This window comes from Thunnus albacares, chromosome 10 (genome assembly GCF_914725855.1).
Source record: "Thunnus albacares chromosome 10, fThuAlb1.1, whole genome shotgun sequence".
Taxonomy (NCBI): Eukaryota; Metazoa; Chordata; class Actinopteri; order Scombriformes; family Scombridae; genus Thunnus; species Thunnus albacares.
In genome coordinates, this window is record NC_058115.1 from 7,003,902 (window position 1) to 7,075,990 (window position 72,089).

The window sequence follows — 72,089 nt, forward strand, 5'->3', positions numbered from 1 at the left end:
TCACTATTCACTATCTCATATAGAGACTTTAGGATTTAAAGGGTACTAAGTCTAATTTCCCACATATTTTGAAGTGTTGATTTATGCTACAAAGAAAATGCCTCATGCCACATTCAGCTCCAATTGCATTTAACATAAATATATTCCACTAAGTGTCAATGTTCACATGAGCATGACAATAATCATGAAAGATATGGGGAGTTTTGGACTTTGACTAACTCCCACTTGTTGTGTGGAAAGCAAACATTTGCAATGTTAATACTGCTAATCCGTGCATGTCAGCAGTTTAAGATAAAAAAAAAAGACAACAACAAACTTATCTGTAAAAACAGAAAAGATCAGTCTTATTGTTCTATAAAAAAGGTAGTAAGGTCTGCTGCTGTTGATTCATGCTTGATTATAAACTAATAGATCAAAATATGTTTATTAATCACTGGGATTCAAGAAGAAATATAGTAGTGTGTCCTGACTTTTGACTGGTACTGTAGGTGTTTTCATACAGTTTACTATGTGAATGTTAAGCTTTAACGGATGAATAATTGCCAAAATTGGACATTAATTGTCATCCCCTTTGAGTCAATAGAAATAGATATTTCCAGAGTAATATATGTAGATCAATTTTTGACTGTCATTAACATGCGAACATAATGCTGTTGCAATGGCAGCTCAATCACATTAGGACGCCTTTGGAACAAAAAAACCGTAAAACAATTTCACAGTTTTGTATGCTGATAGAAACCGATGTCTGAAAGAAAAATCAATCGTCAGAGAGACGTAGCATGATCCTGTACCCCTTTGTGTGCTGGATTTAAACCCGTTGCTGCCCGGCTGTCCCGTTTGTTTACCCAGTGCGTCCACAGATAACGTTCAGGAAAACACCCACACCGTCCGCTCGGACTGTCTCGATATATAAAACAGGCGCACCACCCGAGGTTAACACCAGCGCTGATTGGCTGACAGCCGCTTCACGTTCAGAGAGATTGTCAGTCAGTCAGTTGCTTGTTTTTATCTGTCGGGGATTCTGGGACCTGTCATATTTTCGCCGCGTTTATACTGTTTTAATTTGCTGTTGCAAAACCTTCGAGTACTTATCTTACGAGGAGGAAAGCGAGAATGTAGTGTTGTTGACGTTACACCTTTTTAACGATAGGTAAGTAAGCGAGTATTAGCTGATATTGAACTGGTTACTTAACTAGCAGGAAAGCTAGTTAGCTAGCTGTCGTTAGAACATTGTAGTTATCTTAGCAGCCAAACAAAAACCACAAAGCAGCTGTTCGGGATTATTTGCTTGCACCATATGTAGTTTTTGATTTAAAGTAAACAACAGTAACTTATGCTGTCTTCCTAGTTTAGCTTCCTGCTAAACCTGGTTAGCAACAGTCACTAAGCTACCCTTCCACCTATTTGTCTCCAAGGTGACGGTGGTTGTTGCCCCATACATCCATCTATCCATCCATCCCGGGTCTCTCTCTGTCTGCTTTCCGGGCGACTGTCAGCCCCCCTGTCGCCCACTTCTAGACGAGCCGGGTGCCCTGCTCTGCTGTGTTTACTACCATACTGTGGATGACTAAGCTGACGGGACTGCGTGCCTGTGACCGCCGGGCGGGCCGATGCTAGGAGCCTGGAAGACATAACGGAGCGGGTCCCGGTGAGGAGATGTCAGAGCGGGGATGCCTCTTTTTGGAGACAGTGTTGTAGTCGAGGGTATACACGAGTGTACACAGTATACCTACGTCTCTGGCTTGGCATACAAACCAGCGGAGCAACTTTTCAGCCTAACTAGTAGTGACACATATATGGATGGTGGGGTCGCAGTATGCCCACTCCCTCAACACACACACCCCCTACACCACAGGCTGGAGGGAGTAGCAGTACCGGAGGAGCAGAGGGGCCCATGTTTGCCACCTCTGCCTCCTCCACCTCTTCATTCCGGTTCGTCCCGGCTTTCTGCCTGGGCGTGGTGGCAGCAGTAGTGTTTCAGCTGGCCTGGGGAGGCCTGACTCTCACCTCTTTCTTCTTGAAGCTGTTCATCTATGTGTCATTTGCCCTACTGTGTTTCCTGGCTGGGAGCTTTGTTCTGCTAGTCAGGAAGAGTCCTCTGAAAGTCAGCTGCTTTGACAGAAACAGAAGGCATTCAGCTTCATGGCTGGAGTTCTTCAACAAGCTCATGGTAAGATACTGGAATAGTTCATTGCTCACATGTTGTATACTGCACTTTTTTTTAATAAACACACTCACTATATCAGCCTGCTATGATATCATAACAGCAGTACACTTTGAAAAATAATCAGAAAGCATTCTCTAGTACGGCTGGAATTCACTGATCAGAAAAACTGCTAAATTCTACTGTTACTTAATGGTACCTCTTTCATTTCTAACCTTTATTCCACCAGACTGGAGTGCATGTGACATTACTGTTGACCCAAATCTCAAATAATGTTGAACAGGAGGGCATCTGAGTATGATTATTTTGGCAACCTCAACTATCCTCCTATGCTCCTCCTGGCTGCTTTTTTGCTCAATTATTTTCCTCCTCCCCTCTCCATCTTCCATCCCTCGCTCATCCTCTCTCCATGCCCTTAGATCCTTGCTGTGTTGTTCCATAATAGATGAGGTAAAGTCATGCTGCCCGATTTAGACACACTTTAAAGCACACACACACACACACACACACACACACACACACACATATGTAGGATGATTTATTCGACAAAGAAAGTGATTGTGTCCTTGCAACTGACTGGTGTCTTGCCTTTAGCAGTGTTTGTCTGATGCTGTGTACTGATGATTTATTGATGTTGACAGCAGAGGAATATTTGTCACAAGAATTCATCTGGTTGATGCTGTATGAGTGATGACAAATTTGCCCTGTCCTTTTTTTTTTTTTTTTTTTTTAGACCGACAACTATCATTGTTTTCTGGTGAAGCGTCCTCCTTCATTTCCTGTTGTTGCCCAACATTTCCTGCTTTTTACGCTGTTGTCCCGAGCTGCCAGACAAGTTATCTGATGCTTTTGTTGTTTTTCAGGCTCGTTTTTTGGTGCCAGTTCAGGAGTCAAGTCAGAGCAGGAGGGTGGTGGTGTCACACAATGTGGACAAAGCCCTGAAGGAAGGTAATGGATCACCTTTCAACTCTGAGATCTTTTAAGAAGTTTTAATGACAATCCTATGCTTGCAATAATGCAAATATTTTCTTTTTGACTTTGCGATTTAATGTGCGTTTCAGTTTTCAGATTATTGTGAAAAATGTAGCTGCGGACATTCAAACGGACATTGAAACGGACATTGAAACATGGAAACATTAAAATCTCTTCCACTAGGGATGTAACAGCGCCTTTATCCCGCAGTTCTTACAGTTTCTGCTAACATTTCATGTTCTTTACAGAGCAAGCGCGAAGAACAAAGCGAATCAGCAAGTCAGGATTCTTAAAGTGGATCACATGACAGTCAGGTGCCTGAGATCACTTGAATGTCAAATGTGACCATATTTGAAAAGCTCTGCTTTTCTTGTCCACACCACAACGCAAAAGCGACATTTTCATATTGATATTTATTCGATATAATCCATAAGACAAAAAGATGCATTTTCACATTAATCAGTGGAAGTGTGCACAATGATTTAGGTTTTAATTGGTTGCTCTAACACACGTCGCAACTAAAAGGACTAAAAGGTCCTCTCCCTATATGCTATCTAGTACTCTCTAATTACTTTTTGCTATTTTATTTGAGTGTCTTAATTCTAAATCTGTAAAATTATTGCATAATATAATGCCTGTAAAGATTCCCTCAATTAGACATATTTTGTCAGGGGTGGATGATATTCCCTTAAAATTCTATGATGATATTGCAGGTTATTTTTACAATAACTACTTCATGACGATATGATAACTAAACAGACCAGACAAACTATAGTGGTGCACTTCCTTTGCCAAGTTAACAGATGTGTTAATTACAATTTTGTGACACAATGTCTGACAGTGGTGACACAAAACTGATGATTAGGTGAGCAAAATCACAATTTACTGCTCACTATAAAGTTCCCAAGAAAATGAAAACACTAGTTTTAAAGGTTTCTGACACTATTGGCAAAACTTTTAACTTCTGCTTTTGAGAAAACTGCTGACTGATGGAGCTCTGTTTCAGTCAGTCATCATAACTGGACACTGAACCCTCTTACTCATAGTGGATTATAACAGTAAAACGTCTTGGTCACGAAACACACACACACACGCACACACGCACACAGGCACAGTCAGTTGAATGGTATGTCTGGCTGCCAAGTAACAGATGGCTCCAGGATTTCCACTGGGGTTATGTATTTGCATAAGCTCTCATGTGTGTTTTGAAAAGGTTTTTTGGTGGTAGTTTAGTATGAATTCATAATGACATTATTAGCTTCACAGTCACGACCCGCTGTGACTGTGTTTTTTTTTAATTAAGCATAGTACACAAGTTTAGGCCATTCAATTTCCAGTTGACCTGTCATTATAAGCTTATTGTGGTCGTTGATGACACTATTTTCCTAGTTTGCCAATTATTTTCAAATTAAGATTCTTAAGGCCCAAATGCACTGAAAGCGATAATTGATGTGCCTCATTTGACGCGCGTCATTTGATGCTCCTATGGTGCACTGCAGGCATCAGATTTTAAATGCCAACACCACAGAACCAAAACAGATTTGTCCTTTTGTTCTTTGTATTTACAGCTGCATTAGTTGGATGTAAAGAATGAATGAAAAGGGGAAATGCAGAGGAGGAAATTGAATCTAAGTAAATCATCTGTTGAGTGTTTGATGGTTATTTAGTTGTGCTGTAGAACGTAACTGCTGTGAAATAATCAGAATATAATATTTTATTTCTCTCATTCACTGCTTTGTTCTACGTCTGGCTCTCCTCACTCTACCACCACCATGCTGTCTCTCTCTCTTTCTCTCGCTGGCTGGCTGTCAGCTCGTTTGCGTGCGCTCTTTCTCTTTTTCAGCTGCAGAAAAAACTCATTTGATGCTCCAAAATTGAAACAAGGTCAGAGTAGGGACATGAAGGCAGTTTGACACGCCTCATAATGCTTTTGGTACGCGTTTGGTCATTTAAAACAATAGATGTACTTCAAAACATGTAGGCCAGATGCTTTCAGTGCGTTAGGGCCTTTAGAATCAGTTTCCAAAATAAAATAACGTATTGATCATCACAAATGATCTACTAATGTAAAAAATGCCCTTCGTCTACTATCAGAGCACTGTCCTTTGGGGGCCTGGAGGATACACACTAGACAGGTTCCAAACACATACAGAGTGTCAGAAGAAACTAGAGCACCTGGATCAAACCCATGCAGACAAAAGGAGAACATGCACAACCTGATTTTACAAAATTACAAAACAATCAACATAGACATACACGAAGGTTCTCCCACCATCCTAAACCACCCCCACTACATCTGTTACACGTGTCATCTGTACAAAGAATGAATGAGAAATAAAATAAATGATCAGACCAAATAACATTTTGTCAAAATACTGAGTCTACTCATAAAATGAAGATATACAATCAAAAACAAGAACAAGCAGATTTAAGGTAAACAAGCAAAGAAGTCTTGAAGTCATGGAAAGAAGTAATTGATCTGAGTGAGTTAGGCAAATTATTCCAGTCTAATGGTGCTTTAAACTTTAAAGCACGTCTCCCAGTTTCATTAAAGATTCAAGGCACAATAAAAAAAGGTTGTTGAGTCTGTCTGAGTGAATCTGATGATCTGAATGGAACTAAAAGCTTTTTAAGTATAAAGGATAATTAGAGTAAATGCATTTGAAAACAAAGAGCGACCAATGAAATGATTGCGTGGTAAATGTTAAAAAGGGTTCAAAGGGTGGAAAAAAAGCCCAGCCAAAGCTAACTGTCCATGTGTTTTAGGTGAGAAAAGGACATTGGTCTGCTACATGGTACATTGGTGACACACATAGTGACAATGTATATAACCACAGTAAACCACCTCAGATCAGATGTGATGGTCAGATCATTAAAACCCCCCCAGACTACTGAAACCCTCATGTCACGTGTGACACCACTGCCCCCTCTTTGATTATCCCTCTATAGATGTTAAGATCCTTTACAGTTGAAAGGCCAAAAGATATTTCCTTAAGTTAGCACATCAAAAAAGAGAAGATTGATTTGATTCACAACTTAATGGAATTTCACTTAAGTTATGATTCAAAGCAAAGGCAGTACCACACTCGTTCCTTCAAAGCTAATCTGAATTAGAATCTGTAGCCTATGCAGTTATTGAAAGTTCACAGTTGAATTTCCTCTTTAATACAGAAGTCGTTCTGTGCATAATACTATAACAGTTGCACACGATATTCTGGTTGCAATGTCTTCTTGCATCTTGTGCAGTATAAATGTTAAAGGTGCTATCAGTAAGATATGGCTCTCGTAATATCTAGTTGCAGCCATGATGGGAAACATTTGTGAATATGTGTATTTGTCCACAATCCCTTGGGATTGAGATTTTGCCCACAAATTTCAGTCTTATGTCTATAACAATACTCTGGAGACCAAACTTCAAGCTGGATATTTGTTTACTTTACTAAAAATTACTTCATTTTACAGTAAACACAAAGTAAAAACTGACAAAATGCCTCACTGTTTGAGCAAGCAGTAAAAGCTGAAGAAGTTTTGATTTCATTTCCTTAAGAATGGAAACTTAATTGTTAACAGTGTTGCATCACCCCATTTATAGACAGCAAACGTAGCATGTCAGCAGAGCAGCGGCAGCAGCGAGCGCTCCGTCTGTGTGTCTACACTGGAGGCATTCAGGTGCAGCGTTGAGCGTGGGTCACCCGCGTGTTGGAAGCGCTCAGAGCCCAATACACATGACTGTAGTGACGTGTGTAAAACGGAGGAAAATAGATTCGAAGCATGAATGAACGCTTCAGGTTGCGGTTACGCCCGTGAGACGCGGCTGAGATGTGAGCCTGCACGGAGCCGGTGCAGACAGCTGCGTGGATTACAATGAGAGCCTATCTTTTGCGTGTGACGTGCGCGTGAAAAAACGTGTCTGACACGCTCGCTGTCTAGACACGGGGTCACAGCGACAATGTCCTAGGTTGACTCTCTGTGCGGAGTTTGCATGCGCTCTGCATAAATTAATGTAATCTGTGCGGGTTTCCTACAGGTGCTCTGATTTCCTCCCACAGTCCATTAAAATGCAGGTCAGGTGAATTGGTGACTCTACTGGTGTACATGTGTGTTAGGCTTGTGATGAAGTGGTGTCCTGTCCAGTGCCCAATGCATGCTGGGATAAGCTCCAGCCTCCAAACAAAGGATGGCAACTATTTCTTAAAAGGATTTAAATTGTAATGTAAAGAATTTGTCTTTCTTTCTTACCCACTCATCACTCTATTTGCCCCAGCTGTCTGACTCTGTAGTATCTGACAAAAAAAGGATATTCCAATATAAGAAGGGAACTTAAAAGCTCTCTCTCTGTCTCTCCCCAGTGTTCGACTACGCCTACAGAGACTACATCCTGTCCTGGTACATCCCGTTGAGTCGAGATGAGGGCCAGTTGTACTCCATGCTGTCAGAGGACTGGTGGCAGATGATTGGGCAGTTGAGATCCCGGCTTGCTGACATAGACCTTGTCAACGTTGTGTGTTATGACAGCATCCGGATCCTACACACACACTTCACTGACCTCAAGGCTGCATCTGCAAGGTACACAAACACACACACGCATATAACTGCAAAGAGTCAGTGTAAAAGCCAGTGTTGTAATGTTGGTGCCAATAAAGCTTGACTATCACTTCTGAGCACACCTTCCTTTGCTCTGACTCACTGTTGTTTAAAACGAAAGATGTTTCAGCCTTGATTTGTTTCTAAGAAAAATTTGCCTTCCAGCAGGTGTCCAATACGCAGCACCGAAATTTTATGTACGCAGCTGGGGTGAAATTATGTGAAATTCAGTACAGCGTAAATAATATTAAAATCCTCCACACTCACTTCCTGCATCTCTAGGCAGCATCTGCCAGGTACACTTACGCACACACACGAGTAGAAAGAGCAGACAGTGTGATAATTCACACATTATCTGGTTTCATTATCTTGGCAAGTCAGGCGAGACTTATGATTTGATCAGACTACAGAAATGTCTGGCCCCCCTCGTCTTCAATAGTTTAGGAACAATCAGTGTAGCAGCAGTGTGTCTTGTTCAGACAAGGTTTGGAAGCTGAAAGGGTGAGATCCGACACAGCTGACGTACGAACACTACGGCAGTGTTTCTTATCTATGCCTTATATAATATCATCTGGCATCTCGCTCTGCCAGAATAACGTTTCAAATTCGTTCTGTCTCTCTCAGTTTATTTCTCAATTTTAATCCCCGTCTCTCTCGTGTGTTAACAGACCAGACGAGTGCTCTCGGCCGTTTCCTCTCCATCCCTGTTTGGTCAGTCCGGACTCGGAGCTGGCCTTCCTCCGCTGTGTAGCCAGAATACTGCTGCTATGTCTGCTGCCACAAAAGGATGCCAAGTCACATACACTACGCTGCTGCCTCACAGAAGTCATCACTACTAAAGGTACTCTGTGTGTATGTGTGTGTAAGAGTACTTTATATGACACTATACTCGACCTACTCTTTACTATTAAAGTCATCAGATCTTAACAGAATAAAGTACCTAGAAGTAACCATGAATCTTAGGAATTGTTGTCACTGCCATAAGTGGCAGACCTGCCAACACTCTTGTTGTTCCTGGGTTTCGTCTGTATTTTCACCCCCTCTCCTGCTGTGCTCCCGTTGTGTTGTTTCTCCTGGGAAACTCCTGTAATTATGTAATTATGAATAATCATCAATCACACACAGATCAATAAGTTTTGTATGTTTGACTGACGTTACCCAAATTGCCAGATCGCCTGTGAAAGACAATCTACACACACGACATACAATTTCAACCCATCTGTCACAACAGATTCAAGGGGCGTGTGCACATCTACTCTCTGCGCAGGCGGTGATTCACTGCCTGCAGGTACCGCCGGTAGAGAGGAGGGGCTGGTTTGTCTCAGCCAGCAGCTACGTTTACAAGAATTTGCCAAATTTTAAGATACATGGCAAACTCAGACAAACAGACAGCTTTCGTGTTATTAACCAACATGCTGTGGTTGTGTAAAACATACGGGCGGTGGATGGGACACTACGGGCAAAGCAGTTGAAAATATGTCTTTTCTTCATGTTTATGCTTGTTGAACAGGTGGTTTGAAGAACTTATCGGCTTCTTACTGGCGACGGTTTTGTTGCACTTACAGTAATGAGCGTAGCTAAATGATGGCTCTGTTTCATTTCCACATTCCAGTATGCTAGTGAGCTGGCATGCCTGATACTCGGTGGCATGTGCGTGTTAATTTCCCAGGAGCTTTTGACACCAGTAGTGCTCTGGAGGCCCAGATAGCTGTAGTTGTAATAAATAACAAAGAATGAAACGCCTCAATACAGAAAATGCACACTATTGTTATTGAACATAGATATAAATAGATCATATTAAAGCAATATCTCATGACTGCCTGTGGTGCATTGTGATTATTGTGTCACTACACTACACCACTACTACGCTACAATAACACTAAGCAGAAGCCACTCACCAATAGCTCCAGTCAGTTGCTCAAAGTGGAGAAAGCGCACATGGTTTGCTTTCATTGTGATTATTATGTATATGCATCTGTTGACAGCGTGTAGGGGAAACGTTGCACCTGTACTTGTTCTGCTTTAAACAATAATAGATGAAATATTAGAACATCTAGGTTATATTCTTGTATTTGATTATATGAGACTAAAATGTTTTATCCTGTCATGTTAAGACCTAAGAAGCTACTGTATTATTTATTACTACAGTGACAGTTCTTTATCTTATTCTTCTGCTCATTCCCTTTGTGTGTGGGTCCACAACTGCCTGTGTCAAAGATATTGTGTGTTGTGCACTAGCATTTGTTCAATTTCTAATGTTCTGCCAAAAATAACAACCCATGAAGATGTTAATCTGACTCCAACCTTCATTTCAGCTCAGATCTATTTCACTGTTCTGTATCTATTCCAGTTAAGCTTGAGAGGTAATGGTGTGGATGGACCTGCACAGTGACAGCTATTATCTGTCTTTACATATCAATTTACATCTGATGTGTGTTTATGTGTATTTTGTACACATTTGCTGTATGTCTGTGTATTTTCAGTTTGGAACCTAACAGCATTAGATAGAAGTGGTGGATGTCTACATCTGTATATACCTTTATCTTTGTGTCTGCGTGTGTGTGTGTGTGTGTGTGTGTGTGCGCTCCAGTTTTGAAGCCTTTGGTAGAAGTGCTCAGCGATCCAGACTCCATAAACAGGATGCTGTTGTCTCAGCTGGAGCAGAGGGAGCAACAAGCTGAGCAGCAGAAGAAAGCCTACACCTACGCTGCCTCCTATGAAGACTTCATCAAACTGATATCAACTTCTGCTGATGTCAATTTCCTCAAACAACTCAGGCATGACACACACTTTACACATACACAGACACACACACTGCACTGCACTGCTTTATTAGACTCAGACTGCCCCGCACCCACACACACATACTTAAATGAACCATACTGTATATATAAACAAACATGTTAACCAGACAGTGTTCACCACTTGTCTATTTGCAGCTGTGGGGTTACCATGGGAACAGACTGTGTCTCTGTGGCAATATCCTAGATCTAAATGTATGATAATGCTATATTATCTTGTTAGTCTGAGAAATATTAGCTCCGTTCAGACTTGTTAGTGTTACTTCCAGTTTTATTCATCCCAAGATGGCCCTTTTTATTTTATTGATTGATTGTAACAACTGATTGATTTTTTTTTCTTTGTAGGTATCAGATAGTGGTAGAGATTATTCATGCCACCACCATCAGCAGCCTGCCTCAGCTCAAGAAGCAGAAAGGTAAAGAAACACTACAGCTCACTATATAAAAATGCTTTTGTAAAACTTTGGAAAATTGATTTTAAACATAGTGGTGTTGTTTCTTTTTTTACAAATGATGTTTTTTAATTATGGTATCAGCTTTATACATTTTTATTTGTTTTTGTTATTGAAGTTCCTTGTTATTGTATGATATATTGAACCCATTTAAACAAGTTACAGAGGAAGTGCATAACTTTTGTCCATAAAATATTGCCTCATGCTGATTATTCCCAGTTAGTATCAGAAGCAGTGTGTAATAACCAGTAAAAGTACGCGTTTTTACATTTATAACCCAAATCAGTAGGTTTTTGGAACATATAAATTACAAGAAAGTTCACACATACAGTAAAAAAATCAACTACATGTAGTGAACTTAACACAAGGTTAGTGATGTCGAGCAAGTTTATCTTGGTGGTGCAGTGGGTCCACACCAGGTAATTGTGTCATTGTGTGACCAAAACCTGCTCACCCTTTGTTTCACCGGCTGCTTTCACTCTCTCTTAGAGCGAAAAGGTAAAGAGTCAGCAGCCATGAAGGCGGACCTGCTGAGGGCCAGAGATATGAAACGATATATCAATCAGCTGACTGTTGCTAAGAAACAATGTGAGAAACGGATCCGTCTGCTTGGTGGACCAAACTATGAGAACAATGAGGAAGGAGGGGCCGATGACAGCGATGAGCCTCAAAGTCAGAAGGTAACACTCACATGTGGACTGTGATACAGCTGGTGTGAGCTTTGGTTGGAAAGGTGTGTGTCGAGATACTAAATGATGACAACAGAACAGTAGACTCTGGAAACTATGAAGCACTTTTCTGACATCTTTCTAGAGTGAATGATGTATTTCTTATAAGGCATTAACATGACTTTGGTTGAGGGTTTGTGCTTTGGAGTAAGTATGCTCCACATTCTCATGATTTATGTTTTTTCCTCCTCGCATCCAGATACTCCAGTTTGATGACATCATGTGTAATCCAGGTTACAGGGAGCATTTCAGAGTTTACATGGAGAGGGTCGATAAGAGGGCTCTGATAAGCTTCTGGGAACTGGTGGAAACCCTGAAAACTGCCAACAAGGTGACCTGCACACATTCCAGACACAGCTGCTAATGTATGATGTTATGGGAATAGTAGTATAGTAATCAGTGACGACGATGTTTTCCTACTTCAGAAGTAGTGTGCGGTACCTTAGCTGAACCTGGACCTGGACCACAAGTTTTAAAAATATTGATACTGGTTTTCCTTTACAATTTTGTACTGCTGCACACACAAAAAAGTACACAAGTAAGTGCTTATTTCTTTGTTAATGTGTGTTTGACAGAATGAGGTGCCCCAAATCGTTGGGGAAATCTACCAGAAGTTCTTTGTAGAGAGCAGAGAGATTCCGGTGGAAAAGTTTCTCCTCAAGGAGATCCAACAGAGTCTGGTGGGGAACAGAGGAACACAAGTCTTTGTTAGATTACAGGAACAGGTAACTGCTGCTTTTGCTTCTAACTGTAAGTGACTGTAACCAGAGGGGAGAATGTCTTGCTCAGAAATGTCAAAAGAACTAGTGGGAACAGAGGTGCTAAATAGAGACAAGGGACTTTCCTTATTAAAGGTCATCAGAGGTGCAAGTAATAACCGTATAATTATGATCCACAGTTTCAAGATGTTCTACAATGACATTAAGACTGTGGCTGTCGTACATTTTCTAGGTGGCTGAGACAATGAGAGAGCGTTACTACCCCTCCTTCCTTGTTTCGGATCTCTACGATAGGCTGATCAGACGAGACGAGCAGCACAGCCAATCACAGTGTAGCACTGAGGAAAAGGAGGAAGGGGTCAGACACACTCTTCTGAATGTTCCTGTGTTTGAACACTTCAATATGTCATTTTTATTCACCTCTTTTTGTATGTTTGTAAACGTCTGCAATCACATGTCTTTCTAAATAATTATTTGATATTTCTCTGTGTAGTGTCAGGGTCTAGACGCAGGAGAGGAGGTGTGTGATGAGGGCAGTAAAGGAATCAATGAGCAGGCCAGCTATGCTGCGACTAAACTCCGCCAACTTTATGACAAACTGGAGTACAAGCGACAGGCCCTGGGCTCCATCCAGAACGCACCCAAACCAGACAAAAAGGTAACAAATACAAGCAAATGTGACAAAACAGAGCAGAGCAGAACACAAGATCAAAATGAGTTAATGTATACATCCAGATTCTTCAGCATGGTGCCTTGTCCACAGTGTCAGGACGTAGTCAGTGGTTGAAGTGGAATGTGAAAAAAATCCCCTAAAAAAAAAAAAAGAAGCCAATTACAACACATCTGCTTAGTAGCTCCTCTTCTACATTTGTTTATCTTTTCTTATGACTAACATGAAGAAAATCCAACACACTCCACACAAGTTTCTGATAAGTTCTAAAAGCAAAATTTTAACTGAAACCCACCCTACATTGTTATTCATCTTAATGTAATTTCTTCATTTAACTGTGGTTTACTTACATGCCTGTTTTAACTCTGTGTCTTGTGTGTGTTTGTAGATAGTGAGCAAACTAAAGGAAGAGATAGGAGCCATGGAGAGAGAACACAGTGAACTCCAGCAACATATCACCAGGACTGACTGGTGGTGTGAAAACCTGGGGCACTGGAGGGCTACTATTACTACTGCTGAGGTAATGTTTTATAACTGTAATTTCATTTATCATTTAAAAACAACAGACAGCTCTTTCTATGAATGCTGAAGCATAGCTCACCATAACTAACTGGCTGATTTCCAGTGGAGAACCAGGGGCACTGGAGTGATCTGATGACTCTTTTTTCCACTTGGCATCAACATGCTTTTAGGTGGATCAGACTGTAATCAAATAGAGCAGAAAAAAAGATGAGATTTGATTTAAGATGCAGTCATCTAACCTATTTACAGACGTGTGCAGGGATTGCATTTGACCTCATTAACAGCAAAACATAGTGTGCCTCAAGTCCACACATAACTGAAACAAGCAAGCAAATCAGACACGAGTCATGCAGATCAGTTAAAAAAAATACTGACATATATAGTACTTCTCCTCAGATAATTAATGAATGTGCAGGACACTGGTTGTTTACTGTTTCTGCTGAGGTAATTAACTTTCCCACCATCATGTGTCTGTCTTGCTATAGTAACTAATTAATCAATGATTTCATGGCGCCTAGAAAAGTGCATTAGTGCTGAATAAAGTACAGCGACACATGCAAACTCACAGCTTAATAGAGTATCATGTAACCGGAAAGTCTCATGACGTCTCTCAAGTCAGTGCAAGTTGTGAAAAAAGGGAACAGATGAATGTAAATTCAATACTACATAACTTTAACCTTGTTACACCTGATGTAGCAGGCATGGCTGTCAGTAAATCTGCTGTATGAGGCTATTGTTTGTTTGTTAAACTGTGCGTGCGTGTGTGTTTCAGGCTACAGAAGAAGGTGGTGAGACTGTAGCTTGTTACAGTGTGAGTGTTAGCCTGGTAGAAGGAGAGGAGACAGTCAACAGTCGCTGGAGCGTCCAGAGGAAACTCACTGAATTCCAGATGTTACACCGCAAACTCACTGAGGTAACGTGTGTGTGTGTACGGATATGTTTTCTTATACTGCATTAGCGCTAGTTTAGAAATGTCTTAACTGTTGCCGTGCTGTTCTACTGTTTCACCCCGCCTCCGCATCAGAGCGATTTGTTTGTCACTGCAGCATCGGGGAAGAAACTCCTTATACAGCACTGCAGTAGAAAGAGGAAATGTCACAGTCCCTATTGATTTGATGATGGATGTATTGCAGGTTACACAGAGCCTGAGTCTGTTTGAAGCATTTCCAGTCCTTCTTTGTGATTAAATGAATTCACTGTATCACCATAAAGTGGGTTTAGATTAAATCGGATGGCAGTGAGATCTGGGGAGGTGCCTGGAAATCTTTAAGTCATTTAAATATATATTCTGTATTTGTTGATGTGCTATACTATATTATCTAGAATGAAGGAAATCATATGGAAATGTATTCTTGTTACTGTGAAATCACATTTCAATCTCTGTCTGCCAGTGTTTTCCATCGTTGAAGAAACTCCAGTTACCATCACTCAGTAAACTTCCCTTCAAATCCATCGACCAGAAGTTCTTAGACAAGAGCAAAACACAGCTCAATACTTTCCTACAGGTAAACATACTGTAAAACTACACCTGACAAGACATCTGATTACTATTACTACTAACTTGACAAGAGTGTAATTCAATGTTCTGCTGTAATAGTTAGACTTACTAGTGCTTCTCTGTGTATTTATAAGTAAACCCTTGGTCATTTTAGTCCGATGAAGAGCAGCAGTGCTTGACACATCACTTTGGTGCAATAAATTATAAGTGTACATTGGAGCCCTGCAGTTTTTTTCGACATTTGCTCATTTTTAGCCCAGCACCTGCCCTCTTCGGTTTTGATGTGTGTGCATACTCCGATCTTTAATTTTAACATAAAGCCACAGAAATTGAATTTAATTAGAGCAGTGATTCCCAACCAGGGGTACTTCTTCTGCAGTTGTTGGGAAATACAGGGGATGAAAATAGAAATTACGATTTTAAAAATTTTACCCACATTTGGAGTTAGATTTTAAATAGATAGGTAAAAGTAACTAAAGAAATAAACAGTTCAGATTGTTGGCTTATGGATTAATGGTTGAAATAGTTATCTAAAACTAATAGATAATGGTTAACATGGATAGCTAAAAGTAATAGATATTTGGTATAAATATTGAGTTAAAGGTAATGGATGAATGTTTACACAGATGATAATAATATTGGATAAACAGTATGGTTCAAATGTCCAGCTGCTGACACTCTAAGTAGTAGAAATACAAATGCAAGCTTGATCAGACAGACTTAAACTCTCATTTGTATGAAAATGTTATTGTAACAATATTCACTTTTGTATAATCAACAGTGGTAAATTACATTCAATTTAAAATTTGTTCAAATAAACACATATAGAGCATGATGGGTGGTGAAGATGAACGGATAGTTGTGTCGATCAGACAGGGCTGTGTACATCAGACAAAAAAAGGGTGGGAGCCACTGCAATAGAAAACACCCAGATCAATGCTCACTCTGCTTCTTCCTGCCTCATAATCTCAGCTAAACAATGTTGATGATGACTTCAGCTCTGTGTGTGTGTGTGTGTGTTTGTAGCGTCTGCTGACAGATGAGCGTTTGTGCCAGTCAGAGGTTCTCTACGCATTCCTCAGCCCGTCACCAGAACACCTCAAGGTAACTCATTTTTCATACCTGCATTTCAAATACTAATACATTATTGTCATAATGTCATACAAACATGTATAATTTAGGATAAAACTTCTTCCTTCCTCCTCAGAGCTACTACATGAGTTCTTGTATATACGTTACATTGAACAACCGCAATGACGACCTTTGTTTTGAGAGTTGAGGCTTTGAAATTCCTCCCAGTAGACTGAGTGATTAAGAACACCTACATGTAAAGTAGCAGCTACAGGAAACAGTGAAACATGTATGCAGTCAGTCTCCTGTTCATTATTTATTGAGCAGCTTTAAACTCAAAACATGATGTTGCATTAAAATATTGAGTATTTGTTCTCTTGCAAACTCTCCTGACAAATAGCTTTTCTACTGCATCGACCAACAGATGCACCCTTTTACTGTCACTTAAGCCGGAAATTACAAACCAGTGAATTTCATGACGCAGTGGTAATGAATGACACCAGATACGACCAATAAAATATTAGATTATAGCTGCGACTGACATTAGCTAATTATTTTATCCGTTCCATTGTATATTTTCATAGTTCTGTGCAACTTCAATGATAGAACAAAGTACACTGACGGAGTTTGGTTCCCACAAGGGCTAGTATAATTGAACGATATTTAAAGATGCACAGGAAAAAGACATTAGTCACACCAGCAGATATACATTGATAATAGTATCAGTAGAGTGTTGGTATACTGATGTGGTGTAGACCTTCCTGAAAGTTATATTTGTCCAGATAAGGTTGTCTGGTGTATTAGAACGCTGGTATGATTCAGTATATTGTACAGTGATGATATCTTGTTCAATGTTTGAAGGTGATGTCCATTCAGAAGAAATCATCTTTCTCTCTGGCCTCCTTCCTGGAAAGGCTACCTGGAGACTTCTTCTCCCATACTGAGGTACGAACGCAAGCATGCCTGATAAAGCAACAGTAAATATAGCACCCTAGCTGTCGTGCACCCTAATTTGAATGATGTGTGCCTTGCGTAATCGGTGCTTTTAGGAGGAGGCTGATGATGACAGTGACTTGTCAGATTACGGTGATGAGGCAGACGGGAGGAGAGATGCCCTGGCTGAACCCTGCTTCATGCTCATAGGAGAGATCTTTGAACTCAGAGGAAGTGAGCAGAGCACTGTTCTCCTTTTAATCACAGTTACATTTTCCATTTTTATATCGGTATACAAATAAAAACGTCATACATGAAAGAGTTAGAGATCTATATTAAGAAACTCTGTGGAAAACTCGGCTCAGTCATCATGAATTCTAACTGCATCTGAGTGACTTTATCTGATCAGTTTCTTGTCTGTCTGTCTACCTGCTCAGTGTTTAAGTGGGTGAGGAAGACTCTTATTGCACTAGTTCAGGTGACATTTGGACGCACTATCAACAAGTAAGTACCAGGAAGTCGGCATTTTGATTAACTATGCCCTATTTGTTTAAATAATAATAACACACATAATTTATTCTAATTCATTTGAATGCAACTCAAGTAGCGTAATAATACGTTGTAGAATTGACTTCAATTCATTAATGTTGCCTGTGCTACAGTATCTGAGCTAATAAATAAAGCTAATAAGTGACCTCAGGTTTATTGTTAAGAGGCAACTAACAACTAGTAACTATGCGATCACTTGTACTTACTGTATGTTTCTCCGAGATCACCTATGAGGCTAACATCTTCTGTGCTTTATTCTAGACAAATCCGGGACACGGTGAACTGGATCTTCTGTGAACAGATGTTGGTGTGTTACATAAGTGTGTTCAGGGACAACTTCTGGCCCAACGGGAAGTTGGCACCACATGTCAAGGTCCGAACTGACACTGAACGCAGTGAAACTAAAGAACGGGCTCAACAGAAACTACTTGACAATATCCCAGGTAGCAACTGAACCAAATGTAAACATGACCTGTACCCGTGTTGCAAGATGAACATCCAAAATGTGAAATGTGGATCTTCTGACCTCTTTACTTTGTTTCAATATGTTTTTTTTGTCAGATGCACTAGCAAATCTAGTTGGCCAGCAGAATGCTCGCTATGGGATCATCAAGATCTTCAATGCCCTGCAGGAGGCTAGTGCCAACAAACATCTTCTCTATGTAAGAACAACACAACATATCAAACATGATTTTTGTCATAAAACCAGATCTCATAGAATCAATTATATATGTTACTACAGTTGCAAACATATTTGTTTTGTCTCACTGTCTTTCTTAGGTGCTGATGGAAATGTTACTCAAGGAACTGTGTCCCGAACTCAGCGCGGAGGTGGACAACATCTGAAGATGCACATACATTTAACACACACACACTCTATGGGTGGGACTAAGTATCTGCTGGTTCATCTTTTAGGCCTTTCTTTACCTGACCAATCATAAACTGCCAAGCTAGACAGGGAGATGGCCTTCTGGTTGAACCTCAGACAGAAAGCAGCTGTGTTGGTCAGAGCTGAGACGCATGCTGATTCTGTTGGTAGAACTTTGCTGTGAAATGATGAAAAGCTGGGTTGACACCAGACTGGAAGGAGCTGAAGTTTGACTTTGTTGTGGTGCAGATCTAAACTTGCCCATCTGAACGGGGAGAAACCACGTGGAGTATTCCCATTCAGACAGCTGTCTAACTGGAGACATCACATTTGTACTACATTCCCACGTGAACAAATTGTATTTTTGACATTATGTGACCCACTATCGCTTTCTTTTTTCATTAGCACTGAAACATCAGATCTGTACCACAACCGTTTGAAATTAGATCTTTGGTGTAAATCATGATGGTCTATAGATTACAAGGCAGAGTAACAATTTGTGAAAGTAAAACAACTTCATTGTTTGGTCATCATTTACTAGCTGATGATCTATAGACCTTGATTAAATGCAACAAAGACAGTTGAAGTTCAGATTTTCTGTTGCTTGTTACTCCAAAGGCAACCGATGTGTGCGATTGCCCACGGACCTCTGAACATTCCTCCTACACACAACCTGAGCAACAACACTTGTTCTGTTCTGTGATTCTTGTTACGGCTTATAATTGTGCAATATAATGTCATGTAAAAGTCATTGTGATGATTTTATTTATGATAATTATTGATAGATTTTATTTTTACCAAAAATTGTTTAGAAAGCGTTTATATAAGCAATAAATTGCAAAAAAAGAAGTTGATGTGGCATTTTTTTATTTCTTTCAATGGTCTTTGAAAATGCAAGATCTAGAATTAAATATTATGTTGACACAGGTTGCACTCACTGATGCAGAAAACACTGAACTGTATTAAATCTAGTCATAAATTACTTTAAATAAGTTTGAATGATTTGATTACATCTCACTTTAATATGAAGATGATGTCTGAGAGGGAGGCAGTTCAGTTAAATTTATTCAGTGATTTGAAGTTGATTGAGTTTTTTTATATTAAGTTAAAAGGAATTAATAAACTTGAGCTTCATATTTGTTTTGCACAGATACACAGAAACTCTCCTAAATTAATTTAGTTTATTGCTCATGAAATTGAGTAAAGCCAGCAGCCCTGAAGGCAATACTGCCATTAGCTATTAACTGATTTTCTGAGATAGTCTTCTACATTCAGATAACATGGGGGAGTAGAAGACGTTCTTGCTAATAGCATCAACCAAAACCTACTGATTATGGATAAAAAAGGAGTAATCATTACCTAATTTTATAAGTGGTTGAGACATGTCATTTTTTCACCAGAATACTGTGATTGCAAAAGGTTGAGCTTGAACAGGTTTTTTTTTGTTTTTTTTTTTCTGGGACATGAATGCAACATGTGTTCCCCAAAAGGTTGAGTCTGAAGGGGGGAGAGAGAGTGAGCTATGCTTCTTTACGTATAGGTGACAACCAGAGCTACAGCTGAGCCGGGGAGGTGTCAAGCTAGAGAGAGTGAAGTCAAAGTCACAATATAGGAAGTGTAGCATTACGCATTCAAAATAAGGTATAGGAGAAAGCCTGGACTACAGAGAACAACAAATCTCCTCTGATCCTGTTAAAACTGTTTCAAGATGTTCTGGAGGACGAAAAGAATCAACAGATATTCCACCAGGCTACTATACAGCTGCGCCTGCTATATGGCAAATTTTTAAATTGGTTATAATTTACAAAAGCTCTCACTATGCGGCTAAATCTTGTGACCTATTCTTCGACTAGGTGAGAGATTGAGCTGTTCCACTGTTGTCAAACATTTAATGAAACACAGTCCTGTATGAATTTTTAAGGAAGAAAAAGCCAAAGAGTCAGTTGTGGTTAATGTTTATTACTTGCAAATATCTTTAGGAATATGCACGACCACACGTTATCAGCTGAAGGGATGAGGGGCTTCATCAGAGCTGGTATTTTTGAGGAGGCCTTGTGTTAAAATCTAGAGATGTGGAGGTTAAATAGGGTGCCACAGCTGTGTTTTGCACACTGACACCCTGGTAGGAAAATGCCACCATGTATAACAACCAAAGAGCTTTTACCAGCTACGGTGTTAACTTCTCATCTTCGTTCTCACACATGCATCATTTTAGATGATGTGAAAAATGTGGCTTAATGCAGTCAATAGTGTATCATTCTACACACACTACCAGCTGTGAACCAAGGATGATCATAGTGTAAGTCATCATATGACAGCAGAATGATACACTATTGACTGCATTAAGCCACATTTTTCACATCATCTAAAATGATGCATTACAATATCTGTGAGAATGAAGATGAGAAATTAACACTAAAACATGAGGGTGCATCTTACAGAGCAGGTACTAATCACATTTTCACTGAATTGTGAAATACTGATAACTGAGATAAAACGATGACCCCTAAACTGACACAAATTAGACCCCCCCATTTGATAAGATTTTTTTGCTTTTAGATGTTTTATTACAGAAAGTGTATGAAACCTATGATCAAAATAGTTACATTCTGTCATTGTCATTGACTTATAGTGAAAATAAATTATTTCCATTTTTTCTGGCGACACCCTGGCGCCCCCTCAAGGACCCCACTTTGAGAACCACTGCTTTAGGGGACATGGGGTTTTATTTTGACACTTACAACCGGAAGAAGTGTTTTATCATGATTGACTTGTTGGGCTCGCAGAAGACGACCAAGGCACCGCCAACATTTTTAAGCTAGCAAACATTGCCTTATCAGGTATCGTCAGGTTCAAACACCGTTCAATGGTAGGTTCTGTTGAATACTAATGACAGTAGAACTGATAGTTACTTCACATAGCTAACGCTAGCTGGGCGAGGAGCTAGTAAAGTTAGCTTTCCTAGTTTTGGTGTCGTTCTTTTTGGCTTTACCTCTCTTTTAGTTCAAGCTAACAAGCTAGCTAACATAAGCTAAATGCTAATTTTAACCAACTAAACAAGCAGTATTCCATGCAATGTGTTAAATGTATTAATGGTTATCGTACTACTTATAATTACATTGTTATTAGTTAAGCGGGTTAACGGTATCTGTAGGGACAGTGACGCCATCGTATTCATTGTGGTTGCCTGACAACGGAGAATTAAAGTGACAGTAACGTGAATCAAAACGGACTTTCGTTGTTTATTTTTATTATAAACATTCATTGTAATATATCAGGTCCTCATATAATGCACCATTGAAGTGGTGAAGAAAGTTTGCTTCTCATTTATTTGATATTCACATGGTATTATTACTGCAGGAGCAGCTCTCCAAAAATAAACAAAGAATATATTAAATTAAGCAGAGACTCTGTGAAGAAACGTGCAAAACAGATTATGTGTTATTATCACTCCACCTTGCAGCTGATTTAACCGGCACTCATTAGACCGGAGAAGAGGAACTAATTAGTGAAATCACTTGCTGTAATAATTGGTTGTGATTAAACACTGTTTATACATCTATCCCTCTATGGCACGCAGTTGAAAATCCTTTATAAAGCCTTTTACTAGGCCTATTAAATATTAGTCCTTATCTTCTTTACATTAAAAGCATACATTGTACAGTCTCTGATCATTTACACTGTTTAATATTGTGCTTCCTGTACAGTAGTGGTGACTGTACAGTAAGCATGGTATTCTGTGTTTGCAGTTGGGTCGTATAACTTTGCCCAGTGGAGATGGATGATGAGCTGGAGAACTTCATCAGGGAGCGGAAGGCAAGAGTGGCTGAGGATAAAGCCCGTTTAGAGCAAGACCCTCCTTACATGGAAATAAAGGTTTGTTAGAATGATGGTTGTTAGGTTTGTAGCTCTAAACTGTTTCAGAACCAGGTCAGAGTGCTGGATAAGTAGGCTAACTACTTATTATATACACATTCATTTTGTTACATTCTGATGACTTTTTATTTAAACCCCCCCTAATGTGCATCTAATAATTGTCACCATGATGGGGTCAAAATAAGGCATCACTTCATTTTCTGGGGACACAAGCCAAAACAGATGATAACCTGTAAATATTGAAAATGGTAACCAATAAAAGTATTTTAGGATTTACTTGTAATTGTAAAGTTACACAGAGTACTGAGGTGACAATTTCGCAATAATCAAATTGTGTGTCTTTTAATGCATGACAATCCTCTATTTTTGACTGATAGGCAAAACCCCACAGATTATATGGATCCACTATTAAGGAGAACATCCCTCCCAAGTCAATAGCACAGGGGAAAGGTACAGTACATGATCACATATCTCTCCTTTAATTCTTATCTTTTAAAAAATGATTCTTTTCACATGAAAATAAGCAAATGAATTAGTCTATCAAAAATAGTAGCCCATGATGTGTCTTGTTATCACGTGAGCAATGTTTGTCAGGGTAGATGTTGTGTCTTTAAAGTGGTGGTTGTCTTGTTTTGGCATGAAACTCTCCACCGTGTGTCTCTATTAAATATGGATGGGTGTGTTTTGTCAGAGGAGAGCAGCAGTGTGGGTCTGCCTCTTGGCGTGGAGTACGAGAAGAAGAAACAGAGGCTGCAGCATGAGCTCCGTATGGACTACAGGCGCTACATGGCTCAGGTGACTGTCACAAATGTACCTGTTTACTCATGTGTTTGGCTGTAGTAGACAAGCTCGGAGGTCATTTCAGGCTTTCTTCTATGTCTGTCTATACGGTATTCTAGTTTTAAATTGGGCTAAATTGTACTATAAGTTAGGGATCACTTTGCTGGAGATCAACAACAAACATGTTGATTGTTATGGGAGCTGTGAGTGTGATGTTTGCAGTGCAGCACTAAAATATAGACAAAACTGTGTCCCAATACCAAGGCTGTATCCACTCAAATCAGCATTTCTAGATGAAATATGTTGTTGTTAACAGGGCTGGTCCCATTTCAGAGACCCCTCCAAATGTGGTCATGAAATGAAGCAGCTGTTTTATTAGTATTCTAGGACACAATCCCTGTGTTATTTGCAGACCTCAGTATCCAGTATCAACCCAAACAGTTCAGTTCAGGTATCTTCTGCAGCTTGTACAGTCTGGAAATATCAGATGACCAAGTTGTGTTTACCAGACGTTTGACTTCAAGTGGCTGTCAGTCACTGGTAGATAAATGACTTGAATCAGGCCAATGGAACCCAGCATAAACTCCACTCTTTGTGCTGAATATACTGTTAATCTCATGATATGTTATAGCAAAAAAAATCAAAGTTAGAGTTACTGTAAATTTATATATCGTGAAACTTGTCCCTTTTCACACTGACAATTACAGGTGAGTATAGAATCCAGGCCCTGGATTGGAACCTAGCTATTAGCTCCTATTAGCCCAGTCATAAGATTAAGAGTGCTTTTTTTGTCTGTGTTGTAGGAAGTGAACAATTCATGACAAGAGTATTTTATGTTACAGAAAAAACACTTTGACCCTGAACAGCCTGGACCATTAATTCACCTTGATAACAGGAGGCCTGTTAAGGTAAACGTCCCCCTTTATTGATGTTGGTTCATTTGAAAATTATTTCTTTGACCTCACAGGAGTAGCCAGGCGGTACACTGAAAGATTGTAGCTCAATAGATTTTACAAAATAGAAGTTACTGTTTGATTTGTAAAAAATAGATCCACACACAGAGTCAGCCACGACACCTAAACGCCATTTAACTAAGTGCATGAAAACTAGTCAGCAAGTGAGCAGCGAGAAGTTGAAACTGTTAGCTAAACGTAATAGTGAGCAATTCAAACAGCTGTATGTAATGAATAAATGGTTGAAACAGATGTGTCAAAGTAATGGATGAACAGTTTAAATAGCTAAAAGTGATAGATATGGTAGAAACTTCCAAAAGTTATTGATAAACAGTTAAAATAGCTAAAAGTAATGGATAAATATTTTATTAACAGTTGAAACAGTTAAAGTTAATGGATAAACAGTTAGCTTTTGCCACTCCAAGTGTTAGTTATACGAATATCAAGGATAGTGTTGGTGAAGGGCTACTTGACTTGAGTTGATCTTAATGCACCCAACTTTGCATTCATGCTGTCAGTGTGCACCTGATGACATGTCTTCACACCTTATGTTTAAAAAAAAAAAGAAACATTGCCTTTTATAATCATTCCTCCAGCCACACCTGCTAGAAGGCCGGGCAGGTGATCTAAGACAGCGACCCCCCTCACGGAGAGATGCAGCCACTCTGACAGAGGACAGTAGGGGATTGCACAGGGACCTGTGCCTCGCCGAGGGTAAGACTCTCTTCCCTGAGGAGGATGAGGAGCAGTCGTCAGTACTTTCCAGACTTTCTAGACATCGTGACAGGCTGGGGAGGCCAGTGGACCAGGAGTCAGAGGAGGAGGAATACACCAAGGAGGAGCTGGAGCTGATGGAGGGCAGGAGGCGCAGACATATGGGGGTGGAGGCCAGTTATGAGAAGAGACGATCCATTAAGACTGATGGCAGGTAGCTGGGAGATATTATTCCTTTGTATTGCTTATCTTCATGTACTGTATGTCTATGTCACAAAATAGCTGAACTTTTGTTTGTTTTGCTTGGAAGAAATGGAACAATAAGGCCAATCTGTTTTTTATTTCCCAGGGAGAAGAGAGATATTCCATTAGGTTTTGCCAGAGAAGGCAGGAGATCAAGGACACTGACCAGAAACGATGATGCTGAGTTTGCCACTGGCCTTATAATCGGTACGATAATTTTTCTTTATTTTGTAACTTTAGATTTTGTTTTAAAATTCAAAGTCCAGCATTTGATTAACATCTGCTTTTAAATGAACGCACACAATCCATTTGAACATTTGGTGACTTGCACACCAAACTGTATTAAGATATGATGATAGATACTGTATCTATCATTAATGAAGTTTTGAACTTCTTTTCAGGAGCAGCTGATACAGATGAGGCCTTGCAGAGGAGGAAAGAGTGTTACAGACAGGAGCTACAGGAGCAGATAGCTGAACAGCACAGAAACAAGAAAAGGTGGGTCTTCAGTGATCCTCGTCTTTTCAGTGTTCAGTTCATCATGCTGAAACAGAGGTTGTGTGACCCAGCTTCTAACAGTGTTTGGTGGCACCTGGAAGTTGCTGCTTTTAAGGATCCTTATTCATCATATGTGTTTCCAATATTTACCAATATTGCCATTCGGTTTCTCCACAGTGTAATTTTTATCACCACTGCTTCTGTCTATTCTGTACATACTGCATTTATTGCATCTCTGTCCACCTGGAACATCATCATTATTATTATATATTCAATATTAAACCTAAATATATTAACATTTTAGGCAATTAGATGACACATATCTAGAAGAACCTGCAGCAGCTAACAGTAGATATTAGATAAAGCTTATATTTTTGGCGCTCTAAGGAGGTGATGTAACATGCTGATTGTGTGTAACTGAACACGTTTGTGTCCTTGATGCAGGGAGAAAGATTTGGAGCTGAAAGTTGCTGCAACGGGAATAAATGATCCTGAAAAACAGGTAGGGCTGTCACATATGCCCAAACATGACATTTGATTATTCCTTCTAAAAAACACACATAGGTTCAGCCATTCAAATATATGTTTTTATCCATAAGAGGGCAAACCAATACAACAAGAGATATAACTACTTATATATGTATATTTATTTCAACATATACATGTATTTTAAAAGATCTACATACACATTACACATTGTGAAATATTGGCCATTTTTTGGAAAATATGACTGATCATGCTGAAAACTTTTGTTTTATTTAGGGATAGTGGTCAGATGAAGCCATTTTCTCCAGCCACATAATCGTGTGTTCCCTTTTTAAAATATAATGATAACTGAAATCACCCAAATGGCTCTGATCAAAAGTTAACATACCCTTGAATGTTTGACCTGATAATATACACACAAGTTGACACACACAGGTTTAAATGGCCATGAAAGGTAAGTTTCCACACCTGTGACTTGTTTGATTGTAATTAGCGTCTGTGTATAAATAGTCAATGAGTTTCTCAGCTCTTGAGAGACCCTGCATATTTCATCCAGGGCTGCTCTGACTTTACTGGATCCTGAGCCATGAGGAAAGCAAAAGAACTGTCAAAGGACCTGCGAGAAAAGAGAGTTGAACTTTATAAATCAGGAAAGGGATATAAAAAGATATCCAAAGATTTGAAAATGCTAATCAGTAGTGTTCAAGCTCTGATAAAGAAGTGGATCATGAAGGGTTCTGTTGATACCAAGCCACAGTCAGGTAGACCAACAAAGATTTCAGCCACACTTGCCAGGAAAATTGTTCAGGTTGCAAAGAAAAGCCCACAAGCAACTTCAGCTGCAAGATGTGTGTGGCTGTTTCAAGATGCACAACAAGGAGGTACTTGAACAAAAATGGGCTGCGCGGTCAAGTTACCAGAAAAAAGCCGTTACTGTGCCAATGGCACAAAACAGCCCACTTACAATATGCCAAACAGCAACTAGACAAGCCTCACAATGTCTGGAACAGTTATTTGGAGTGATGAGACCAAAATTGAGTTTTATGGTCACAACTATAGACACTATGAATGGTACACATCTTACAGATTCTGCCAGGGTATGTAAACTTATGAGCACAACTGTATGTTATTCGATAGCCAAATGTTTATATAAGTTAGGTAATATTCATACCAAAACAAAGTATTTTGGCATTTCCAAACATGCTTTCTAGATTTCTCAGAGTGCAAATCTCTCTCTCTGCAGCCAAGTTGGGTTGGGAACTCTCTGCCATCATTACTGCACGGTTGTTGTTGAATTATTCGCTCATTTCAGCTTGACCCACATTTAATTTCAATCAATGAAAGTGAGGCTGTGTGACTCCTATATAATTATATATATATATGTGTATATATATATATGTGTGTGTGTGTGTGTGTGTGTATCATTATGAGGCATGATAACTTCTTCCTTTAAACATGGTAGTGAATGAAAAAACAGCCTCTGTCCACATCATCAAAACTTGAAGATAACTTACAGACATGAAAACACGTCTTGTCTTGCAGCTTATCTTGCTGAACGAGCCACCAAACTAACATTTACTGGGGAAAAGGGCACGACTAACGTCAGTTAGCAGCTAGATAGCTAAACAGCAAGTAAACATACCTGCCTGGTTTGGCTGTGTGTTGACTTGTAGCTACAGCAGTTTGTTTACTTTGCTTCCAATGAGACATTAAATTAAATTTTGCAGTTAATCAGCAGTTCACATGTGTGCTGAACTATTCTGTTACACTACTATAAAAAACTGATCGCTTAAAGGAGGCACAGTGCCAACATAATATTATTATAACTGTAGAATGGTTATGCAGAAAATATAAAGAAGAAATTAGCATTAAGGGGAGATATTAAAGTCATTTTTAATATTCAGTGTTGTTATGATGCTAACCTCACTTCAGCTGATCCTTGAGCATCAGTAAAGGACACTTGTTTATCTTTCAATTATGTCTACCCACAAATCAGCCGGACCGAATCAGACAGTTTGGTCTGAGCAGGAGAAAAGATCCTCAGGTTTTGGAGCCTTCAGCAACAGGAGAGAGCGAGTCATCATCCAGAGGTCTCTCTAACAATGAGAAGATTGGTGTTCGAGACAGAGAGATGCCTCCACCTGATCAGCCCCACGTGGCCTTCCAGTCCCCTGTGTTGGAATACAACTCTGCCCTGGGCCTGGGGGGAGGCGCTCTGTCTCCCAGCAGCCAGCCTGCTGCCCCCTCCTTCCCCAGAGCCATGGACACTCCCAGGTAAACCTTCAGCTTGCAGTTTCTTAGTTCTGTGGTCACAGACAGGTCTGATTGATGATTAGTGGTTGGCAAGTCATTTAACATGTTGTAATTTTTATTATTGTGAAAAATAATCACTAATAAATCTTTGCTTGAAATGAGAACTTGTGTCATACAACATAATAAATCATTTGTTGTCTTACTCTGTGTGTTCAGAATCCCCTTGCTCCCTCCCCATCCCCCTTCAACACTTGGTGAAACCTACAGGAGCCCGTATGGAGAGCCCCATCACTACTACGGCACCAGAAACCTTCTTGACCCAAACATGGCCTACTGTAAGCACTGGTCTCCTTGGTTTACAGCGTTCTTGTCACTATATATGTCCACTTGATGAACTTATTGGTTGTACATTCAGCATCATCTTACATGATTTAAATGTGTTTCATTTTCCTGTCCAGATGGTCATTTGTCTGTTCCCGGTGCTGGCCTTCCTGTGTCCTACTGGAATGTACCACCAGGGGGAGCTGTGCCCTGCCAGTTTGGTAACCACAGCCCTCAAAGCCAGCACAGTGGAAGCAGCTTCCCTGAGCCTCCAATACAGTAAATATCTCCTCTTCACCTTTAGTACTTTCATACAGAAAATGATAAGCAGCTAACATGGAGGCTGCAGTAAATGTATATCCTTTACCAGCACACAGGCATCTTACTAATTGTCATTTGTTTTTTCAATGAAACAATGAAACACATTGTTTTAGGCATAAATAGCAAAAATAAAAGAAGACAATGTGTAACTCAGAATAGACTTTTAATGTCCCATTAACTTGACTACTAGACTAGTAGTAGAAATAATGGTAAGGCTTGTGTCTAGTAAAATGGAAGGTGATTTTAGTGAGAGGATGATATAATATAAGACACATAACAAGACAGGTAAAAGCACAAATTCAAAAAAAAGTCAAAAAGTTGATGGTCAGATCTAAACAGTGTGATTCTGAAAATCTCCTGGCAGGCCCAGTAATGAGGCTGCTGCTGCAGACTCGCGTGCTGGGCTGTTCCCTCCAGAGAGATCCAGATCAACCAGGGAGAGGATTTACAGAGAGGCTCTGAAACAACAGGTAGGTCAAACACATTTTGAGTCTACATTTAATCTCCCACTACCATCATTTTCCTTTAGAGTGACAGTTATCCTTTAATGCACAAAGATCTCTAGTTCTAATGTGTAGATAGTTTTATGATACCACATCCAAAAAGTTTATTGATTAAATTACCAATGAGTTTTTTAGTAGAGTAAATCCAAAGGGTAATGATTATCAGGCTAAGACTTAAGATCAAAGCAGAGGAAACTGTTGATGTATGTGGACTAACTGCAGAACATCAGAAGGAACATCATGGAACTAACAGATAAGAACCGTTCTGTTATCTCTCAGCATTTCAAAAAGAGTACTGTTGAGTCTATCAGGGCTGAAACTAACGATTTCTCATTATTGATTAATCTGCTGATTATTTTCTCAATTAATCTTTGTGTCTAAAAAATGTGAAAAATACCGATTATAATTTCCCAGAGTCACAGGTCACATTTTTAAATGTTATGTTTGGTCCGACAATTAAATCATCAAATTTGAGAAACTGAAACTGGTAACTGAACTGAAATCTTCAGCGTATTTGCTTAAAAAATTTCTAATATGATTATTTGATTGTCAAAATAGTGGCCAATTAATTTTCTGTTAACTGACTAAATACTGAACTGAACATTATCTACTTTTAAAGTTAATTTGAATATGCACACACAACACATACATGTAACACATGCATTTACAGGTTAGGCTTTTGGGCATTGATAGTTAAAGAAACGACCTGAATTACAAATGATTTATTGTAGAGCAAAACACACTAAAAAGTTTGTGTATGACCTGATCACCTTGCACAGGTAACTAAGTTGGAGACAGCAGTGGCAGGGAACATGATGTAAAGTGGTTGTATATATCCTTAATGTGGAGATTCATTCACTGCATCCTAGTCTGTGATATGTTGGCAGGAAGCTTCCAGGAGAGGGAACAGCGAGTTTTTGAGCAAGGTAAAATAGATCTAGTTAAGACTGAAAAAATCTAGTGCAAGCCCAATTAAATCCCTTGATCCCCGATAGTTTGCCATTAGATTTGCTAGTAGAAGTATTTGTGAGATCTGTCCCTATTCAGATATGACTTTATATCCCGTTGCCACCTCAATCCCATCCCAATCCCACATCTTTTCCCTTCAGCTAAAGCTACAAAAATTCTCCTCACCTTTCTTCTCAGCTTGCTTTTTTGTTATTTCTCTATCACACATGATCATTGCAGACTCACATTTTTTTCCAGGTGACTCCTTGTTGTTGTATTTTAGTTGCTGGTCATGTTTGTGATGTAGGAACTGCACCTCAGAGTGTATTATCATTATACTGTACCACTACATATAGTCTTATAGAGTTTTAGGTACCAATTCCTGTTCCTTATTCACGAATGGTAGTACTTGAAACTGAGTTACACCCCTGTGGTCTGATAACTGATAGCTCATGAGTTCATCAATAACTAATTCTTTACTTTCTTTACTTACTGAAAGTTATTAAACCTATATGTTTAAAAGATTAGTGAGCGAGATTAGCTACTGATAAATAAATTTTCAATTTCAGTCTTTTGATAATTACTGTCATTTGACGATTTAGATAAATAATAAAATACTGTACTGTAGATTCAGGAGCAACAGGAACGGAGGCGTCTGGAAAGGGAAGAGCGGGAGCGCTACGAGGCTCAGCTGGAGGCCGACATGAAGAACCACCAGCCCTGGGGTCGAGGTGGAGGAGGAGCCCCGCTCAGAGACAGCACCGGAAATCTCATTGGTGCGCCCCCCCCAGTTTCCTGTAGTCTTTTACATAATAAGCACTTGTTATGTTCCTTGCATTCACATTTTCTCTACGAGACAATTACACAATAATGACTTACTTCCTGTTCTGTTCTTGTGTCCAGCTGACCTCAACCAGATGCACAAGCTGAATGAGGAGGCCTATAGCAACCCGGAGCAGTGGCAGAGGAGAGCCACGGCGGCCATGACAGCCCGCCGGGCAGAGCACTCTGACCCCAACGAGAGGGTCTCTGGTACTGTAGCATTGTGCAGTATCCATGACACTAGTGACAGGCTCCCTGGTACTTAAACCATACCAACCTTTCTTCTTAATGTATTTTATAGGTTTTTTTTTAGAACCAAGCTGTGGGAAAAAAATAAACACAGACTGACATAAGTTGAGATGACATTAGTGAAAATCACTGAGGAAAATGTGTCTTGTGGATGGAGCTCTGATGAATGCAATATTTTATAATGATTTACTCAGAAAGGAGAGATCTTTCCCAGTGTCCCAACTCACAGTGGAGTTTCTTCATGTTTTCTTTTTTTTGTAGGTTTCACACATGTCCAAACCCCCCAGTTTGCCAGAAGCAATGTATTTGCCAACCAGCCCAGTCTGCAGCAGCTCCAGGAACAGGACAAGTACAAAGCTTACCTCAAACAGCAGGTACTGCTTCAAACAGTGTCAGCCCTGATACTGGCTGACTATGGCTGGAATGTCTTACTTAGCATCTGGCCATCCTTTGGAGACTCTGTTCCCTAGAAATCTAGTTAACTGCTTGTAGAATAGTGAAAGTGGCTGGTAAATTTGAATTTGCCAGCCTGCCTTGCCAGAAATGGGCCTCAGCCTTGTGAGATCCAGGTAAATGTTGTTTTGGTCTTGTTAATGAGTTTATGTTGTCTCATTAACCTGTATTTGTTTGCAGATTGAGGAGAAACTGCGTAAAAAAGCAGAAGAGAGGGAACGGACCAGATTGGAGGAGGAAAGAGAGGAGAAGAGGCTGGAGGAGCAGAGGGCTCGCATTCAGAAGGAGTATGAGGAAGAACAAGAGAGAAAGAAACGGAAAGAAATGGAGGTGAGGAGCTAAAACTGGGTGGAAGGTAGTGGAAGGTGGTGTTCTTTTCTAATTTGGCCCGCTTGTTTGTAATACTGTGATGTTACAAGGTATTGCTGCTTTTGTACTACTGGTTATTGTATTGATAATAATCTGACCCGGGATCTGCCATCATCTCCCTTCGACAAACTATTCAGTTCAGCTACTGTATATTTGAAATGACAAATAAACAAATGTATAATAACATTTGTTAAGATACTAAATAGTAATAAATAATCTCACTTTCCTTCTTTCTGTCTTTCTCTATCATTGCCTTGCTCTGTTTTCTTTTTTGTCTCTCAGCAAAAGGCAAAGAACGAGGAGCTGATTCAGCTGGCTGAACAGCGCAAGAAGGAAGCAGAGAGGAAGAAGAAGGAAGAAGAAGAGAAGGAGAGTGCAGCACTGAGGAGGCAGTATGAGAGGGAGAGGCAGGCTCGGGTGGAGGAGGTTAGTTCACTAATGTCTCCACCACCACTTGGCAACAAACACCATCGCAAACGTTAAATGGAAAGTTGTAAAGTTATGTATGTAATTATTATTATAGATTTTTACAATCATAATTATTATACAGCAGTTATCATACAGTAACGTTAAGGAATAGGACTATAGTAGAATAGTTACAAGAGACCTGCCAGTGACAATAAAATTAAAGATTGGAACATCATCATCTCTTCCCCTCCCTTCACTGATAAGCAGCAGACATTGCACATGATCCAAAAGATCATTTTTTAGAACACCAAGCATGATGACACATCCTATTAAAAGTTGCCTCAGGTTTTAGAGTTCAGTTTCGAGTTGTAGAAACTCTACAAAGACTGCAGCTGATGGCCAGCTGACCACCAACTGGCATGCACTGTATGTATGAGAAACAAAAGACAGTCAGTTGTCTGTATTAATGATTGGAAAAACATTGCGGGTAAACAAAATAAACTAGCTCACCATTTCATGCTAATATGAAACTGTTGACGCAATGTCATTAGAATCCTGGCATGTTGCAGCTGTTACATCAGCCTGTGGTCTGTTGCTAGTGGAAGAAGAAAGGACATTGTTAAAAAAGAAAGAAAAAAAATCCCTAAATGAGTGAATTCACTGATTTGCTAGAGGGAGCTAAAGATGCTCTATTGACTGAACAACTGCTGATAAGGACTAACTTGCACCAACAGTCCTGGATATGCTGCAAAAAAAAAAAAAAAAAGCTGCAGACTGTCTGGTAGCATGTACCTTGTTGCCATCTGTAGCCACTATTCATATTCTCTCCTTGACAGTCTTCATTTACACCAAAACACAGGCAGAGGGCGACAGTAATCAAGTAATCAGGTTACATTCTATTAAATCATTGTTTTGAAACTGTTATGTAATGTGTGTCTTCAGGTACACAGGGAGCCCTCCCCTCCAATCCCCACCCTGCAGAAGAAACACGGGCAGCACCAGTACACCCCGAGACCTCCCACTGTGGAGAGCCGGCATTCTACTGCACACCTGTCTGTGAGTCTCACACACACACGAACATCACACTCTGTAACTCCACAGGCATCCTTACGTGTCTGAAAAAGAAGAAGTGATTTGTAGGTCCAATGTTGTTGCTTGTTCTTGAGAACGCATTTGACACAATGTCTCTGTCTCTGTGTAAAAGAAGATATTTGCTCAGCATAAAGGTTAATAATGTTTTCTCCTTCCCTCTGGATGTCTCTGTTTTCATACCTTCTCATTTTTTTTCTTTCTCTTTCAGGAGCGCTCTTTGTCTGGACTCCAGTCCCCCCCTGTCCCCGCTTGTAGGAATCAGCTCCGAGCTGCAGGTACATGTGCACACACAAATAGAAGACATTTCAGACATGGAAGGATATGTACTTTAAACCCTACAGGTTTAAACTAACTGGCTAGTTTTGGCAGAATCTCGGTTGCTTAGAGTTTGCCTCAGCTTATGTAGTAGTAGTAGTTGACATTTACTACTAGGGATCGGTATCAGTAGTAAAAACACAGTATGAGCATGTGTCTAGATACTGTGTTAATGTTTTCAGGAGACCAGCGGGACGTGTTCAGTGAGCTGTCAGCGCTGCGTCGGCAGCTTCGCAGTGAACAAAAACGACTGGAGGGTCATCTGCAGCAAGGCGACTGGGAGGAATTAGACTCTCCCCTGAGTGAAAGGTCAGACGTGTGCAGATACATTACTCTTACTGTACCTTTATAATCACATAAAGTGCAAAATTTTGTGGACATATTTAACAGTGAATTAAAAAAAACACATTCAGGTTTTGAACCCCAAATAATAATAGTAGTAGTTAGCAGATCAATATGGAGAGAGATTTGGGATAGGAAGAGATGTGTGTTTGGATATCAGAGGGCAAAAACTTTATTTTCATTTCCAAGAGAATGTGTTTGAACTCTGATTTATTCATCTCTCCCTCATCCTTCTGATCTAAGAGGTGAAGGAGGTGTGTGTGGAGCCCAACAGTCCTCTGCAGCTCTGTTTCTCTCAGCTCCATATTGTGCTAAAAAACTCAAGTCCACTGTTTAGCGGTCCAATCACATCTGAAGGATTTAATTTGAATCACTCTTGTAACTGTACACATATTCTGTTTCATTGAGAAATACATCACCGTACAGAAGTTAAAGACACTCTGACTTCACTGTCACTAGGTTCCTTACATTGAGCGCTGATACATACAGTAGATTTGACTAAAATTGAATATAGTTGTTGATCCGCTTCCTCCACATAACAAGTTTAGAAATTTTATCACAGTGATGCCCAGCCAGAGGCACTCGAACCCCAGGGGGTAGCAGTTGCTTGGGGGTATGTTGAAAGGTTATGAAGTAGCTAAACTCATTTGGGGAAATAGAAACTACAATTTGAATAAAATCATTATATTCTGAGAATGTGGGTAAACTAGTTGGCAAGTGAGCTGATTTATTCATCTCTCCCTCATCTCTCTCCTGATCTAACAGGTGAGAGAGGTGTGTGTGTGTGGAGTGGAAATAGCTAAAACTGATGGCTAGATGGTTAAAATAGATAGCTGAAAGTAATGGATAAATGGAATACAACCGCCAAAAAAAGCTGGTAACCATCTCTCCTGTCTGAGTTGTCCTTTCTTCTCAGATGTTACGGTTAACATTGAAGGATTCTGCTGTACTACAGCAGTGACTGATATTTTGTGTGTAAACATTAATGTGTGCGCTCATCTTCATTTTTCCAGACATCGGGAGCGTCCCCAGGTGGATGTGTTTGATATGGCTAGGCTGCGGCTCCAGGCTCCGGTCCGAAGGCCAAACTCCAGAAACACAGAGCCCAGAAACCTGCTGCGAATCCACGACTCCCTTCAGCTCAAATACACAGGTAATACACCGGTCTTATAATCTTAATTGTACTGGAATTCTACTGGAAGCCAACATTGTCAGTTGTAACTGTTTCGCATGTGTATTTGTCAGACGATGAATCCAGGCTTGGCTCTACTGAGGTTCCTAAGCTGGAGGAAGTGGGTGTGGCCAGCAGGAGAAGGCGGGACTACAGGGATCCATATCAACAAGTCAGCAGCCAGAGGTCTACAGTACAGGATGGTTAGAGCTCACTGCATTTTCAATTCCTGTTGATCCCTTTGTGGTAGATTCAGTTAGAGATTTTACTGTGGAAGAACAGTGTCTTATTGTTCACTTATATTTGGCCAGGTGGACAGTTGGACTTATTTTAATTACTAAAATCTAATGGACAGTACAAAGAGGAGCAGCAAGCAAAAACAGTTCAGTTAATTTGACTATTATTTTAAAGGTCCAGTGTGTAGGATTTAGTGTCATCTAGTGGTGAGGTTGCAGATTGCAACCCAAATGAATACCCCTCACCCTCCCCTTCCTAGTGTGTAGGAGAACCTACGGTGGCTGCAAAACTTGCAAAAAATGCTAAAGGCCCTCTGTAGAGTCAGTGTTTGTTTAGTCTGTTCTGGGCTACTGTAGAAACATGGCGGTGCAATATGGTGAGCTCTGTAGAAGAATTTTACAATAATTAAAACATACTTATGAATATTATATTCCATTTCTGCCAATAGATCCCCCTAAATCTTACTCACTGGTCCTTTAAGACAGACTTGAAACACTGTGATCCTATCCTTTAAAGGATGACTGTCTGTTTTTTTTTTTTTTTTTTTTTGGGTTGTTCAAATGGAAACGCCCATTCAGCTGTTAGCAACTGTTAGTTGTCATTAGGAGCTGTTAGCGCTGATGATCCGGAGCCGTTTACTGGCAGGAGGAGGAGGATTTTTTAAACTTTGAGCATCATCAACAGTGGGTGCTCAGTCTGTCTCTGTGGCTACTGGCTAGGCGAGCTAGAGGGTTTATATTAGTTTATATGTAGCAAGGAAACCTACATCATGTCATGTGGGAAAAAGTTTTTAGAAGAGCTTGGGAAAATGGCATTTTGACACTAAAACATACATACTTTGACCAAAATTTGTATTTTTGGAAGTTACAGAATGATATAAAAACCACAAAAAATATTGGACCTGCCCTTTAATGCCAGGTGTAAATGGGATCTATGGCTTTTGCTGTTTCTGGATTAGTCAAAAAATAATGTCCTTCTTATGTTGCAGATTATTTTGACCTGTCCCCACCACATCAAAATGATTACCTGGTGAGTCGAAAAGGAATAATGGTTTGGTTATAATCAAGCACCAGTGCTTCAGCTACAAATTTTCACTACCTGGTTTATATGTACTGTATCAACTAACCTAACTATTGGAGTGAAATTGTGAAAAGGCTTTTGTTTATGTTGCAGAGGAGTGTGATGGGAGGATCAGCAAGAGGTTCTCTGCTGGAGTCAGAGAGTGCTTTTATTGGTAAGACCACCATGATAGAGCTACAGAAATGAAGGCATTTTAAGAACTTTGCTCCTTTTGCATCGTGGAGGCGCAGACATTCAGCAGTGACTTATGTTGGGGGGGAGTTACACCACACAACCATCAAAAATATATTTTTTCAATTTAACACAATGAGATAATCTGACAGGTCATCCTATACTAGTATTGGTCTGTTCTTATCAGACAGTTGTAAAGCACAAATCATGCTTGCATTTCATCTAATGTGTGCAGTTTTTCCACAACTGAAGAGGTACGTAATTATAGATCTTTACATCTTGAAATAAGAATAACCCAAAAACAGAATGTTACATCTATAAGCAGGGAAGATGTGGGGACAACAAACAACATAGCACAGTGTATTCTCTCTTAAGTTAATGTAGTTAGGATGCCTAAGGCTAATTCTGCTTTTGTGTGTGTGTGTTTGTGTGTGTGTTAAGACCCTTTAGGCGATGCCTTTCCAGTGCAGCGCACCCCAGAGCTTGAGAAGATCCCCCAGCTGTCAGCCAGGGAGAGGAGGAGGCTGGCCAAACAGTCACAGCGCCCCCAGGTACTCTGCTTTGCACACCACACACACCTCAGGTTTACACACTGGACTGTAGCTCCAACAACAGCCATGTAGCACATAGAGGTGTATTTGTGAGCTAAAAAGTTACAATAAGTAGGTAATTGTTGTTGTGAAACCTTATATTCTAAGAAAGTGTCGTCAACTATTTGTCTCGTTTTGTGTCCTATGATTGGTTCAGGAACGAGCTGCTTCCGGTCAGCATATTGGCCAATTTGGAGACTACTCCGCCCACACAGGTAACAGGCTGCAGCAGGACGCAGAACCCAGCGGGGAGGGGAGGAGCCGGAACAGGACGGGTCGTCTGATGGCCCTCAGTCGTCGTGGCAACACAGCCGGTACGACTTGAAAGATTCAGTTTTGCTGATGGTTGAATAAAACATTATGTTAAAGCTTTAATGTGCTTGTTGAAAGAATTACGTTACCATTTTTCTGAAGTAGGTATTTGTTTTCATATGAAACACAGTGAGTTGTGTAGACATCCACGCAGAGTGATACTGAAATTCAAACAACCAGTTTAAAGACAAGGTGGGAATTTAAGTTTAGTATGCAACTCTTTTAGTGTTTCACTCTCTTCCTGTTCTCTAGGACCAGTGGATCTGTCTGATGACGACTCCTCACCTCCCCACTTTTCTCCCTACAATCGTAACCATCAAAGCTCTGTAGAAACTGTGGCCACTGATCCCTGGATGCGGCCAGGAACATCGGACACACTCAAGTGTTTAGACCGACCACTGAGGAGGGAGCGATTGACAACATAAGACCCTGTATCCCGAGCCTGGGAGGTGCCTTCCAGTTTTGACAGTCTATTTTAACCCAGAATACACCCTTCTGTCTTTGAATTATGAGATTACAGTTGATTTGAACTCATAGCTTACAGATGGATATGTCAGTATGAATGTCGGATACCAATCGGTATTTGCTTTTTTTCATTGTTTACATCATCAATGAACCTCAATGTCTGATCTCAGAGTGAGTTCTTGTTTATGGGTATATACTATTTTATTAATGACTAAATTATGTTTTGAATAAATTATTTTTTCATTATATGATCCATGTATTTTGATTGTTTGCACCCTTTACATTACTTACATGATATTTAAGATCCTGCTCAGAACTCCATGTCCAAAAAGTCTGCCATGCTTTCTATGCCAATTTTTACTTAACTGTTACAATTTGTATGTGATGTGCATGATATAAATTATATTATATTTTGACACAGGAAATACATTTATTCACTTTCTTGCCAAGTTAGATGAGAAGATTGATACCACTCTGAGGGAAGTTAGTACAGATCTTCTCATTTAACTCCAGAAGAAAAAGAATAAGTGTATTTTCTAAAATGTCAAATGATTCCTTTAAGAGTTGGATTAAGTTACAGATTGTGTAAACATTCAACTACAGGGACATGACGATAACATCAAGAAAAAAATTTGACCATCTACGTTTGGATCCTGTACATTTACTATTATTTACCGTTGGCTTGGACACTTAAAGAATAACTCAGTAGATTGTTTCAAATGTTTTTAAATATAAGTATAAAAAGCAACCTAGAAAATACACTGACTGTGGAAAAAAAGCTGCTAGTCAGGTGAATGTTAAACTGCCATTACAGATCAGACCTCTGCACTCAATAGTAATCGTACTTCATCACATTAATATCCAAATCACTCAAGTAGTTTGAAGTCTGAAAAGCCTGTAAAGTAAGTGACAAGATCTTCCAATGGACTGACATGTTACCATCCGGTTTCCAAGAACTGACACGTTTGCTTGACAGACTGAGAGTGATCTACTTTACTCTGCCTTCATCCACTGAAGACACGGACATGTGTGTGTGACTGGTGTGTGTGTCCCTTTTCTACATGACACATTATTACAGGCCCAGGTATGGTCTGAACATATACGAGAACCAGGCTCTTAACTGTAAATGAAGGCAGAGGTGTGGAGGTGAGTTAGCTGGAGTGACAGCATGGCAGTCTGTCATGTTGGCAGCTACAGGAATAAGGGATTTGACATTGGAGACTGACTCAGATGAGGCCACAGCCACTAAATGAAACCTGTAACACAAAAGCAACTATGGATTTATTGATAGCTGGAAGCTTGTAAGGGATTTTACTGGACCTGGTTTACACTGATTGCTATGAAATTCAGGGAGGTTTATTCAAAACTAGGAATGTTTGGGAACATAAATTCCTTCACATCAGAAAATATCAGTGTCAGTATAACAAAGGAATTACAGGAATATGTTTATAATTGCTTTCTCTGCTTTAAAAAATCAGATTCAAAGGAAAAATACACGCTAAAACTGATTTTACACTCTGCACTGGTGTAACTTTTAATTTGCGTATAAACAATTATCTTACATTAACATTTGTTTTTGTTGAGTCCATGGGCCGTTAATGAATGACTGATTTCATGGTCTCCTTGTTCTCAGCCACGCTGATGACGTGGCTCTAGGGATGGTCAGCTGGCCACTCAATGCGTTGGTCCACCAGTTTGGTCCAGACTGAATTATTGTAACAACTTATGGATAGATTGCCATGAAATTTGGTACATTCATGGTCCACAGAAGATACATCATGTGATGATCCCCTGGCTTTTCCTCAAGCAGCCACTTCATTTTTAGTGAGATGTGTCAACAACTATAGACGGGTTTGTCGTTTACATACAACCAAGGATGCGCTTAACAGGAGGGCAGAAAAAGCGTTACCAGGATGCCATGATAGCTATGTGGACATTGTCAGCATTTAGAAATAAAGCAACTTGCTGGAAACCAGTAAAATGACTGTTTACAGATTTTGTGTGTGACATTCATCCTTGCATTTTCAAAACTTTACTTTTTATTTACCATATGTCACCTTTGGTAGATATATGTCAACTTTGGCTAGTTTCCTTCTTTGATAAGAAACATTTTACATTCATTACCTCTGACATTCGTGAAGTTTAAGGAAAGACATGTTGATCTTCTCAAAAGCCAGAATGACTGACAGGGCCTGGTTTGTTTTCTCACAGATGAATTACTGGGAAAACACATACTTTTTAACTTACTATTCATTTTAATTATAAACATAAGTACACATATATATACACATGCATGAAATGGGCAAATGGATCATACCAAGGATATGATGTGGCAGGAAAAAGATAAATCTAATTTTAGGATAAAATAAAATAATTAATTATGCCTATGTGCATAGCAACCAGTAGATCCTCCTACAACACAACTCTCTTTAATTTACATAACACTACATACAAAACATATCACATATCTCCAGTTATAAATGGAGAGATAAAATAATAATGAAATAAAATAAAAAGTTATTTTAACTATTAACTATGCTAATTAGCTTAGTGTTAGCATCTTAGCTAAATGTTTCTATTGGGGAAATATATTGTGTTGAGGAAAGAAGAAATGCATTTTACTGCTATTCTGTGAAGAATCACCTATTTCATCATTTACATTTTAGAGTAGGCTACAGTATTGAGTAGTAATGCATTAACGAGTAACACGGTAAAGCTAATGACTAATTACTTCTTCAGTAATGAGTAATGTAACTGATTAAAATTTGAAATTCTTTCAGTATTACATTTACTTATCCCAGTGACACTCCGCTCCATCTATATTTCAGGGCTCGGATTGCTACCTGGAGTTATTAAAATCAGGTTTTCAGTGAGCACAGAGAAACTTTCCACTTTCCACCTGTGAAAACAGCCTTCTAGTGTCAAACTCTGCACATATATCATTCTGCAAAGTGAAGCCCAAACATCCAACACAGTCAAACCAAATGTATGACTTTAGATTCTAACCTGATTTAAAGGTTTGTAGACTTTAGTGGCATCTAGTAGAATGGACTTGGAAGAAATGTAATACAATATTCATCAGTATGTTTTAATTAGTGTATAATCACCTGAAAATAAGAATCGTTGTCTTTTCGTTACCTTAGAATGAGCCATTTATATACACATAGGGAGTGGGTCCTTTTCCACAGAGGCTGCCATGTTGCACTGTTGTGTTTCTACAGTAGCCCAGAACAGACAAAACAAACACTGACTCTAGAAAGGGCCTCTCACGTTTTTTGCGAGTTTGTGGCCACTTACACACTTGGAAGGGGAGGGTGAGGGGAAGGGTATTCATTTGATTGCAATCTGCAACCTCACAGCTAGATGACAGTAAATCTTACACACTGGTCCTTTAACATGATTCGATCTAGTCCAAAATATTCTAATCTGACATGATCTAATACAATAGATAAGTATCTAGACAGAAAAGAATGAGACGCATATAAAATAATTCACAATATAATACAACCAACACTATAGAATGGAATTAAATAAGATCTAATCTATTTTGATCTAATCTAATGTAATATGATCTGGTGTCTATATAAGTAAATTGGCGGGTTTAAATGAATTAACATATCTAAAATCTAATATAATATTGAATCTAATCTAATATTCACCAAAAGCGAACTGGTTTCAGATCTCAGAGGCTGTGCAATCTTCTTATCGGCAGGCTGCACGCTGTTAGCACTGGCAACAACATATCATTCACCTTAGTTTTAATCAGTGGCTGCCTTAGAGCCATTATTCAGTATCACTATCATAAAATTTGCTAATGATTCAACAGTGGTTGGTCTAATAGCAAATGGACTGTAGGAGTGAGGTGGAGGATCCCTCCCTCCCTCATGACAACCTGTCACTGAATGTCAGAAAGACAAAAGAGGACATCTTTGACATACACAACCAATCACACTCCTATTTCCATCAATGGGACACCAGTTGACATCGTCAATAGACCGACTCAATGAGATGTCTCAGAAGATTTGGTCAAGACACCAAAGTCCTGACCTGCTTTTGCCACTGGACTCCAATGAGATGTCCTGACAGGATGCATCACAGTATGGTTCATAAGTGGATTTAAAAATCATATGGATGGACCTCCCCTCATTCAGAATGACCTGTTATATGCCCTGATAGCCTCATTGTTAAGACTTATTCCACATAACCGCTTAATGTCCATGCTTCCATTCTGAAATGGGCCCGATGTTGCCTGTCTTACCCTTCTCTTTTTCTACTTTCTGGACTGTAAAACAAAGCCAAACCGCCAAAAATCAATATCCATGTTACTCGCTTGCTCAGGAAGACTCTCCTGCCATACGGGAAACACTATCAGCGTCACACCACATCACAAGAGACAGTTTCTTCCCTCAGGCAGTCAGACTGATTGACAGGTCACACACATGTTCTACACATATATAATATAATATAGTGTCCAGAAAAGTAAGAAGCATGCACATGTAGTTAACATTGTCTGGTACAATCTAATCTGATCGAAGAAAATCAAATCTAATTGAATCAAATCTATCATGATCTAATTTTAATTGAAATAAAATCATTTACTGAGACAGTCCAATGGAACAATGTGTTTTTCTTGCTATAAAATGTCAGCTGGGAAAAGATCTATTGGCTATGTCGTGTATTTAATAGGATCTTTGAATCATACACAGTACTTTGACTAGTTACAGAGCATCATTAAGGAACTGCTTGTGTCACCTGATATAGATCTTAAGTTTTGCCATGATCTGTTTCTGTTCTGTTGTATTCAGGAAAATAAATTGATTTGCAAAAGCAAGCAAACAATGTCTGAAATGTTTTGGATGAGCTGGCGATGAGCATGAAGGGGGCTTATCTTTATATTTTATAGTTTATTCATATTTCTATATATATATACCGTGGATTCGTAAAACTTGTCAGCAGCAATACTTGTGAGCTTGGCCATGTTCTAGTCAGTTCTAGCCACAAATCTGGATGAAGTCACTGAAAATAAAGGCTTTCCCCTAGAACCACTGCAGAGAACTGTCATTATTCACTATACTTGCAGTCTTACATTCAAACAAAACATGACACTGGTCTCCCAGCTCCTGCCACTACAAATGTTAGAAATAACTCTGATGTCTGTCCCAGCTTTTATATCTTCCAGTAACTTTTAGGGATTCTGCTGTTGCTCACCCTGAAGTTTCAAATTGCTTGTCTGTAATTTATGTTTTCATGTGATACACAGTTTTTTGATTTAAACTCCTGTTTTTTCCATATAAAGAAAAGACACTGACATACTTTGGAGCTGCATTAATGTTAGTGTTTGTTTTCCTGATTCTTCTGTGTTGTTTCCAAGAGAAGGAAGCTGACCAAACCTGCAACTGGAACAACAGCAATGACCTGCACCTGTACTTTGCTCTTGGTCCAGTTTATTTTGCTCCTTCACGCATATGTCTGAAAGGGTTTTACATACCATATAAAATGTACATTACAGAAACATCTCTTCATGAGCAATTTGAATTGTTACACGTTCACGAGAAACGATAGATAATTGTAATGTTGCAATTTACGGCAGGCGTACTAACACCTAAGAGACAGGGGCGCCCAAAACACCTGATACCTAAGATTAACGGCTAAACCTCAGCATGTTGGCTTTGTCATGTGAGCATATTAGCATGTTGATATCAGTATTAAACAGCAAATGTTCTCATATCGCAGTGAAAACAAGTCTCCAAGCAGTCGTTACATTATTCACTGTCTGTGGAGCCGCTTCAGGGTTTGTCTCTAAATTACAACGTGAGTAATGTCTTTTCTCTGCTGTTCAGCAACACAAACACATTAAAACTAACCTTTTACAATTATTGCAAGAAAATATTGAAACTTAGGGTGGATTTTTCATTTATCCAGAAAGCTCCTGTGAGCCCATTTTCCACATCATCCGCCAAACCCCAACAATTGAAAACAAGAAAATGAAAAGCTGCTGAGTCTGTTGCTGTTTGTTTATCATTTGTCTTCTGGGTTTGATTTTCTGACAAAATACAACATGGAAGAAATGATGTTTACCAGTGAAGTTCTGGATGCTGGATTTCATCACCAGGGGGTAAGAATAAAGCAACACTAGAGAAATGGCACAGATCTGAGATGGGAGGTATCCTACATGATCTGCTCATCAAATCCAACCAAAATCAGAGTTTAGACAGTAAAAAACACATACAGTATTACTACTATATAGTGGATTGTGGTGAGATGCAGTAATGGCAAAGACTGGAGCGTTTGTTGTGGCTGACAACATTCCTCACGTATAAGCATTTTTCATACAGCTGGGAAGCACGTCAGCATATTAAAATTGCATTGAAAAATGTGAAAATACGGAGTGCTGGAGGCCATGGTTGTAGTATCCCAAAAGAGAGAGTACTTTCTTGCATGCTTGAGTACTCACGCATGCACACAACACACACACACACGTTTTCCACCTCTGTATATGTATTGTCATTTCTCATTCTCCTTCCATCGTCTTTGTCCCTCTCAGTGCTATTGCTCTGTTCTATGTTTCGTTCATGCTCTCTTGCTTGTACACACACACACACACACACACACACACACACACACACACACACGCACACACACACACACACACACACACACACACACACACACACACACACACTTGTTCACACACTCTCTCTTTCCTGCCTGGATGAACACTGTCACTCGCTCACTCTCGCCCCTCTCTCTCTCTCTCTCTCTCTGTCTATATGAGTGATGACCTTCTCCAGCATTGGATAGGAAGGAGGATAGAAGCCATCTAAACTCTGCTACGCCCCCATTACTCACCCAGACACCCCAGTGTCAATATACCTACACACACACACACACACACACACACACACACACACACAGAGACTGCATCCCACTCAGCATTACACTGACTCAGGAAGGCCACAGCAGCATGGCTAGCAACTTCATCCAAAAATTGATTGTCCCAGGCAAAAACCCCTCAGCTGGTTGATACAATTTATTGCTCTGAACTAATTTTATGGTCTTTAACTTTCCAGCTGTCTGACCAGGAAGACTTTTGCTGCACCTTCCCTGTCAGTGTCTAGCCTGGACCCAGTCCAGTAAGGGCCCACTTTTCATACTTGTGGCTTTTATGGCTTGAAAAGGCATTAAAAGTCAGATTTTGGCATTGTTAAATCTCCACCAATTTTACACATGAGGACTTGCAGAGAGTACTACTCAGCCTATGAAAACAGTTGTATAAGGGCTCTGGAGGAGCTTAAAGTCTGTGAAAATAACCTCTTGTGATATCATTAGGATTCACTCAACTCGGGCTTGGAGACTACAACAGAAAACTTGCATTACAAAATGGGGTAATGGAATTTGAAAGCATATGACAGACACTTCTTATTTTATTGTCCTGGCCATATCTTCCCCATTATTCACAGAGTTTCCTCAAATGTGTGAAACAGCACTCCTCCTGGGTTGAAACTACCACTTAATGTCAGTTAGTGTTTTTGTATGTTAAGAAAATACATAGGAAACACCTGTAAGTCATGTATCTTTCATATGTGCCTTGTTTCTTTTTGATGTGAACATAAATCGCTTGTCTAAGAGTTTATTTATTGAATGTTACATGGTTTGTTTTATTTCACCACAAAAGAACACTACTACAGATTAGAAGGTGGTAACTTTATTGGTAATTTATTGGCATTGTTGACCATACGCATGGTGAAATGTCGTTGACCTACGATGAGGCCCTGTGGCAGGTATCAGGCTGTGCTGTCATAAATCCACTGAGCCCTCCGACAAAACGTTATACTTTATTTTTTTTAGATGACTTAGCCTCTGAACCTCTCCACTGCTGAAAAGAGCACCTGTAGATTCAGAGTTAATAACCTGGTTGTGTACCAGGCAGGGACGCCTAAGAAAAAGTCACAATGGAGTTGCATTATGGGAATTGTAGGAGCCATTGTTTTTAGAGCTTGATCTTAAGTCAAGATATCTCGGCCTCTGCTACATTGATTTGAACCATTCTTAAAAAAAAATCTGTCTCTTACAAGTTCCCCAACTTTACAGAAGTACAATTGCTAAAGTTTCCCTTTTAAAACAGGTTCCCATTTATGAATCATTAAAAAAAGTATATATTGACTAATCACACATACTCAGTGGCTGAAACAATCAGCAATATTTCTCTTCAGGTTTGTTATTACAAGTGAACCCTTTCACATTATACATAGTCAATTGAGCCATTATTAATATGAAAATATTAATAAGTGCAGCTTCAACATAGGCATTAAATCCATTTTTAGGCCCACAAGATGAACATTTTGAGTCAACAACAAAAGTATTTTGGGACCCAAAGCATTAGCTGAGCTTTTACTGACATCGTAACTCCTAACAGCCCACTTAGCTGGTATTATCTCAGTTTTTAATAGCCCACTACTGAATGCTGAACGTATCTAATGTGGTCCCTTTTAGCCTATTATGCCTTATTTTATCTTTCAGTTTCTAATAGACCACTATGGCATACTAGCTGGATTTTATACTTGAGCTCTTATCAACATTACAGTAATTTTGTTCAAATTTCCTCTCCATTTACTTTCTAAAGGCAACATTTTCCTCCATCACCTCAAAAAACACCACAGAATACATTTACACACTGTGCTGTATCTGCATGGGCGGATTTAGTGATTTGGGGGCCCTTGGCAAACTCAGTCATGGGGTCTTCTTCATGCTTTACTTGCTGGTGGTAGACAAAGTGCTCAAAACTTTAAACTATTAATACCACACTAACAGTAACAAGCTGTCAGATAAATGTAGTAAAATTACAACTACAGTGTTTCCTCCTGAAATAGAAGGAACTGAATCCCTCCCAGTAGAAGTGGACTAGAAGTACACACTTTCATAAAATGGAAATATTAAAGTAAAGTATATGTACCTCATAACTGCAAGCATAATACTTGAGTAAATGTACTTGGTTACATTTCAACATATGGTATTATGGAGGTTGATGGTTTCTATAACTGCAGTCATTTAGCAGGTTTTTCCTCTGTGTCTCTGACATGAACTGTTCACTGAAGCAGCCAGTGAAAAAAACTACATTTATTTACTCAAGTGAGGTAGGCTACTTGTACTTTAGCCAACTTGAATATTATGCTCCTTATGCTATTTTATATTGATATTCCACTACATTTACAGATAAAGATTTTTGATACAAAATATATGAAGTGATAAAATATAATGTATCATTATAGATTAAACTACCCAGCAGTGGCTACATAAATAAAAAGGTGTTAAAATTTACATTGAAATGTTGCTTATAAGGCAATACATCTATAATAACAATGCATGTAACATATAACATAATGTTGTACATACATAATGGAGTATTTCTATATTGCAGTATTGTGTTGCAGTGTTGCTGTACTTCCTCTCTCCCTCTGTCTTGAAAGCAGTTTTCTTTTCTTCTAGGCTACTAGTTGAAACTCTCTCCTCATTGAATGCAGGTGCACATTAACAATGATTTTTTTTAAAGTGCTTAGGGGCCCTTTTGTACGTAATTTTGAGGTTTAATGAGTTAGAATAGAAAAAAATATTTTATATGTTTCATATTTAAATATCACAATAAGTCCATAGCTGTTTGGGGCCTCTATTAGTTGGGGGCCCCAGGCAGTGGCCTACCTTGCCTAATGGTAAAGTCCGCCCCTGTGTATCTGAGTGTGTTTATGTATGTGTTTTAGTGTCAGTGGAGAGAAAACACACCTATGTAAATGACTTCAGTGCTGGTCTTGGACAGTGTGTGGAGGATCCCATTCATTCTGGTCAGTGTTATGAATCCTTGATAAGGCTAATGAACGCCATAGCTCACTTATGCTAATCAGTCTCTTGAATTAGCCTGCTGCTGAAGTGGCCTATTAGTGGAGGTCGCAGCATAATGGATGATATTAAAGCTGCACTGCCCACTATGGTTTGTTTGTGAGTGTATATGTGTGTGTGCATATGAATGAGTTTGTTTCTGAGTATTTTGTAATGTGTTAAGTGTCCTTGTGCATCTATATATGTGTGTGTTTGAGGGAATGGGGGTCCAAAGTTCATAGAAACTGAAGACAGAAAAACTTTATATCCTATTATTTATGTTCAATGTCATTGAGAAGTTGCTTTTTTTAAAATTTAAGATACTTTAGTGTAAGGAGGCCACGGGAAATATGTAATTCTATTGTCTCACCACTGGATGGCAGTAAGGTATTACACAGGATTACTTGAGGTACCCTAATTCAAAAGTCTCTCTCCAAAAGAATAAACCACAAGACTGTGAGATAACATATTCACACATGAGCCCTGACTGGGCTTCTTTCAGTAGTCACAGTAAGTACGATTAAAAAGAGGAGAAAAATGTATTTAAATGCATTCAGATTGAGACTGTGAACTCTGCTCACAGTGTATCACAAGTTCCCAAACTCATATCTTCTTTGTGTCTTTACCTCTCCTCTCCTCTCCTCTCGCATTCACCTCCCCGCTTTCGTCTCCCCTCCTGTTTTTTGCCCACTCCCTCCCCTAAAGTTTAAGCCAGGAAGCCTCAAACTAAATTTTGGATCAATTGTTTGATCGTTCCATACAACATCACTGCTACGCCCAATTTAGCTGACACACACAAACACACACTTCTACACACTTGTGCAGCGTATCCCTTATGTTACCTCTGGGATGTAGCTGACAAATGACAGCGCTACTCGTCTGCCAACCCCGTAGTCTCTTGCTCGGCAGGGCGTGCGTGCGTGTGAGTGTGTGTCTGTGTGTGTGTCTATGTGTTAGAGAGAGAAAAAAATCGTTGAGGGACAAGGGGAGATGGAGGGGCGTGTTGGCAAGATTCTTGCTTTCTGTTTGGTTGAAGTGTACATCCTGCAGAGTTATGGATTTTTGACAAAAAAGATAGTTTTCTTCGACCATGTTGCTCAGCAGACTATGAAAAACAGGTTATTTTCTTTCTATGCGAGTGCAAACCAAATATTTGTTCTGGTAAAATCTGTTACTTGACCGTTTATGGATTTTTCACAGTAGGGTACAGGAACAGATGAAAACAACAGCACATGAAAGGAGAAGGGAACTGCAAAAGGCAAAACCTTAATGTGAAAATATAAGTCTTATCAGCCAAAATGGCTGCTATCTTGATAATGGAAGACATGCAAACATATAGTAGCACTTTTACACTAGTGCAGGGTATATAAGATTTGCAACGGATTTTCCTGTCATAGACAAATTTGAGATATGTGACAAAAACCCTCAGGTTGGTATGAAATCCACGCTTTCAGGACACATCTTCACCACGTTGTGAGTTGTCCCAGATGCCATGATTTCAAACATCCATCCACCAGTTTCCCATCACTTACCGATGGTGGCAACAGGCTAAGCAAAATAATTCTTCTCAGCTCTTTTTGGAAGATCCTGAAGCTTTCCCTGACCAGATGGGATATGTAATCCTTCCTTTCTTCCAGTTAGACGTAACCAAAAGGGTCTGAAGGGTAGTGCCCAGAAGGCATCTTAATTAATTGCCCCTACTGTTTCTTTTGATGCAAAGGAGCAGTAGTTCTACTGACATCCTGACCCTGTTGCTAAAGACAGGGCACAGCTACACAGCTACCCTGTGAAGGAAACTCATTTCAGACATGGGTGTCCGAGATCTCATTCTTTTGATAAATAGGTAAGGTTTGGAACATAGATCAACTGAGCCACAGGCTCAGCTCCGTCTTAACATGAAAGTCCGGATCAAAGTCCACATTACTGCCTGTCGACCTTGTGTCTCAGCTTACCCTCACCTGTGAACAGGATCCTGAAATAGGTGGCGTTCCACATCCCTAGAGCCGGTTTTCACAGCTTGGGGTCAGCACAGCAAGGTCTGTGTCCTCGCTCGACGCTCAATTGGCAATGCACCCGCCGTGCCTTGCAGGTGGTCGGCCCACAAGATGTCAGCTCCAGATTTGAAACGTGTTTGATTTTTATCAAAGCCAAGACAATCTTGAGCACCTTGGAGAGGAGGTCTGAAACTGGAGATAAGCAGCATCCAGTGAGACCAAAACAAGAAAGCAGAGGTGGCAAAGACAGGAGGCAGTGCACACATACAGCGGCTTCTCATGAGTGTTTTTCTTTTTTTGTTTACACATTATGATTATTTGCACCAGTCACAGATTTCTCCGATTGGAATAATGTTGTCATGGGTATAGCTTGTTTCAGATCAGTTTGTGGAATTTAAAGATTTTGAAAGTCTTGTGGCCTGCACTAGCTTTGAGTTTACAGGCTACAGAAATATGAACTCTATCTCACAATTTTTACATTCACAGGCACTTCTAAAACTTGAAAAGGAGACGGTGTGTGATCCCTTCAAAAGGCTGAGAATGCTACACAAGGAATATTACGCTTGTTTTACCTATGTGGAACCCGTGGACATTTCTAGTGTTTTTATGGATGTCAGCATTAAAATTTGACAACCTCTTTCATCATATTGCTCCTTTGATTATCCGCAACAAAAAAAAAAAAAAAAAAACTAAATCCGTCCTTCTTAGCTGGCTATCAAGTCAATATGGAACATTAATGAATGCTGGGAAACTGCATACACACAGTTAACAACAGGATTTACCTTTAAGTGTATTTAGTGGCTCTACGTGACATGCATGTCAATTATCATGTGTTTTTTGAGTCCTCTGTACGACTGAACTGAGATTCACCTTACTTGCGAAAATAAAATTCTGGTCTCAGAGAGTGCGGAATCCAAACTCGAGTGTAATCCCGAAAGCGTCTCCTAAACTGCAGCGAGGTAGCTCTGAGGTCACTAATGATGGCTGAGCCTCTTCACCAAACAGCAGTGAGAGAAGAGCGGATGAGAGGGAAGGTGAGGCGGTGGAGGGGAAAGTGAAAAGAGGGTAAAGGATGACAAATTGAGACGGCGAAGTGAAAGAGTAAATCAATGCAAACCTAAGCCTGTCTGAATCCACGTAGAAAAGGACATTTGCAAGTAACGCAGACATGTAAATGATCAAAAATGTACATGTGATACAGCAGCTCCTGTCTAAACGAAGGCTTTGGCGATGAAGAGATGCAGTGAGAGAAGAGAGCAGTCCGGGCCAAAGTAGCAGCAGATCAGGTAGAAACAGATGCTTTAATTAGCAGACTGAGAAATGCCCGTAGCTCTACGCATGTGCATGCGTGTGTGTTTGATGGCTTTAATTAGTTGAAGTGTAAGATGAAACAGAAGAAAATCAACAAAGTGGCATCTCTATAAAGGTTAACAACCACCCACCTTCTTCTCTCCGCCTCTCCTCCCTTTCCTTTCTTCCTGAGTGTGAGAAAGAGGAAATGAGCGAGGGAGAATGAGGGAGCAAAGACGCACAAGAAGACAGAGTAACTCTCTTTAATCAAACCAGTAGCTCAAAGTGCCATCAGCTTTATTAGCTCCAAACACAACACACACACACACACACATTGTCTGTTGTTCGAGGGCATACAAATTGAATTCTCCAGCTGCCCTCTAGAAACAAGAGAGTGATTTAGTTTCAAGCCTGTGTCTCACTGTACAGATTACAGGTAGAAGTGCAGAGATTACTGTGCAACTAAAATTGAGTGTCTAGTTTCTGATGTCTTGCCTGCGGCCTAAATCACCAAAGAGATTTTCTTTTCTCTTTCTATTTCACTGCTAGGGGTTCCTTCAAGATTAGTAAGGTGAAAAAAAAGAGATTGATGGGACATTTATGAGACAGGATGATATGCGACACGTTTTAGTCTGCTGAGCCTGCAGCCCCGAGACAAGGTGACAAGAATTTGGATTTTTCTGTGTATGTGTGAGCTGCGAGTCATTACACTATTTGTTACATCTTGCTCCATTATCCCTCCTGATTGGTGGGTGCATCCTCTCTTACCTTCAGCTATCTGGGTGACTCTGTTTTCTTTCCTGCGCATGTTGAGGAAACCAATCAGCGATGATTTCCAATATTCTTTTTAGTATACTTTTTATGCCATTTCCCTCCAAAATAGCTCAGGGTGAGGAGATGATTCATGTTGGATTCAATTTTGGACAATTTGCCATGATGACAGGTGCTGTGAGTGTTTGCATCATAGTAGATGTAATTTTGTGAGGAACACAAGTTGTTACATTACCACATACTGTATGATTCATAAAACAAGTATGTATTATTTTTAGCTACAGTACTAACATGGCTCAAGTAAGGGCAATGTCGGTCGGTTCACTAATGTGGTTTGGGGTGAAATATCTCAAACTGGATTGGCATAAATCTGAGTACAGATATTTGTGGTTCCCAGATGATCCATGCTAATAACTTTGGTGATTCCCTGACTTTTCCTTGTGTGTTATGAGCATTTGACATGTTTGGTTCAGACAGAAATGTCTCAACAACTATTGGATGGATTGCCATTTAATGTGGCACAAATACTTATGTTTTCCACGTGATGAATAGTGATACCTTTGGCAATTTCCTGATTTTTCATCTATTGTCATCATGAAGTACTTTGTTTTAATGCAAAAAACCTGCAAAACTAATGATACTTTGTCAGCCTCAGCTTAGATGCTAAACTAATGAAAGTGAACATAAAACATTTCCTGTTTGTTGACATTGTTAACTTGTTAATATTAGCATTAATCACAAAGCACCATTGTGCCTATAGATACACTTGGTTTAATCTGTCAATTTTTTGAACACTACAGCGTCACAGAGCTGCTAACGTGGCTGAAGACTCGTAGTGTTTGAAATATGGAACCAACTGAATGTCAGTACAATGAGGACACTTCATTACCAGCTTAGATGTCCGGATAACATGTTCAAGTGGAAATCGTAAATGAAGGAACAGCATCTTGCTCTCACTGCTCTCTTTTTATCCTCTTCTGTCCTATATTATAAATGTTAACATGGTCACTTGATTTCTAATCAGATTTTCAGTCATAATCAGAAAATATCCATTTACATAGTCACTAACTCTGTAACTCAGTTTGTCATTCACTTATAAAAATCCCTTCCGGACATGAATTAAGACATAAAAATACTCTGCTTTAAACAATAATGTGTATCTGATATGGTTTTTCCACAAAAAAGTGTAAGTACCATTTAAAATCCTTTAAATGATATACACACAGGATGTCTCCTACTTCACTGAGTCTATTCTCAGTGTTTGTGCACTGGAGGCTTCAAGTTTCCACATCACAATTGTGTAAGTTGCATACTGGACCACGACTGGCTTCCAAACTAGTTGTGGTGTCACAAGGAACAAGAAAAAAGAAAAAATTTGAGTGGAGAGGGACTTTAAACTTTTTATTTTCTTTCTTTAATACAAATAATGTTATTCTGTTCATCACATGAAGATAAACTCAAGGATTATCTCATGCCACTTGCAAATTGTAATTTGTGTTATAAGGTCAATCTGAAAACTGAGTATGTATCATAAGAGCAGTTAAATGTACGTCTGTGTATAAAGGTGGTTTTGAAGGTTAGAAGGTGATTCAGGAGAACGTGGAGGACAGAGGAAGAAATAATCCTCGAAACTAATCCCAGTCCACAGCCTCAAAGACACTTTCATCAGGGCTGGAGAGCTGCGTGTGTGTGTATGTGTGTGTGTGTGTGTGTGTGTGTGTGTGTGTGTGTGGAGGGTTGTTGTCTGCATCAGCATCTATTCCTATTTGTATTCTTCTATTCTCTCTTACTGTGTTGTGGTTATTGACATTCCAGTCCTGTGGACTGAAAATCCATTGTGAAACAATTTTTCACAAAACGTTAGATGCTATAGAAAACAAACACGAGCGGTTCACTCTCTCTCGGTAATATATTTCACTGCAATTGTCCAGCTGCATGTTTGTAACAGTTTATATGTCATCATTATTTGATCTAAGACAGTGTAAGGAGGTTTGTGGCAGATAGAGATGTGTGTGTGTGTGTGTGTGTGCCTGTATGTTATTTGACTTGTGAGAGTAAATGTGAGGATTTTTACTGCTTTTTTATAGTCCATTACAAGCCCATCACTGCAGCCTCATGGCCTCATTCTGTTCTTTTTATTCTGTATCTCTTTATGGCGTTAAGTAGCTAAATAATGATAGCAGAAGGGGCATCAGTACAGGCAGTTTTTGGCAGGGGAGACAGCCAACACTCGAAATGTGTTTCCACATGACTGTCAAGCTGTCCGACCTCAAACTTCTGAAATGTCTGAATAAGGTTTGTTTCCAACCATGTAATTGATTCAGATAAATAAGCCTGAAACATAATATATCTAACAGAAAATGGAAAAGTCTTTTTGAGAATTGATTAGCTGTTTTCATTCCTTGATGACAGCAAGTACTGGCCATATTTCATGCTGTCTAAAGATGGATTTTTTTTTAACTTACATAATGCTTTACACTTATAGAGACTTAAACATGAAGAACTGGCACAGGTAACATTTCTTTGGAGGTTTTATTTAATAGGTGTTTCACACAAAAAAATTCTGCCCAAAGAATCTGTAAAGTCTTTACAACATTAAAACAGAGATGCAACTTAGAGCTGCAACGATTAGGCAATTAATCAATTAGACGTTAAACAGAAAAGTAATCGCCAACTATTCTGATAATCGATTAATCGTTTTGAGTATTTTTCTTTTTAAAGAAAACTATGTTTGTCAAATTCTCTGGTTCCAGCTTCTTAAATCTGAATATTTTCTGGTTTCTTTAGTCTCCTTTGATTGTAAACTGAATATTAGAATAGGATTGTGGACTGTTGGTTGGGACAACAGCAGACATTTGAGGATGTCCCCTTGGGCTTTTTTCTTGGACAACATTTTCTGACATTTTATAGACCAAAGGACTAAATCAATTAATTGAAGCTTAGCTTTAATCCGGCTAAAATCTTAGAATTTTAGAATATCAAAACATCTAACAGAGTCCAGGGAAGAGGTCTAACCTTCTTAAACTCACAAGTTTTCTCACTAATTTAGACTCCACTTGATCACACGTGTTCTACTGTAAGTATTCATAATTTTATATTTCTGTTACTTCTGTTTAGTTTTTAGTCTGGTCCAAAAAAATGACGCTTCAACAATAAATTGGGTAATACGTTACTTCTGGTGGAGTTTAAGGTCTTGTGAGGAGGCAGTAGTCACATGGATAAGTGTGTTTAACTATGATGTAGAGAAACTACATGTTAGGAAAATACTGAACATACAGATCAATGGCCAAGAAATGGATTTTGAGAAGTTTCTTTCTACATTTTGATATGTTTTGACTTTTTTTTCTGTGTCACCGTTGCTACTGTGATACAATGTTGCCTTTCTTTCAGACCAAAAACAGCCCTAAAAAGCATTGCATATAAAAAAAATAGGGCTACAGTAGTGGGGGTTTGTTGTTTCAGGTACCTGTGAGATGATAAAGGCCAGTTTGACAAATGGATCCAGCTGTTCATAATACTATGAGACAGGATTTTACAAGTCTGGGTAGTTATTACAATGACAACCATTTTATCTTCCATGTCAACGATTACAAATATGCTGTTCACATTGCAAAGTCATCTGCCAGGAACGTACACTTGCATGTATTTGATGAGCCTGCACAGTCACAGCTTGATGATGCAAGAGTTGAATCAGATTCAGTTTTTTGTGGGACGATCCTGTGTTTTAATGCCTGAGCCCTCTGCATGTCTCATTCAAATGCGGTGTTTAAGTCAGCCTGAACATGACGTGTTGGGCAGCTGACTACAGCCTCTGGCCAACCTTTCAACCTTACTGTGAATATTTGATATTCAAAACATATTTTTGTTGGAATATTCCTTTTAAAGAAATCTTGTCAAAAGCAGCAATAGCATCAAGCCTATCTAATCCTAATACTTGGATCAAAGCCCTGCTACAGTCCCTTATCACAAATATCCACTCACTGAACTGGCCTCTTCTACAGTCACCATCACCAAAGCACAAAATGATATCATTAAACTATGTGCACTTAACCACTTAAAACATGATACACAGCTGGAAAATGGCCCCCTGTGCAGCCCACAACCTTTTGCCTATTAATTAAAAGATCTACCTCGGGGCCAATCAGCAGCCTCCAGCTTTTTTACGGCCAAATGTAGATAGGAAAGAGAAGAGAGCCAGACAGCTAACAGGACAGAGCTGATGTGTTCAAGGTTAGCAGAATTATTTCTGGTGTAAAAATGATTCCATCATTCAAGAAACTTGTTCTATGCAATTAAAAAACTTTGCAACAAGTCACTTAACAAGAACATGCAATGGATCTACAAAGGCTGTTTCCTGTTGGCTTTAAATGGAGCAGCTCCAGGTTTCGTCTGTTTGTGTCATTATGAAGCATCTGTTCAACAAACAAGAAACAAAGAGAAGAGCAGCTATACTCTGCCTCGCCTGGGTGCAATCCATCAACACGCATCATGAACTGTGCGTATGTGTGTGTGTTTCCTGGTGATGGGGGTGGGGGCGTGTGCCTCAGAAGTGATTAGGGAGCGTTTTCAGCTCTCAGACATGTCATGAAGGAGAGAAGTCAAACGACGCTCCTTAACACCCACGCACACTCAGCGCAGCCCAGCACAGTTTGACCCTAGTCTGTTGTCATCAGGATAGCTTGCTAATTAAGAAGAACTTCTCTCACACTGACACACACGCACACACACACGCACACACGCACATACACTGACAGCTTGTCGCTTGTCTTTCTACCCGGGAGTCTCATCAGGGGTCGTTGTATCTGTTTGTGTGTGTGTGTGTGTGTGTGTGTGTGTGTGTGTGTCAGTACGCTGTTATGTGACAATTTCTGTTCTTCTGTCAAAGAGCTGTCTCCTGCTGTGAAGGGCCAGAGAGGTGATTTGTCTCCCTCAACTCTGCTCTGTGTGTGTTTATGTGTGTATTTGTGCACATCTAGTTTAGTGCAAACACTATTCACAATTATTACAACAGAGCAAATGTTCAAAAATGCAATAACCTTCATTAGTCGAATGTTAAACATAAAATTTGTACATCTATAGATTTTCTGAGAGCTGTTACTAGCATTTATCACCATCATTGTTATAATTGAACTTAATGAAGTGGACAAAATACTAGACAGACCTCTCAGAATAAAGCAATACAATTCAACAGCACCACAAACTAAAAGGAACACAGAGGATTTAACAGCTCTCAAAAACAGTTTCAACAAAAAATGTACATGATAACCTTCATGAAGGTGAGATTTATTGCAGGGCTATTTTATTAGACACATTATTAGCTTGGTGTAAGTAATGAACTGGTGACTGTGTAACAAAGGATCAAATGACTTCAAATGGTCACCTGATTCTGTGGCTCCAAACCCTATACAACTCTATGGAACTTTTTAGCTCATTGTTTTTTGGATCAGTGGCCCACAACTTTTCTCTCATCAACGTTGTTTCCAGCAGCAAAAACAGCAGAAAGTTCTAATAAAACAACTGTATGCTAGCAGCCCAGCACCAAACGACAGTCAGACACGACTAGCTGGTGAACATAGTGGAGCTTTTAGCATCTAAAGAGACAGATATTTTTCTCAGGAGTTAGTAACCAAAACATATCAAAACAGAACTAAAAGAGGAGTCAGGTGGCCAGACACAATGACTCCATGCTAATGTAGCTAACATGTATGCCTAAAATATAATGTTTCCTCTGCTGAGGCGCTGTCCATGGTGTTGAAAGGTGTGCTCAGTAGTGCTGAGATAATTTTCCCCCATACTGATGAAAATCCTTATGGTGTGTGTACAAGTGTATACAAATGCACATGCATGAACGTACAATACACTTAAGGGTCCTGGTTTGGGGGTTTGAAAATACGGTCACCTTATACATTGTGAGAACCCTGGACTTAACTGCTCTAATCAAAGACTTTGCCACAAACAAGACCAGGAGGAAGATGTTTTAAAGGTGGGAAAAAACTTCAATATTAATGATTGATTGGAGCGATTTTCTAATGCTTACACCACTTGTGAGTGGACAGAAAGATGTATGCAGACTTCACTTTCCAGTGTTGTATGAGTTTTGTTTTTGGACAATGGTGCTCCCTTTTGTTGTAGCCATTTTGACTTCATGGCACTTGAATTTATTAGGCAAATGGCTTGCTTTCATCTGCTTATAATATTACTTTAAAATGATTATATGACTTGTATTTGGTGACACAACAGTCATAAAATTAGACTGCAGTTGTTACCTGTGTTGTGCAGACAAGCACAGTCCCACACTAGACTCGAACTCACAACCTCAGACATGAGAGGTGGACATGCTAGTCAGTTTACTTACTGCGCAGCACTGTACCTGCTGGCTACCGTTACACAGTCATGAGTGATTGCTGATGCATTACTGTATGCAAATTAAACGTGGTTGATGTTTGTGCAGGTTGGACGGGGCAATAGTGGAGTGGCGAGGGCCCACCCATAAAAATCAAATACCCAGCCTGTTACTTTCCTCTGGTGCTGGGACAAGTCAAAATGTCTGCTGTGAAAAAGTCATATTAATGCTGCTTTAAAATACATTTAATATACATATAATATTTATTTGCTCATCTGTTTAAGGAAATTGTACGTTTGCATATTCAATCTAATCTATTCCTTATAATTTTAATTAATCGTTATATTAGGCCATGTAATTGGCTGAGCAAACTGAGGAAGACCATTAGATGCAGTCTGGAAAAAGCTAGAAAGTGGACCTTGAGTTATTATTTTAATTTTCTAAATTAATATTTTGCCCCTTAAGAAAGAAAATAAGTTGAAAAAAGTGATTAAAGAAATGAAAAGATTAAGGATGGGGTGATAAGGAGATGATGAATGACATAATCATTAACAAATCACACTATCTGTCGCCCCTCCTCCTCCTCTCTTTCTCGTTTTGTCTCTCAGCAAATTAATGTCTTCGTCGTTGATATAATAAACTGTTGTACAGCTGTTCTGAGGGTCCTCATGGGAAAAGACACAGAGAGGAAGAGGGAGGAAAATAATCTTTGAAAGGAAGTCAACTGACAAAGAGAGGCTTTTTGTGTGTGTGTGTGTGTGTGTATGTGTGTGTGTGTGTGTGTGTGTAAGAGGGTAAATGAGACTGAATTAGAACTACAGAGAGAGAACAAGCCTCATCCATATTAATAAATTGCAGGTCTCTTGCCCCACTCCTGGGACCAATACCTCCCCTCCCTCTAATAGATCACTCTCCATCTTTGATCACATGGCTGTTTGTTTTCATAATTAACTCAAATTTCAACTCTGTCTGTGATATTTCAGCTTTATGACATTTGCTTGGCATTTCAACTTCATTATGGCTCCGCCAGTCTCCACTGCTGGTCGACAGTCATGATGGGCCACCTTGTATGTCCCCAATGAATTTCATTCATGTTGGCTTGTCCTTTTTTTTTTTTTAAGTCATCAAGGAGACGAAAATGTCCTTGACAACTCAACAACACGATAGGTTAATGTTAAGGCCATAAGTTTTCATCATTTCTCCTTCGATTCTGAGCAATAAAGCTTTTTTTTGTCAGGTTGTGATAGAGGAAGGCAGCAGAAGGGCATTGTGTTGTGGGTGGACTTGGCGCGTTCGACTACTGTTTTGGGTTGTCTGCCGTCAGTGGGCTTCATTCCATGTCAAATTGCTGCTGGTCAGCTGCAATGCAAATCCAAATGCCACTATCTCTGTTAAGAAAAGGTGTTTTATGGCCTGTAATTGTAAAATGTGAAGCTGCTCATTTAATTTTATATTTCCAAGAATATGTGGCTGAGGGTATTTAAAGGTGCAGTATGTAAGATTTAGTGGCATCTGCGGTAACAAATTGCCACAAAAGTGTGTAAGAGAACCTACGGTGGCTGCAAAAGTCATGAAAAAAGCAAAAGGCCCTCTCTAGAGCCAGTGTTTCATTTGTCCATTCTGGACTACCGTAGAAACATAGCGGCCTCCATGGAAGAGGACTCGCTCCCTATGTAGATATAAAGAGCTCATTCTAAGGTAATGAAAACATGATTCTTATTTTCAGGTGATTATACACTAATTAAAACATACTCATGAATAATATATTCCATTGCCGCCAAGTCTGTTCTGCTAGATGCCACTAAATTCTACACACTGCACATTTAATATGAAATTCTTAAAACAGAGTCTTCCTTGATTAATATTGAGCCACATCATCCATAAAGCACTCTAATGTTGTGTGTTTGTGTGTGTGTGTGTGTGTGTGTGTGTGTGTGTGTGTGTGTGTCTGTGTGCATCAAACCTTGTACCATGGCCACATAAACAGGATGAAGAAGGGGTTATCAAACTGGACTTTACATTTCACGTCCCTCTGCACTTGTCACTTTACTATATTTAATCAAACTGGACTTTAGATTGTACATTGCATTCAACTTCCACTGTTACATAATTTAATCATTAATGTACATGTCACATTTAATCGTTGCTCTTGTCATCTTCATATATTTCATACACTTCATTTCTTTGTTCACAGCACAGTCCATATTTCCTTTGTACAGTAAATATTAGTTTTATATCCCATTTCAAAACAATTACTATTCTGAGAATAGATTTTAAAATTTCAATTTAATTTTAATATTACTTTGTTTATTTCATTATTATTATTATTACCTTACTTTTGCCTATTTTTACTGTTCTGTGTTGCATTTTTTGGGAGCAAACAAGACACATTCTTTGTATGCTTGCATTGGCTAATAAAACAGATTCTGAATAAATGGACTACTGTATATCATACTGACATATAATCCCCAAAACAAGAATCATAAAGATACAAAGTAGCCTATGCATGGGTTGGAATTTGATGACCTGGGAATGAGAATGGGTCTTTTCAGTCCTAACCCTAACCCTAACCCTAACCCTAACCCAAGCACCTCAGGCCTTCCTCCAAGCCTTTACTAGATTGTCAGCAGTATTGTAATCTCTGAGGGTGACTCATTCTGGTCACTATTTCCACTAAAAAGAAAAAACAAACAAACAAAAAGCTTCATTTTAAATACTGGGCCCTCAAAGTGCTCTTTGAAACTAGGCCTGGGGTGGCTTGTGTCAATGAAATGAGAAAATTAAAACTGTATATCTACTGAATATATCAAATATCTAGTACAGTCAAACTAGTAATTACACTGCTTCTAGATGATCTATGTTAAGAAAGAGTAAAGACATTGGTTTATTGCAGATATTTTAGCTAAAACAGGGCCATGTCATTCAATCTTGTGTATGTGTGACTCAATGAACCAGCTGCACACAAAAATCTTAATCAGTTTGGAATAAATTCAGTAATTAAAAGTAAATAGCTGATACGCAGTAACAATCATAAAAGTTTTTGTAGCGTAACGCAAAACAGACCGTCTTTGTCTCTGTAGTAATGGTTATTGAGGCTCATGGGTAATGCAGCTGCTTCGTGACTATTTCACGAACTGCCGTGAGACTGGGTTGCATATACACACAATCAAAATAGCAAACAAGTGTGGTGTGGTGGAAATTACCTATAAACACTCAGGAATAACACACACAAAGCATTTGATGATGTAGCTAAGAAATATAATGTACATTACATTTTGGAGAGAGATCTACCTAGTTATAGAGGACAGGAAAGATTAACCACTCGGTCTTTGAACTCAATCCAGTCACTTATAGTTTAAAATAAAATACATATCTTAGTGATTAGCTGTCTGTGATAGTCTGATGCTTTCCTCACAAGCCTCTAGCCTGTCAGAATTATGGCACATATTGCAAACACACCATTATATAAGACTCTTCATTTACGACCTATCAGAGAACAGCATACACCACTAAATCAGGTTTTTCGCTTACTTCTGACCTTGTCCTAGGTCAACGTCCTTTCCTCTGCTTACACTCGGTGGAGCATGAAACTAAAAATGCAACACATATGTACAGTACATGCAGTCTGACAGGTGTCATGACATGTAGTCTCAGCAGTATAGAAATAAGAACAGGACATGAATGATAAATCCATAATGCTTAATGCTACTTTACTTTAAAAGTGTAAACAAAACAGAAAGCACATACGAATGTCTTAAATGCAATAAAACAATATTAAATCAAGAGCACAAGTTAGTAATTTGTGCACACAAATTGTAAATCAAGGGCACAAATGACTAATTGGAGAGCATGAATTATTAAAGTATGTTCACGATTTTTCACCTCCTGGGCACCGTAGAAAATAGCTCTTCCTTCATTAAAATTTCAAAACATTCCCAACTGTTTTTTACAGGCTTACTTGAGTTATCCTCGAATGACATGGAAATCAATTTGGTCTAGCATGCTCCAATTCTCTCATTTCTGCTCAGAGGATCGAAGAATGAGGAGGGATCCCTGAGGAGACTTGAGCGAGGTTACATGAGATCATTCTTCACTGAGTATTTTATCAGAAAAATTTCCCTTATTGGAAATCAGTTGGTGATTGGATACCGCAGCTCAGACTGTTCAGACATGACATCACTACAATACAATTTTTATACCTGCACAATAAGCATCTCAAGTGTCATATTACTCTCAGCGTTTAAATTTAATTGATTTCTTATCTAGTTAAAAATAGTGGATCTGTGTTTACTGTAAGTTTGATTGACCAAGAAACCATAAACCAACTTCTGTCATTAAAAGATTCTTCTTTTAATCTGTGATTTCCACTTTTAAATTACATCATGGACAATATTATACTGAGGGAGTTTTGGAAAGTCTTTGGTTATTCAACAAGAGACTCAATACTGTATATATATATACAGTATTTACACACTTTTCTGAAAACACTAAATAATTTCTACACACCATTAAACATTCTCATCATGAGGTGGATTATTAAATCATGAATTCACAAACAGAATATCAATAAAAGCAGATGCAAATAATTTATAGATATAAAAGACGCGTTGCTGCAATGTTTCATGTGCATTCAGCGTCTGAGCAGTGAAGTCCATTTGAAAACTGGTTGGATGATCTGTATACACTATAAATACAGAATAAATTCAGAATAAGCTCCAGTGTTTCTATAAATGCCATATTTATAGATGTCACTTACATTGTAATAATGGAACAGTTCTTTTTATCTATGGATTTTAGATTGAACTGTGTTTGTCATTTGCTCTTGGATGGTGACAGGTTATGCTGACTATCTTGACACTGACACTGATTGTTGATTGTTCTCCACCTGGTGCTGATGATATACTGGATACTGAGGATGACAGTTTCACCGCTTGTATGATTTTTGAAAATTCCATGACCAAACCATCAGCATGATAAAATGAGAGTTTGCATGAGGAATGAGAATGGAAAATGTAGACTCTTATAAGTTGATTGATTTGTCCCAGCACCCATGTATTACCTTCAGCCAGCCAATAATAAGACAGTAATAGCTAGTTATTTAGGTGTTTCTTTTAATATTCTATCACTTTAATAATCCCATAGAGATCTGGTGTGTTGTTCTCATACTGTGTTAGTGTTATTAAAGCTTTTTTTTTATGAGTGAAAATAAGCACAGTCACTCACTCGACCGTCTGAGTCATTTGCCCTACAAACATCCACCTTGCTTTCAGTTAAAATGAGTGGCAGCTTGTGAGCCTGCTGCTCAGGAAAACAGTCCCTTAAGGCTGACATTAGCTCTCTGTGACAAAATGCAGCCTTCTCATTCATTTGAATGGAGCCCCTCTGGCAACATGGCGGGGGTGCCAATGCAGGGGCGTCTAGCAAAAAAGAACATTCCCCTACTGTTTATCTTGCGATCACCTTGACAAAAGATAAAACAGTTGCTGCTGGGATAACTTCCCAGAGTTGTAAAATCTTGTTTGAGTATTACAAACCACTGTGCATTTTGGTGCCTGATAAGCCTTCAAACGCATTAACATGTTGTGGTGGAAATTTACTGACTGATGGAAATTTACTAAGATGTTGAAGTTGTGTACTGAGAAGCTCAATCTCTGTTCGACCAGGCTTGTTCATGATGCTCATAACTATGTGTTTTCACCAAATATGTGTTTTCATCATGCCCAGCCGAAAGATAGGATGTGTCCTTGAAAGGAATAGTCTTGTATTGGTCTGGATTCTCAGGGTTGTCTTGAGCTGCGAGACTGTCTTGAGACAGCGAGGTTAGAGGGTTAGGTCTGTATAAAGTTGAAGATTTACTGTGAATGCTAAGCGCTCTGTAGGTTCAATTCGAGTGTACACTCTGCTACATGAGCCCAGAATAATCGCTTTCTTGTAAGACAACGGAGACTTGACCAGAGAGTTTCATTTCTTCTACAACACACGCTACTCCAACTTAACCGCCTGGATCTTATTTCACTGTCTGGCTGGTACCTTAAACAACACGCCTCCACCAACGCATTTCTAATGCAGGACTGTTTTCAGTCTGAATCTCTGCTAAGATTTAAGAGGTGTCTCCTCATTCTTCAGTGTTGCTCTTTTGTAGAAAACTTTGATTTGGTGGCTGATTTGTTTTGTGATAGACAACAGCTTATATTGGACTACGTGTTGCTACTGAATAAAATAAATACAAATACAAATGTTTTATCCTTGTAATTACATAATTGTGAACATTATTTTCCATTTATATTTGACAAATAAAAATCTGAATTGTCATTTTAAACTAGGAAGGGAAATGAGGTACTGTGTTTGTAGCTTTGATCTCAATCAGACTGGTCTTTTTGCTGTGAGACAGTATCTACACATCATAGCTGTCAATCACTCATATGCCATTAGCTCATAACTATCAGCAACAGATTCTGTACCTTCAGGCAATCAAAAACACAATGAGAATGTTTCTCAGTGAAGCTTGTTGCTTCTGTTTTGTCGAGGTGATTTCTCTCTGTGAGCTCAAACAGCTCCAGGTGGTCCCTCCATCTTCCCTATGTCTTTGCTGAGACAAGAAGGATGGGAGAGGCTCTTGTTGCTACGTCTATGTGTTGCCATGACACCAGTGCCCTGTTGACCTTTTACTGTAATGACCTTTACACAGTCATACCATTTCCTACAGGGAGATTAGTGGAAGTTAACCAACATCTTCCCAGCTCTGTAGTGAACATCATTTTCCTACACAGTGGGACAAGGCTTACATAGACAACAAAGCAATACACTGTATCTAAAATCAGTTTGTGGAAGCCATTGCAACTACAATGGCAGATTCATTAGTACAGTTAAACATCTACTGTCAGACTGTGCCAGCGTTTTGAGGAGTGTGTTTAGGCTACTGCATGATAAACTCATCCGTCTTAGAAAGCATGAGATCTATCTGATGGTGCCACTCCACTTCATGTTCTCTATATCAGGACACCTCAGTGAGTATATTATCACACTTAGGCCTGTACACTTGCAAAAACAGAGGCTGTGCTCAAATCATCATCATCATCATCATTTAAAAAAAAAAAAAAAAATTTTGCTTGTAGACAGATCACTTTTCAAGAGTCAGAGTTAGCATAACAGTTTGCAAGTAGCAAGTACTGTTGCTATGGATACTTTCAGCTGCTAAATCCTTAATGTTACTCAGTGTAGAAACATGGATTCTCCCAGATAATGTAATGATACTGCAATGACAATCGGTTTTAATTATTTCAACTTGGTTTTAAAGAAATCTGTCAGTTTGTCATGACAGATGGCTCTAAGGTACAACACCCATTTCCCTTAATGATTCCTGATCAATTTTCTTTGTGGAAAAAAAGTAGACCTACGCAGGTTTTCAGCATCAACGCAACCGTTTTATTATTTCTGAGTCTGAATGCAGTGTAGAAACAAATTAGAAAAAAGGCATGCAGCAGGCTGGAGCAATTGATTCTACTCAGAGAAGGGATAGTTTGGAGACCACCCTCAAGTTCCCTCAGTGTTACTGTACTGTATTGCAGCATGGTGAGACAGTGGCCTTTCAGCTAGCCCGTTAGGCCCAGATGGTAACAGCTGATGGTTCACTGTTCCGAGCCTTGTCTATGGAGAAAGTAAATGAACCAGGGGTGGATGGAATAACTCCTCCCACTTTAAAAGTCACCTTAGTGGTAACTTAGTCCCCCCTTAGTCACTATGTGTGTCTACACTGTTGGATGGTATTTGATATTTTCAAATAACATTCAACAGTATAGACACACCTAGATATTATGATGGATAATATAAAAGACAAATAGTTTTTAGTCCCTTTTTAAAATAAAGCCTTTCCTTACATGTCAGATATTTGAACCTTAGTACCAAAATATAAATTAATTAACATAAATGAATAAAAGTTAAAAAAATAAAATTCAAATTATATTTTCATTATTTGTATATCTGTATCATATTCAAAGGTATAATCACACAAACCACGACAATCAAATACCAGAATGAGTTCAGATAATACAGGCAACCCCAGAAGACCGCATATATTTATACCTTCGTCTGTCATGGTAACTTGTGCTTACCTTACAATGGTTTAGCTGTTGACCAGTGTCCTGCACTATTTTAACAGGCAACAGTTAACATAGAGTGATGTGACAATGCACTGCTGGATTTGAACGTCACCAAGACCAAGGAGATGGTCAGTGATTTCAGGACGCTCCCTAGGACAGACCAAGTGGTCATACACGGTGAGGAGGTGGATGTTGTGGAACAGTATAAATATCTTGGTATCATCTTTGATAATACCTTGAAGTTTGAGCAAAACACAGAAGCCATAATCAAGAAAGCACACCAACGTCAATACTTCCCCAGGAAACTGAATTCATCCAGTGTCCAAAAACACATTCTACAAACCTTCAACAGTTCCTTCATCCAGAGTATTCTGTGTTTCTCCTTCATTTGCTGATTTCCATCCCTCACAGTCAAAAATAGAAACCGTCTCCAAAATATAGTGAACACCTGTTCCAAAATCACTGGAGTGCCGCTCCAAAGCTTACCTCATTCTATAAGCAGTAGGTCAGGGCAAAGGCCCATGACATCATGGGGGATAATACCCATGTCCTTCACCCCCAGTTCCAGGTGTTTGCTATCGGGTGTTGCCAATGCCTCCCCAGGGGCTCTACCGAGCGGCACAGAGCATCGTTCATTCTGGAAGCCATCCGCCTGATGAACAAGGAACTGAAGGACAACTCTATGCTCTGTGCTCTATCTGAAGTTTGGCACATTAAATACTTAAATGCCTATCTACCATGTGGACTATTTCCTTATTTATTTATTTTTATGTTTATTTTATTATGACTTTTATTATTTTCTTTTAATGCAATCATTGGGCTCCATCAGCCCAACATAGTCCCAAACAGCTCTTTAGCTTTTTGTCTGTGCATATGTCTGTTTCCTGTCTGTTTTTACTTATGCCCAAAATCGAATTGCCTTCATGGATAAATAAAGTTGTATTGAATCGAATTGAATTGAACAGTCAGCCAGTCAGAGACAAGCATTTTTGGTGGCTATGGTACAAAGCTTGATAACGTCATGAGCTTTGGTCCCACTTTGATTGACTTGGTTGTTTCGACAATTGGGGGACACAGCCATTCAGGCCTGACCTTTTTAAATCGACCAGATGTGATTCAGAAGTCTGAAAGTATGTCATCAAAAAGTAGTCTGATGGATATGTTCAAATGAATCATCTGTCCATCAGTACAAGCTATTAACTGGGTTTGGTGAACTGTGACCGCATCAACTTAAGAAAATCAGACAAAAACATGTTCTGGTAATGACTGACCTGTACATGTATTTCTAAAAAGGTGCAATTTTGGGTATTCAGAAATGTGTCTGAACTCTGAGCCCTGAGAAATCGTGACACACTGATACTGAGTCACACACACATACACACACACACACACACGCACACACACTGATGCAGCTTGGTTTGTGGAGGCTATAAACAGAGACATTATTTCAAATTCAGTCAAATCTTTCGGTGTTGCATCTGGTATGCGTGTTGATGAACAGGGCTTACAATATCCCTTTTGTTGCTGTTGTAATTGCAATAGCAGGAACAACACACACACACACACACACACACACACACGCACATATACACACACACACCAACACAGATGATGTCATTCACCCACACTTACACACCGTACACCCTGGAATTAACACCTGCAAGTGCACATGCTCACACACAAATGTGCACCCTTGCTCACCCTTAAGTGCATACACACACACACACACACACAAATCAACAACAGCTACATAGACAAAGCCATTCTTCTTGGCTCCAAACTGACATCAACCTGAATCATCGACGCTCCGGGTGTGTTTCGTTCACGACGGCATGCAGAGCACATGAGAGGAAGGACGAGGATAGCAATCATCCCGATTAGTTGAACAGTAGATTCACAAAGTGCTCGACACCTACGGGGCGACATGAGGAGCAGGGAGGAAGATGGGGGTGAGAGTCCTGTCTTGTCTTGAGTTTCTCTCTGATGCAAGTTCTAAATACTCTCAGCCAGGCGTGAAAGGCAAGAAGAAGAAATGTGTGTGTGGAGGGCTTGTTTTACAGTGATGTTTCACCACCTGGTGCAGGGAGAGAGGAATAAAAAAAGAAAATAGGAGTAAGAGGTAATTCTCAGGTGAAAAATGACAGGGAAATGAGGCAGAAAAAGGACAATGCAGAGAAAAAATAACATGAAGCTTGAAAATAAGATGTTCCACTCCACACAGGAACAACACACACACAGACACACACACACACACACACAGATCTGTAGCTAAAGTTGTCATCCTGCTGGTCATCACATCCCTAATTCAGAGGGACAAAACAGGTCAGGACATTTGTACACTCGCCCACAGATGTAGCTTGACTTGTCAGGCTGTGATGTACGTCTGCTGATCATAACACAACTTATCCAGAGGAAAAAAGCAGGTGAAAACACACACACACATGCACACACACATACATGTATGCAGAAAGAATATGAGATGAGTGGGAAATGAGACACTGACATGACCAGCTTTTCCAATACAAACATTTGTGTTCTGAATATATTATGAATGTCACCCTTCTACTAACAATCAATCAATCACCTCTACTAGCTTCTGTTATGTTCTGTCACGTCATTAATTTATCATTATTGTGTCCTTATGTAATGCTGGAGATTATTTTCAGGTCGATGATCTGTGACAAATTAGGATGATAGTTGATGTTTAACCCAGAGTTTTCCTGAAGCAACATTTGTATTTCCTGGCAGGAATGTAAGCAGTACAACCTGAATCAATATTTGTCCCCTTTCCCATGAATTGTGATTAATTTTGCGCACACATCTTACCTCAAACTGGGTAATTCATTTATAAATGTAGTAACCTGTTCAAACACCTTCACGGTAGTTAAAAATTTCCAGTACAATGTTTCTAAATAACCCATTTAAAAAGAAATTGTGTGAAAAGATTACTAGAAGGATTATGGGGGATGGGGTTACATGGGTCATATTCTATTTCACATCTACAAATATAATTCTTGCCGGCAAATCAGGACCAGCTTTTTTTTTTGTTATTTTGTTAAAAAACAAAAAGTGAAAAGGAAATAAAACATCTGTCCCAAGTGTAATGCCTTATTATTACAAGTGTATTATTAGTGTTGAAATCTTGAGAAACTTTTAAGTGTATACACTCAATTTTGTAGACCTATTTATTGTAACTCAGAATTTTTAAATCTGTTTTTTTTTGGCACATGGATTTTTGTATGTCAGCTATGTGCAGAATTCTGACATGGTGGATTAAATCTGTGCTCTCAAAGCCTCACCCACCATCATGCACCATGCACAATTTTAGCTAATCAGAGGTGGAAGAAATAATTTCTGGATCAGTTTAATCATTAGAACAAATGCAGGTAGTCTAAAGAATGTCATCTGAATTTCCACATTAAGACAGCACGACACTGCACACACTTGTCTCTGATTACATAACTTTTTGATCTTTTAATCACCCAGAGTATGAAGAAGGTCCTCTATTCAAATTTACATGTTTTATTATTTACTGTTGATGAGACATTACAAGACTTAAATAGTGAGTAAACTTCAATAGTGAGTATGCACAATCACATGAAGCATTCACACTAATTCAGAATCAAAGGAAATATATTTACTATCTGCAGTTTGCAAATTCTTTCATTCTCACTGATGGTGACCTGCTTGATCCATAGTAAGGCCGTTGTTGAACATTATTTTGTGTCATGTTTGATCCAGATTTTGTACTCCTCTTCACCATGTAACCTAATGACCACACCCTCATGTTGAGAAGCAGAACAAAGTGTTTTTATTTTTAGTTTTATGGCTCATTTCTGTAGAAAGTCATTTTTGTCACTACAATAAAAATCATTTTCTCTGATCATTTTATTCACTTTTTGACAGGTTTTGCTTTGCAACTTTTAAAAGATCATACATTTCTTACCAGAAATGCAAATCACCCCACCAGATCCTTCCACACTGTTGTGATGATGAGCTACATGCAGCTGTATCTTCTTCAGTGAGATTTTGGCTGTTGGATGCCCCCCTCCTGTCACCAACCTGTCTCTCCAATTTATTGCCAACTTATGTTTGGCTGTCTTTCTTACATCATTAAATCTCTCTCTGCATTGGACTACAGTTCTTGAGAGGCCAGACCAACTATTCACCAAATTAGTTATGTCTTTTCAAGCCAATTTAACATCCTCTGGCCTTGGTGGCTTGTTTGCAGTGCCATATATTCACTCCTGGCGATTCTGCACTTCCTGCACAAAGACATCAGACAAAAATTGGGCATAAGCACTCCATCGAGTGCCCTTACATCACTACATTGAATGCCCTTGCACAGCACACTTTTTTCAAAGATTACTGACAAACACTGCTACCCACTACAGCTGTAATTTGTTTTAAACCTAAATGTACTCTATGAACTATAAATAATCTATTGATTCGGACATCTTGACTTTAAATGCAGTTAGTTTTGGGTTTCTAACATCCAAAAAAACTGTATTTTGCTATTTATCTTAAAAATGACATGATTCACAATCAATCAATTTGCACTGGCTAATGAGTTTTGGAAGAGACATACTTGCTGCACAGATGTCTACTGGCAAAGTTGGTACGAATATATCTCTTGAATAACCTGTGTGAACTTATTGTCTAGTTAGTAACTGAGCAAGCTGGCAGCTAGCTAGCTTGGAGAGATATTGTGATGTTTCTGCCCAGCACCACGTATGTTGTGAGGACAAGCAGATGAACATCACTGTGCCACTTTCTGATGTGACCTAGGTTGATGGCTGGGTGTACAAAGAGTAAGACTTTGCAACGGAAGACGACAGGTTTTGTTTTGTCTCATCAAATTCGCAGTGACTTTTTCAACATTTAATTACTGATACTGTGATCTTCCTTAACTTGAACTAGGTGTTTTAGTTTTATAAGTAATACACAAAGTCATATTTTCATAGAAACAAGTGTCTATTTTGCTATTTTCTCCGTCAATTAAAACAGTAATTCAACCCTTACCCAGTTGATGATAGTTGCTCTACAGGCTGCAGGGTCAAGCCAGTGGTGCCCAGGTTTTTAAAGTTTCTCAGCAGCAAATAGCACTGTGTGTGAAATCAGAGCCTCAAACTTCTAGAAAAGCCAATAAAAAGCTACAACACACTACTGGCCATGCGGTTTGATTGATGAGGTTGCTGCTCAGAAACACCACAGCAATG

The 72,089-nt window shown here is 39.3% G+C and overlaps 2 protein-coding genes across 7 annotated transcripts; both read left to right on the forward strand.

The window, feature by feature from the left end:
* The first annotated feature begins 963 nt into the window (after positions 1-963).
* Positions 964-19,380, forward strand: snx25 (sorting nexin 25). The gene is made up of 22 exons (XM_044363960.1): positions 964-1,150; positions 1,416-2,170; positions 3,028-3,112; positions 7,486-7,702; positions 8,389-8,561; positions 10,311-10,497; positions 10,867-10,937; positions 11,463-11,653; positions 11,901-12,032; positions 12,277-12,426; positions 12,653-12,778; positions 12,914-13,078; positions 13,479-13,610; positions 14,385-14,525; positions 15,004-15,117; positions 16,137-16,214; positions 17,043-17,126; positions 17,231-17,348; positions 17,552-17,618; positions 17,925-18,106; positions 18,225-18,325; positions 18,444-19,380. Exons 2-22 carry the CDS (start codon positions 1,817-1,819, stop codon positions 18,507-18,509), a joined length of 2,934 nt encoding a protein of 977 aa, XP_044219895.1. The 5' UTR covers positions 964-1,150; positions 1,416-1,816; the 3' UTR covers positions 18,510-19,380.
* Positions 19,381-21,273: 1,893 nt separating this feature from the next.
* On the forward strand, positions 21,274-38,749 carry LOC122990790 (centrosome and spindle pole-associated protein 1-like). Of its 6 annotated transcripts, none has more exons than XM_044364287.1 (29): positions 21,274-21,400; positions 22,239-22,407; positions 22,785-22,857; positions 23,099-23,202; positions 24,030-24,095; positions 24,737-25,068; positions 25,204-25,304; positions 25,499-25,595; positions 26,040-26,097; positions 28,078-28,355; positions 28,551-28,669; positions 28,793-28,934; positions 29,341-29,446; positions 30,367-30,405; positions 31,056-31,203; positions 31,331-31,507; positions 31,760-31,872; positions 32,132-32,281; positions 32,603-32,746; positions 33,671-33,784; positions 34,029-34,095; positions 34,318-34,444; positions 35,491-35,630; positions 35,723-35,851; positions 36,874-36,914; positions 37,059-37,119; positions 37,578-37,687; positions 37,884-38,040; positions 38,291-38,749. In XM_044364287.1, exons 2-29 carry the CDS (start codon positions 22,309-22,311, stop codon positions 38,461-38,463), a joined length of 3,465 nt encoding a protein of 1,154 aa, XP_044220222.1. In that variant the 5' UTR covers positions 21,274-21,400; positions 22,239-22,308; the 3' UTR covers positions 38,464-38,749. The 6 variants fall into 6 exon arrangements, with proteins under 6 accessions (XP_044220222.1, XP_044220223.1, XP_044220221.1 ...); XM_044364288.1 differs by having other exon boundaries at positions 22,242-22,407; XM_044364286.1 differs by having other exon boundaries at positions 22,281-22,407.
* Positions 38,750-72,089: the final 33,340 nt, after the last annotated feature.

What these genes read in the sequence shown, in the direction of transcription:
- snx25 (XM_044363960.1), top strand. Translation starts at nt 1,817, where the DNA reads ATGCCCACTCCCTCAACACACACACCCCCTACACCACAGGCTGGAGGG. An exon ending in AATTTCCTCAAACAACTCAG is followed by an intron (nt 10,498 to 10,866) that starts GCATGACACACA and finishes TTTTCTTTGTAG; the next exon opens with GTATCAGATAGTGGTAGAGA. An exon ending in ACTACTTGACAATATCCCAG is followed by an intron (nt 18,107 to 18,224) that starts GTAGCAACTGAA and finishes TTTTTTTGTCAG; the next exon opens with ATGCACTAGCAAATCTAGTT.
- LOC122990790 (XM_044364287.1), top strand. Translation starts at nt 22,309, where the DNA reads ATGGATGATGAGCTGGAGAACTTCATCAGGGAGCGGAAGGCAAGAGTG. An exon ending in AGAGCCATGGACACTCCCAG is followed by an intron (nt 28,356 to 28,550) that starts GTAAACCTTCAG and finishes CTGTGTGTTCAG; the next exon opens with AATCCCCTTGCTCCCTCCCC. An exon ending in TCGTCGTGGCAACACAGCCG is followed by an intron (nt 38,041 to 38,290) that starts GTACGACTTGAA and finishes CCTGTTCTCTAG; the next exon opens with GACCAGTGGATCTGTCTGAT.